Source organism: Triticum aestivum, chromosome 3D (assembly GCF_018294505.1).
Source record: "Triticum aestivum cultivar Chinese Spring chromosome 3D, IWGSC CS RefSeq v2.1, whole genome shotgun sequence".
NCBI classification, from domain to species: Eukaryota; Viridiplantae; Streptophyta; class Magnoliopsida; order Poales; family Poaceae; genus Triticum; species Triticum aestivum.
The window spans coordinates 134505320-134577408 of NC_057802.1; positions in this window are offsets into that span (position 1 = coordinate 134505320).

Genomic DNA, 72089 nt, shown 5'->3' on the forward strand with positions numbered 1-72089 from the left:
TGATTGCCGGCAAAATGTTGAGATACTTTGTTTTTAAATTCTAGTAAATCCAAAACTTGTCTGAAATTCATGAAACTTGGCATGCTATAATGGAATGGCACCCGACATGCTGTGGTATTTTTCGTGTCCATTTTGAGAGAAGGCGGACTCAAATAACAGCCAACAAAGGCATTTTGAAACAAATAGCTGCCACTGTAACATCTCAAACGTTTTGTATAATTTAAATTGTTTGCATTATGTTAACCATTCACGTGACGCCACACCTCGCTCTTTTAACGGCTAGGAGGTGCCGTGCGGACAGGTGCTTGAGTGCTTAACTAAACGGGAGGCGTGCGAGCTGTACTCCAATGCGGAGGCTCACCGGGAAGCGTGCGAGCTGTACGCCGCGCAGGCTCACCGGGAAGCGAGCCCTTTGACTTCCATGGCCGCCTGCCTTGCTCGCATCCTCTACATTAATGGCACCCAAGCCGCAGTTTAATACGGTTTTTTAATATAAAACAGTCATCGCAAACGTTTTAGTTAGAACACCCGTATGCAAACCGACAGCTTCCCCAGGAAGCCAAGAGAAAATGTGCCGAGCAGGATTTCTGCAGCTCTTGATCACAAACGTTTTAGATAGAACACCCGTATGCAAAGTGAGAGCTATGGTCTTCCCCCTTAAGTCAAGGGAAAATTCGCAGCGCAGGATTTGTGCATCCCTTCAACGCAAACGGTTGTTTTGAATGACCCGTGTGCAATCACGTACAAACATTTTGGTAAGATTTGCATCTGTCATATTGGGTGTGTTGCCATTTATTAGACTGGAAAGATTGACATTTGTTGATCTAGTAACATTGCCATTTGTCAATCCTTGTAACACTGCGATTTGTCAAAATATGCAGCTAGAAATCACTAGCACTATCTAATTTTTGCAACTCAAATTCAGTAATTAAGCATAGATTTCATTCATAGATTAAGCAGTCATTCTTAATTTATACAAATAGTTCAACTCGACACCTGAACCGACCAAACTTTTCCCCAATTGTTGCCAACCACGTACTGAAATAGCTAGTTCAACTATATATACTAGCTAATTTGAAGTACGTTGTACAGTTCCACCACACATCTATAATCAGTTGAACTTAACAAAATAGCCCCTAAATACTACTACTACGGAGGGGCTTTGTGCTACTTCCGCCAGCCTCTCCTCTGCCGACGAGCTCGACAAATGCAATACGGTGCCTGCCGCTGCCGCACGTTCAGCGACGCTCGCTAGCTCGAATACCCACTGCCGCTCCAGACGATCCCTCTCGAAGCAACCGGACTGCTCGTAGATCTCCTGATTCCTCGCCTCTGCGTCGGCGTGTGCTGTGGCCACGGCTGCGGTAAGGCTCTTTGCGTGCTCGATGAGGCGCTCCTCCTCCTCCCGTGGGAACTCGATGTAGCGCGCACGGTCGCTGACGCACGTGCGGGCCTCCACCTCCGCCTCCCTCCTTCGGGCGGCGGTGGCGGAGCGGGTGATGATCCCGGCGGTCGACGATGGGCTGGCGGCCACGACGGCCACCTCCCGCCTTCGGGCCGCGGTGGCGGAGCGGGGGATGGCCGGCAGTGGGGTGGCGGCCACGGCGGCCACCTCCCGCCTACGGGCCGTGGCGGCGGAGCGAGCGATGGCCCTGGCTTTCAACGGTGGTGTGGCGGCAACGGCGGCCGGCAACAGCTGCCGACGGGAAGCGGCGACGAAGCGTGTGGCGGGTGTTCCACGCACACCCAACAGGGACGCCATGCGCACTACACTACGCCGGGGACCGAGTCGCCGCCGCGGTGTAGCCTCCCAACTGGAGCTGTCCTCTGATGACGGTGGAGTGGCTGAGCGACGACGACGGACCGGTGCCATTGGCGATTGTGGGAGAAGCAGACGAGATAAGCTACAGGGAGGGAGGGGAAAATGCGACGCAGGACTCGCTGGCCGTGAGGGTTTATATAGCAGGCCCGTAAGCATTGGGATTTTCTGAGATTTCACCGAGTCGGGCGGGAAGCTTGCGCGGGAACCTGCGAGGTTGCGTGGGAACGGGCTCACCGACGATTCATTGGCGCCACTTCGAGCCACCGTTTGGCCGAAAAAACGCCCCCACGCGCTGCGCAAGGTTGTGCTGTAAGCCGTCTGCGGCAGCGGGGAGACAAGACGTGGGAGAGGAGGACGCAAGGACACGTATACATACGGTTAATACAAAAAAACGTTTGTGATTTAATTACCTACTACACCCCCGTCCTGGTTTATAAGTAGGATTTAACTAATAAAATATGAATGCATGTCGCCACAGATTAAATCGTTGGATTCGTATTTGAACATAGTATCCAGTTATACAATTTTTGTAACATGCATTAACACTTTTTTGGTTAAATTTAAGGTTATATACCAGCAAGCGTTTGCCCGCAACACACACGGATTATTCCATCACAAACAACTCGGATGGATCAACTTATGCCACGTATGGCACACGCAACTCTAATCTGATTCGTGCTTGATGTCTCCGACATCGCTCGCACAGTTCGTCTTATTTGCCACCTATCACTGTGTCGACCTCTGCTCGCCGTTAGGCGCCGCGGCACGCTCTTCTCGCGTCTGTTGGCCTGCTCTGCTCACGTCCGTCGGCGCTCTCGGCTTGTGGACAGCTTTTCCTTGTGTGTTTAACTGCTATATGCATATATATGGTTGCTCGCCGTTGAGGCGACCGCGGGGCGCTCTGCTCGCCTCCCTCCGCGTGCGCTCTACCAGCGGTTGGGCATGCGCACGATCATGTTGGGGGCCCCATATGCATGCGGTTGCACCGCGCGCGTTGCCCCGCGATGCAGTTACGTGCGGCACGATGGAGTTACGCGCTGCAAATTAGAACTGCCATCAGGGCCTGCCAATATTCCCAGCCGTCCGGCTTCCCCTTTAATTCCCACGACCATTATAACCTTAGTCTCTTCAACCTTTCGATCGCGCCCCACAACACAACAAGCACACCCATGATGACACATAGAGAGGGGATGTCTAGCGGCGCTCCAATGGAGTTCGGCGAGCATAGAGTGGAGACCCACGCGAGGGAGACGGATCTCTTGGTGGTGTACACCATCGACCCGGCCGTGGTGGACGACTACATCAACAGCGTTGAGCAGTTGCTTGCTCGAGACAAGTACAAGGTGGTCGGCATCGACCTCCGTTACACCGTCGGTCGTCTCGGCATAGATCAGAAGGTTGACGTCGCCCATTTGTGCGTGCGCCATCATGTCCTCATCTACCACTACTGCATGGCCACGGAGCCTTGCGATTGTTTCAACAGGTTTGTCAACAACACCGACTACAAGTTCGCCACGGTGGAAACCACCAACGATGTAAAAGCGCTCAGTGTTACGGGCTTGGCCTGCAAGAACCTTGTCGAAATCCGTGACCACTATAGGGTCTAGGGCAGCACGAAGAAGGACTCCCTGGTCGAACTCACCTCGGCCATCATCGACCCCTACTACGAAAAGATGAAGCGGGATGCCCAGAGAACAAGTCCCGTATCCTGGCACGGGGCATGGATGCGGCAACTGGATGAACCTTACCTCAGGTTCGCAGCCAAGAGCGTGTACACATACTACGAGATGCACAGGCGGATCATTGACATGAGGAAGTGCCTCGTTACCCAAATCGACGAGCCCGGATCGAGCCACAAGAAGAGCAAGCGTCACAAGAAGTAGATGATGATGCTAGTTAATCATGCATGTAATATATAGTTTACTTTATTGGTGTGTGGAAATGTCATGTGTGTAGTAGCCACCTATGTAATTATGCATGTAATAGTTTACTTTGGTGTGTGCAAATGCCATGGTTGTAGTAGCCACCTATGTAAGTGGATGTTTAATTTGGTTATGCAACCATGTCCTTATAAGTGTGTGTGTATATATATATATGTTGTTGTTCTGTATGCAATCCCATCGCACAACATACACGTCTTATTAGCAGCAACCGTCTGTGTTATTATCGGTCTTCACACATATTTCTGATTACAGACATGTTTGCCGCGTATCACACACATCTTGTTATATTGAACCGTTTCTGTTCTCTTGTCTCAGCACAAACAGTTCATCCGAGTGAACCGCATGATGTATATCGCACACACCTTGATCTGGCTGACCGTTTCTTTTTTGTTGCCTAATCACAAACAGTTTATCCAAGTGAACCGTATGCTGTATATCGCACACACCACCATCTGGCTGCCTGTTTCTTTTGTTCCTCCTCATCGCAAATAGTTAATTGAACTGAACCGTATGCCCTGCATCACACACGTAACTAAAATCCGAACCGTGTTTGATGCATCCTCCATCGCAAACGTTTTGCACCTTTTTTGACGGTTTTTACACCACCGATTGCGATTATTGCATCGCACACAGTTTCGTCAAAGGGTCTCTGATTGTAGGTTCGCGTTAGCAGCAACCTGCAGTAGTGAAATGAGTAGAATATTAGCTCCTAACACATGGTTGGAGATCCCCCCCCAAGAATTCCCAAAGTGTAACATTCTCTTGAACATCAATTGTGAAGTATTCAACAACAAGTACATTTTTCATGCTAGAGAATTAATCATCTCTATGGTGAGCAGAGCTGACTCTAATGAACCTCATATACAAAAAGTAAAAAAGGAATGTGCAATAGATTGGGATGGAAATTATGTGCAAAGATACACAAGAAACTTAAAAAATCATTAATTAGACAGCTAATCGTGTTTATTACTACTATCGGGAAGGACTATTTATTGTGTTACATGGTGATGCGGAGTATGAAGTTGAGCCCTCTTTTAGTTCTTCTAAGAGGTGGCAACAAATAACTGGAATTCTTTGGCACCATGCAATTGCTTGCTTCAGACATGAGAATAACACGATAGGGATATGGTTTCCAAGTGCTTTAACATAGACTTTCATGGAGTCTTATTCTTATACAAAATAATGCCCATTAGGTACATGTCTGAATGAGTCAAAACGTGTTATGAACGGATAGTGCATGCCATCATGGGAAGTGGGAGCCAGGCATGCTAGGGTATTGAAATTGATTCTGGATTTGAACTCTGTTTGGGTACTGGTCTAATTGGGGAAAGGCAGATGCATATATCATAAAGTTGCATGCATTATTTGCAAAAAACAACAATGTCAAACTTCCTCACGCGTGACCCTCCCCCTTCCCAAATCCTCCATGGTGCCAAGTCAGGTTCTAGTGGTGTATTTTTAGTTGCATCGTGACAATTGGGCTAGTCATGGACGCACTCAACACTACTTTGGACTGGTGGTACACTCTTTGTGAGTTGATGCACTACACTGTTGCCCTCATGAAAGTTGATGTTTGGTCATATCGAGTGGGAAATGAAAAACTATGATATTTCCTTATGCAAGTGCCACGAAACTAAACTTTGTATACGCTTCTTTTCATCGGAATGTAGAAAATTACTAGATTTAAATAGTGTGGCCTAATTACAAGATTTATCACCAACAATTTCAAATTTAGCACATTTTTAGAATGTTGACAGATTCATGACAATAGTTCTTTTTAAATAGTTCTTTTTATCTCTAGTCGGGCTATTTCCCTTGCGAAAAGGTCCTCAGATCTATTTGCTCAAACCAATAGGACATGCATCCTTGAAAATAAATTAGACATATCAAAGTTTCTAGAGGTCCAATCATCTTCTTCACCCTGAATGGGATGCCAGCGTACAGCCGTGTTTACCTCTATTGCGGGAGCCAAGCAATCATTGATTGCGAACAAGAACTCATCAAGGACAGGTTCCGCAGGATCAATGCCTAGCAGAAGAAACTGTAGAGTTCATGGTTGTCGAAATATTCAAGTATCCAAGATCCCAACCTCAAAAGGCTCATAGGCATCATTCTCCTATTGAAGACCGCTTGAACTTGATGGAGAAGAGACGAACCGGGGAGGAGGAGACCAAACTGCAAAGGGAAACCACCACGGCCATCATGCTGGCAAACGTTGGAAATCCTAACCTCACTGGCCATGGAGGCCCATGTGATTCTACTCCAATGAGCCATCAACGATGCGAATCCTAAGCTCACTAGACATGGAAGCCCACGTGAATCTACGCCAATGAGCCATCAATGCTGCTTCAGCCAACACCGTCGGGGTGAGGAGGTTCGAGCAAACATTAACCAACCAGATCAGCGGCGCCACAACCACCAATGAAGTGTCGGAAGATAACCTTACTAAAAGCCTCAAGGCGAAGGAAACTAAAGCTCCATCCGATAGATCGTGGTTTCCCGAAGTGAGGAAAAGTAAAGCCCCAAAGCAGAGTGAAGAAGGAAAGGGGTGATGACCTACTGGAGGATGAGAGGTCGCGATGTAGTGCGTCCAGGAAATCTCCTTTGTGGGGTTTAGAGAGGAGAGAACGGTTCTTGTGATACTCGTTCGACATGTTGACATGGTACGTGAGTTAGGTGCGCCTTCATCAGAGATAGATGCCGAGTGATATGCCATGTCACTTAATGCACGACATGACAATGTAAAAAAAGGCCGCATGGTAAATATTCAGCTGGTGTGGGGGGGAGACATATTTGGATGAAATAGTTGGACGAGGACAACTGATGAAATTGCACATCTCACTGACAGGGGTGTTGAGACCTGGTGCTAGCAATGAAAACTGCACATCAACGGATGAGAGAAAAGTTACACATGGATCGCCGGGGAGTTGCATCTAACAAGGGCTAAAGTTCCACAACCAAAACAATTGTCAAAATATACTTATATCTAGTTTCGAGAACTCATGCGAGAGCCCAACAACAATGAAAATTGACCTTAATTCCCACAATCGGCTTTTTAAAGTTAATTTTTTAAAGTAAAATCCATGCACGTGAAACAGCCCAGCAACTTCGAATGAGAGGAGCGTTGAAGCTTACTAGTACTTTAGTTTGGCAGCCCTATTTCAACGCCTGTTCCATGAGATTTTTCTTTTTTTGGCACAAGGTGAAAAAGGCAGTCAAAAGGTTTTCTAATATGAGTTTTTGGTCACGGTATAGTTCACATGATTTTCTAATATGAGTTGAACGCCTGCTGTCATTTCCCATTTTACTTCTTCCCGCATCCGCCGGTTTAGGGCATCTCCAACAGCTGTAAGATAGGTATTGGTAAATTTGCCACCTCGGACATAGTGATATAGTGATGATGTGGCATGTAATAAATGTGAAGAGAAAGGAAAGTTGTATGTAGAATAACCAACAGCCTTTGCACAAGCTCCAAGGTGACATAGAAAGCAATCACATTTATTTTCTCATCATCTATTGGATAGCTTAGATACAATCTATTGAAGTAGTTGTATGATAGTTTGTTGATTGATGACATGGATATTTTATCAACAAGACTAACGTACAATTTATTGGAGATGCCCTTAGGAATATAAACAGACGCCAATGCTTGCAGACGAAGTACGAGGACAAAAAAAAGTCGAGTTCAGTTTGCAAGACAGGAGGGTAGTGCGAAAGAGACAAGGATGGACATGATTCGGCTGTGTCTCCTTTATTTTCTGCCTCGACCAACGTACGGTGTGTTGCCGTGCCAATTGTTGCAGCGCAGCTGCTGCCTGCTGGTGCGTGCGTGCGTGCGTGCTTGCTTTTTGGTAGCCTCAAGTGCGAGTACTGTAGTTTAGCTAGCCAAATGATGTCAGGTTGTCAACACTGGCCCCTAGGTACATTCCAAAAGACCAGAGGTGTGTGCTCCTTCCTTCCGAGAAAACAGACTTTGTAAACCGGCCCGGCTCGATTGCATTAGCATGCCGGACGAGAGTTATACGGAGTAGTTAGTTAGTATGTCATGGCGGGCGGTGGTCGTTGTAGTAAGTACTCCCTCCGTAAAAATATATATATACAAGAGCGAGATCACTAGAGGGAGTAGAATATTTGCTATGTTGAGCAGGGACGGAGCTGAGGCTAGGTTTCGGCGCTACCTTGGTCAGATTAATTATGCAGTGTGTAACTTCACTCCGCTACTCTGTTCGTGTCAATGGAGAGTTACTACCTTTTTTCACTCCTTCCAGAGGCTTTCGACAAGGTGATCCAGTGTCGTCATACCTAATTTTATTATGTGCCGAGGGCCTTTCTTCTCTCTTGAAGTTCTATGGCAATGTCGACCGAGGAATCCGTGCTAACTTCAGAGTCCCGTGGGTGAATCATCTTCTTTTCGCCGATGATAGTCTCATTTTCATCAGTGCGAATACAGACAGTGCTAGTAGATTGAATGAAATTCTTCGAATCTATGGTGAGGCCTCAGGTCAGTGTGTGAACAGAAGTAAAAGCTCCATTTATTTTTCTCCTAACACACCTGAGACACTCAGGCATCATTTGAAACAACTTCTGGATGTGCATGTTGAAGCATTTTCAGAACGCTACCTTGGTCTTCCCACAGCGGTCGGTCGCATTACCAGCGGTACCTTCGATCACATTGGGGAAAGAGCCAGAGGTCACATGAGCGGATGGTCGGAGAGACTATTTGCATGTGCAGGCAGAGAAACGCTTCTAAAGTCGATTGTTCAGGCTATTCCGACTTTTAGCATGAGCTGCTTTCTCCTGACGAAGAAAGTGTGCAAAAACTTAACCTCAAGCATGGCCAAATTCTGGTGGGGGAGCTCACTGGATAGGAAATCTCTTCATTGGATCGCTTGGGATAAGGGGGTGTTTGGTTCAGGGACATTTTAGTCCCAGAGACTAGAAAAAGTCCCTAGGAACCAAACGGGAGGGACTTTTTCTACAGGGACTAGAAAAAGACTCTACTAGAGAGTCTTTTTTGATTAGTCCCTGGGACTAGAAAAAGTCCTAGGACTTCTGAACCAAACACCCCCTAAGTTAGCTACACCAAAAATTAAGGGCGGAATGGGATTCCGTGACTTACGACAGTTCAACTTGGCACTTTTAGGGAAGCACGGGTGGAGATTAATGACATGCCACTATTCCGAAGTCTGCCTCAACCACATGGAGAGCGATCATTGCAGGCCGTGAAGCACTCAATGTGGGATTGGTGAAAAGAGTTGGTGATGGAACATCCATCTCGGCTTGGGAGGATAAATGGATACCGTCTACAACAACAATGTCGCCAATATTCAAACCGGCTAATACACATGTTCAGATGGTTAGTGACTTGATTGATACAGCAAACTGGACATGGAACCGGGAACTTGTGCGAGACACCTTCATTGCACCTGATGCCGAAGCCATACTGAACATTCCAATTCGGCGAGGTGGAGGTGAGGATTTTCTTGCCTGGGCGCATGAGACCTCAGGAATATACTCTGTTAAATCGGCTTACCGTGCTCTCGTGAATCAAAAAGAGCGTGTAGCTCTAGAGGAAGGGCATGTAACGGGACCACCAACGACAGAAGAACAGATGTGGACTTCTCTTTGGAAACTCAAGGTTGTGCCCAAGGTGAGGGTTTTTTGGTGGCGAGTCGTTAGGGGCATAATCCCTGATGAATGCACCCTTAAACGGAGACATATAAAGGAGGTGAGCATGTGCAAGATTTGCTTAGCAATGGAGGAGGACCTCACACATGCACTCATCCATTGTTCTCACGCCCGCCGGTTCTGGGAGGAAGCTCGATTGTTGTTTGAAATCTCTCTACCCCGTCTCCATCCAGATACTTGGGCAAGAGATATACTATGTGAACAACGGTTCTCGGAGAAAGAACGCGCTATAATTATCACTATTATGTGGTCCATCTGGATGTCACGTAATAGATGGATACATGATGAGGTGAAGATCGATCCTGCTAGCTCGGTGAGACGAACCAGAGAAGATCTAGCGTTGCTAGAACTCCCCAAGCAGCATAGCATTGTATTACCAGGTTATGGTTGGCAACCGCCCGATGAAAATATCATCAAGATCAATACAGATGCCTCGATCAACTCCGCTAACGGTATAGCGGGTATTGGAGGGGTTGCCAGATCGTGTTCGGCCTTTTTGGGAGCTTGGTGCAAGCCGTACATGGGGTCTCGGACCCACTAATTGCTGAGGTCCAAGCCATGAAAGAGGGTGTGATCTTTGCTCGTCTGAGGGGCTTCACGGAGGTCACCCTCGAGACAGACTGTCTAGAGGCAGTTAACCTCTGGAACAATCGCTACGACGATCGCTCGATTGTAGCACCTATCTTAGCAGAAATTAGAGAGCTCTCTCTTAATTTTTCATCTTTTGTAATTCAGGATGTAATAAGAGCGACAAACGGTCTTGCACATCTTTGTGCTAAGCGTGCGAGCATGCTTAATGTGACTGAAAGCTGGCTCGAGATGACCCCAAGCTTCCTGATCAGCAGCCTGTTGGCTGACTGTTCGACGAATGCTTTTATTGAATAAAGCTCTCTGAAATTCAAAAAAAAAGAGCAGGGACGGAGCTGGAGTGACACGAGGGAGTAGAATATTTGCTATGTTGAGCAGGGACGAGAGTTACACGAGCAGTTAACGATACATTTACATGCCAGCAGCAATTGAATATGGCGGAAGGTGGGTGTCGGTAGCATGCAGCGAGAGCGCGAGAGGTCGATGAAATGACGTGCGGTGGCGGTGCCCGGCAGCAGTACATGCCCGGCTGTCGCCCTGTCTCCACCCCCGACATGTGCACGCCTACGGCCTTCCACCAGTCAACCGTCGCAACTCGCGACGGATGCGGTGCGGTTTCTTCTACGCCTCGTATTCGGGCCGGCTGTTGGTGCGTGCGCGCGAGTACTGTATTTCACTGAGTGGAATGATTGCGGCGTGTGTGGCGCACGTAGCAGCTGCGGCTCCGTTTCCCCTGCCTGCATCCGAATTCGGACGGACGACGACACTGGGCTGCTCCACGCCTTTAGAGCATCTCCACTTGTTCGGCACCCAGCGCAAAGGTCGGCATTCTTTCGGGCGCCCGCCCCCCTTAATTTTTAGGCCCAAGGGCAATCTAGGTCCCAGCCACGTCCCCAGGTGCCGTCCTCAAGGCGTCACAAATTCAAACGTGGTCCATTTCCCATCCCCATAAGACGCCACAAGTCTGGCGATCAGCGTAGTTCGGTGATCACGTTGCCACATTTCGGCGCGCAAAAAAAAGAAAGGATTCGACGTACCAAACGGTTGTGTCGGCCTCCGGTGTCGGAGGAGTCGGCATGCGCGGGCTGGGCGGCGTCGACGCGGCTTCTTCTGTGCAGGGCGGCGTCGGCACGGCTTCTGTGCTGCTGGGCGTCCTGGAGGCATAATCGCTCGGGCTTGGCGGCGGCGTTGGCGTCGGCGTGGGAGTTGGTGGCGCCGTCGACGACATCTGGTTCAGAATGAGACCGCGCTCCGCCATGCACCACGCCTTGACCTGCTCGTCCATCGACGACATGTCCGCCCCGCCCATCAACAAAGCCAGGTCGGTGTTCCTCTTCTTCGAGGCGACGTTGGTCCGGAGTAGGTCGAGCTTGACGGCGCTGTTCGTCATCAATGCCGACCACCGCGCCTCGGTCTTCTCTTCCCGCTGGGCGGCCCGGGTCTTGGCGTCAGCGAGGCAATGCTCGATGGACTCGTGCACACGTGCGGTAGCCGACTCGGTGTGTTTCCCTTTCTTGGCCCCTTTGTTGCCGTCCGGGCGCCCGGCGTCGGCGCGTCCGGCTTGTACGTCTCCTTGGCCTTGGCGAGGGTGCGGACATCCGCCCACTTCTAGCACTTCTCGATCCGCTTGAAGACGTGGAGATACTTGAAGTCTTGGTCGGTACTGTCCTGGCGAAACAAGGCGAACATCTGCAGCAGCTGCGCCGAGAAACAACAGTCAGCAGGCGCGCACAAGCCGAAACGAAAAGGGGGAGCCTGGCGTGGCATACCTGATCCTTGACGCTGGCGCCGCTCTCCGGCCGAGCCGCAATCTCCTCGATGATCTCCTCGACCCGCGTTGCATGTGCACGCCTTTGAAGTAGGGGTCGACGAGCATGTGCTCGTCGAACTCGGCCTTGATGTGGTCCCAATACGTGTCGATGCTCTGGTTCGTGCCGGTGATTGGGTCGAGGTAGACGATTTTCCATTCTTCGGCGAGGCACTCTTCCTCTTTGGACGCCCACTTGATGCGCGGCTCGCCGGTCCTGGCCGCCCCCTTCTTCTTCTTCTTCTTCTTCTTCTTCTTCTTCCCTTTCCTCGCCGGAGCAAGCAACGGCTCCTCCTCCTCCTCCTCCTCCTCCTCCTCTGGCTCCTGATCGCCATAGTCGAGCTCGCCGTCCATGTCGCCGTTGAGGTCCATTTTGTCGTCTTGGGCAGTGAACCCGGGGGAGGTGGCGGCGGTGGCCGAGCCGGTCGTGATGATGTCGTCCATGTCGGCCTCCATCGTGTTGGTGTCGCAGAGATGTGACGATGAGGCTTGTGAGAAGGGCAGCACGCCACGGCGGAGAGGTGGTGTCGGGGAGGATGCATAGGCCGGCAGTGAGTAGGTATACGGAGGGTACTGCACGACGGCGAAGGCGGGCGAGGGCGTGCGCTGGGCCGGGTGACCATGGGGGAAGGTGATGCTGGAGTTGAACCCACCGTGCGCGTCACCGTCGGCGTAGCCCGGCAACGGCGTGCAGCCCCAGGGTTGTGGCGAAGACGAGAAGCCGGCCGGAGACCCGACGCTTTGCTGGCTCCAGGGCGCGTACGGGCCGTGGCCGCCGGGTGGATTCATCATCCCCGAGCGAGCCGCCTTGGCTTGTTCGGCCGAGCGCTTCGCCTGCTCCGCCACCGCCGCAGCCGCGAGCGCCGCGTTGTCCCGGGCCTTCTTGGCATTGGCCCTATTCCGCCGGTCGGTGGTGACAGCCTCCCGGCGCTGAACTTCCGCCCTCCAGTCGGCGTTAGACATGCCCGGGGGCTTGGACGGCGGCGCCCTTTGCTTCCTCTACTTCGGCTGGGCGACGGCGGCGATCCGTCGCGACACGGGGGAGCACGTACTTCTTAGGCGGCATGGCGACCGGCTGGGAGGGGAGGAGGAGGAGATTGGCGGGAGGAATGGAGAATGAGAGGGAAGCCGAGGGGGGAAAGCGGGAGGAAACGGCGGGAAAAGGCCCTCCTCTCGCCGACAAAGCGTCCCCACGTCCCTTTTCGCTTCTGTCGGCGCCCCCAGACGACCCCCGGGCGCTTGGGTTCGGCTCGGGTGCGCCGGCTGTTATTTCGGCCGAAACCGGCGCTAAATGAGATCCTGGGGCGCGACTGGGCTGATTTTCGCTCGCCGGCGCTAAAAAATCGCCTGGGGGGCCTGTTGGAGGCGCGGCTGGAGATGCTCTTATCACGAACGCTGCCTACGAGGATTTCCTCAAAACCGTTTCTTCTAATCATGTTTAAGACATCTAAGACTATGTTATCCCTTAAAAGATGATGCCATATGTCCTCGGACACATCCTAACTTTGGATCGTAGCGGGGAGACTTTGAACATTCAAACCGATCCGGTCTAATCTAGATGTCCGCAATATATACGGCCTAAAAAGTTTTCAGAGTACGGAATGCATCTCGGATTTCCGCCCATTGGCCTCATCCACGCCATCACAAAGATCATTGCCAAGATGACGGCTAACCGGCGGGCTCCTCACATGCATGACCTTGTCTCCAACGCCAAGAGTGCCTTCATAAAAAAAGAGAAGCATCCATGCCAATGTATGTCATAAACTTGGCAAGAAAGTTCCATCGCAACCGCTCCCCGACGCTCTTGTTCAAACTAGACATCAAAAAGGCGTTTGACTCTGTACGTTGGGAACCTGCTGAAACACCTTGGCTTCCCGGACAAATTTCACGACTGGGTTTCAGCTTTGCTCTCTACCGCCACTTCGAGGGTGTTGATCAACGGAGTTTTGGGTGATCCGCTGAAGCATGGATGTGGCCTTTGCCAGGGGGACCCATTGTCCCCTCTTCTCTTCGTCCTGGCTATCGATCCGCTCCACCACCTCCTCTCCAAGGCCACGGCCCAAGGGCACCTACACCCTCTGTGTGGTAGATCTTCACCTGTTCGGACCTCGCTCTACGCCGACAATGCCGCCATCTTTCTGAAGCCCATTAAGGAAGACGTCCAATTCCTTGCTGCTACCCTGGCCTCTTTTGGAGCGGTGTCTGGCCTCGTCACTAATTGTGCCAAAAGTTTGGTTACTCCCATCCGATGTGACAACATCAACCTTGACGATGTTCTTCATGCTTTTCCGGGAGTGCGCACCTCATTTCCGATGCGCTACCTTGGGCTTACCTTATCTGTCAAGCGCCTCAAGCGAATCCACTTCCAGTATCTTGAGGATAAAATTGCAGGCAAGCTCCCTCCCTGGCAAGGAAGACATGTGGCCCCTGCTGGCCGTGTGGTTCTTGTAAAGGTTGTCCTTACTGCCATTGCTATCTATCATCTCACGCCTCTCAACATCCCGGTGGAGGTCCTCAAGAAAATTGACAGTATTCGCCGTGCATATCTTTGGGCGGGCTCGAACAAGGTATCCGGAGGAAAATGTAAGGTTAACTGGGAGCTCGTCTGCAAGCCCAAAGGACAAGGGCGGGCTCGGAGTGCTTAATCTGGATATGTTTGCTAAGGATCTGCGGCTCCGATGGCTATGGTTCGAATGGACTGACAAGAGCAAGCTATGGATTGGCATGGGGACGCCGTGCACGGAGGATGATCGCCACTTCTTTGCGGCTGCCACCATGGTCACTGTTGGAAATGAACGAACTGCGCAATTTTGGAACTCGTCGTCGCTCAACGACTTGCGCCCCCGTGACATCGCACTGGACCTCTTTGCCGTCTCTCGCAAGAACTCCTCGGTCTAGCAAGCCATGACCAACAACCTTTGGATCACTAATATTGATGGCACCAACGGTCTGTCCCTCGCGCATATCGAGCAGTTTGCTGACCTTTGGGAAAATTTATCTTCGGTAGCCCTAGTGGAAGAGGTGGAAGACTCGATTATTTGGAAGTTCACTAAGGATGGGATATATTCTGCTTCATCGGCATACAAGGCTCAATTTGAAGGCCTGACATCCTCTGATCTTGTACAGTCCGTGTGGAGGGTGTGGGCTCCCCCGAGGTGCAAATTCTTTGCTTGGCTGGTTCTTCAAAATAGGATCTAGACATCAGACCGCTTGATCCGTCGTGGCTGGCCCAACTGCGGCATGTGCCCTCTTTGTAAGCATGCATAGGAGTCCGCTGCTCACCTACTCTTCCAATGCCGCTACACGTTGCGCATTTGGAACGACATTCTACTGTGGCTTGGAATGCACCACATCTCTACTACTTCATGGTCGGCGAGCGTTTCGGTCAAAGGATGGTGGAAAGGTAACCTTCAGGTTCGTCTCGGCTCTCCCAAAGCCCTTGCCTCATTGATGATGCTCATCTCATGGGAGGTTTGGTTCGAGAGAAACGCTAGAGTCTTCCGCAACGTGGCGGTCCCTTCGGTGGTCATCATTAACAAGATCAAGCATGAGCTGTCGCCCCTGGGTTTTGGTGGGTGCCAAGCACTTGGGTATTGTAATGCCGCGAGAGTAGTTTTTCTTTCGTTTGCCGCTTGCGTCTCCTGTCTAAAACCTTCTTCCTTAATCATTGAAATGAAAGTCTTTTGCCTCGTTTCAAAAAAAAGTGTTTCAGAACGTACGTTCCAAGGTGTAAAGAAAAAATGAATGTTTGCTTGGAGATGCCCTTGGGCCACACCTGCCTCAGCCTCTACTATCAAAACAGGCTTTCATCCCGCTCTTTAACGGCTCCGGCCTTTCTTTACTAGTGCTCTATCAGCTTAGCTAATTTTCACCCTAGAATTTCCTGAATCTTATTTTGTGTTTGGATACTGACCTGATTAATTGGACTAGTAACAAAAAAAAATATACTCCCTCTGTCCCAAAATAAATGTCTCAACTTTACACAAACATTAGTACAAAGTTGTACTGAGATTGAGACACTTATTTTGGGACGGAGGGAGTACAAGTTAACTATGTGGTGTTAAGTTATTCGCCCTCTCCGGTTGGTGCGATTGATTCTAAATTAGAGGAAATATATAGCTTTGACAAGGTTAATTAACCCTACCATATCCTTAAAATGTCGCTGGGTTTAAGCCTCTCCAACCCACATTTTAGCCCTGGAGAGAACGTGGGACATGGAGTATTTGATCCCGGGCTCATATTGATAGAGGCAAAGGTGTCCCGATGTTTCGATGAGATAGCAATCGTTTTCTGTGGGAGTCGATTTTGACGATCCGACTACGAACGTGCGAAGACGTCGCGCCTTAGCAATCGCTAAACCAACTTCCGAGGGGTTATTGACCACGCCGGAGCACGATCAACCTGACCACGAGGGTCTATTTTCTGCGAGCAAACGAAGAACAAGCAAGAAACTGATATTGCAATCTGGATATTGCGAATAAAAGAGGAAAGCTTTATTAATGAAGGTGGGGTTCCGTGACGCCTTTGTCTGGTCGTTGAACACAAATGAAGTACGCGAAGTTGCAGCTATGGCGAACTTTCAATTTAAACAAAACCCAAAGTCTAAACGATGCCCTAGGGGCTGTATATATGGAGGAAGAGGGGGGAATTTCGTGGCCCTTGGAGGAGGGGTCCGAAACCCACCCTAACTCTTGTTTCCCCACACATATGGACTCTAAAAACAGCTTATATTGAAGTATTTCGAAATTACATGGGCCTGGCCCAAAAATAAGGTGACGCGGCACCTAGAATAGCCTCTGGACGAAAATTATGAAGTGGCATCTTGTATATTTCGTCCAAGGCTTCATGCACTCATTATGGTGGCTTCAAAGTCCTGAAATCATCACTTGAAACTCTGTTCTTGTCTCCCTTGCGCATGCCATCAACTCCATGCTTGTTCTTGCTCCAATGTTCATCCTTCTCCAAGCTAGGCCTTTCATTTGTAAGCAAAACAAATGTACCCAATTTAGGCAGCATCATATTCTCACGAACATTAAAATCGTTACCAAGAAACGAAAGTAACTGCTAATTTAATTGGCGTGCGCGAGCTCTAGTAATCGGTTCAGTATGTATAGTAGCAGGGGTTGTGGGTGTAACAATGGTATTGATGTCCTCATCACATATGCTCCCGCATGAACAGTAAAATAATAAAAAAATAGTAATAAAATTAAAAAAATCTGATTTTTTTTGTGATGAACATTGACAAAATTTATAACCGCGTGCAAAATTTCAATCTGAAATGACATTCGTGGAGGTCTGGGCAAAAAGAATAAAATCGATGCTCCAAAAAGACTATTGTTGGAAGCATTTTGGAGCATTGATTTTGTTATTTTTGCCCAGATCTCCACAAATGTCATTTCGATCTGAAATTTTGCACGCAGTTAGAACATTCATCAATGTTCATCACAAAAAAATTCAGATTATTTTGAATTTTTTTACTATTTTTTCGATTTGACTGTTCATGCGAGAGCATATGAGCTCGGAATCAAAAGAGCACTTTCGAAGAGAATGTGGCATTACTTTGTTATATTACCATTTTAGACATCCCGCATTGTGATATAGGGTCGTCACACACTCTTCTTACAATTAAAGACCAAATGTTGCCCTCCGCCCAGTCCGGCGTAATTTCTTTTGTTATATCGTGCCGCAACCATGCCTCACATACATCTACTCGTGTACATACGTAATAGACTCAAGAATGGGTTCTTGAGTCGGGAGGTCATTCGCGTGTGGGTTTGCGGCGATCATGCGGTGTGTGTAGGAGTTCAATATTTTGTTCTTTACAAGAACTTTCATAAGAATTTGGTAGGATTCTATTTCTTAATACATTTTTCGTTGTAACATATTTGGTATATAAAAATATATATTATAAGAATTTCTCTATGGTCTAGTCTGCATGGAATCTCATAAAAAAAATCATTGAGTTCAACCTCATGAAAAAAAATCTTTTGTTTCCATGACAACCATGGTATACACCAAATCAACATCAATGACAATTTTTTTTCAACTCCTATAGAATTTAATATGCCATGACAACCTTCTAAGTCTAGCATCGTTGGTGGGCGTGTGGAGGTGTGTCTCCGGCAGATCTATCCTTGGTGAATTTGCTCGGATCTGGTTGTTGTTCGTCTATGTTCGTGTGTCTTCGGGTTGGATCCTTTCGATCTACGTTATTCTTCATCGGCGGCGGTTGCTGTTCTGGTGCGCTAGTCCTATGGGGCCTTAGCACGACGACTTCCCGACGGTCTACTATAAAAACTTGTGCCTGACTCCGGCGAGGGAGGGGCGATGACGGCGGCGCGCCTTCGGCTCGCTTCAGTGCTTGTAGTCGTCGCTAGGTGGTCTACGGATCTGGATGTAATTTTTATTATTTCTGATGTTCGTTGTACTGCCATAATTGAAGATGAATAGATCGGAAGCTTTCTCGCAAATCATGTGAACCAAAGTGGCCTACTTGATCTGCTTCTAGATAAATGTCATTTCACAAGACATGATTGAGTATCTCAACTTGAAGTGCGTGTTAACGCAAATATATAATAATGCTTTTTTTGGTTCAAAATATAAACGTCTTCAACAAATATTATTAACATGTTTAGTGTTAATCCATTTTATTTATGTAAATTATGAATGTTGAGGGAAGTATTGTGGCTCTGTTGCCTGGAGTTTCTTAAGTGTCATTCAAATTCTTAGACTACCATTTCAACTCAGACTGACTTAATCTTCCCCATAAAGAAGATTGATTTAATCCATTTCACAACATAATTTATTGGCTACAAAATTGAGCAAAGGTAATCTCGGAGAATTGTGGAATAGCAAATCCATATTAAGAAAGATAAAATTAACTATATTTTAGTGTTACCTTTGCTCAATTTGGAATAGCAAATCCCTCTTCTTCTTAGATCGCCTTCATAACCCCTGCCGTCAACCTGGCATGTAAACGTGTGAACGGGTTCCTTTACCCTCTTCTTCTAAATAAGAATAAGGCCAAATTCCATTGACATAATAACTGGAAGTGGGAGAAGAGGGATTAATATAAGATATGCATGTGCATGCATATTCTAGAAGAAAAAAAGTTACCTTAAACAATTCATGTTTGCATGGTCCTAATATTATGGGATGCTTAAAATTAAACAAGAAACACATAACAACATCTTGTACAATAAAGAGAATTGTCTTATCTTCATTACTAAGAGATCAACTCTCTTAGGTAGGAGAAGGTTAATCTTTTTTCCTTTCTTACTCTTCCAACTTAGCTATCATCATATGTGGCAGTGTTAAGATTATATTATTGTACGTACAATAAATTTATAAATTTTAAGGCCACTAGCTACAACCGTACCAGCCCAAACAGCAAAACTGAAATAAAATTGAGTAGCGCAAATCACGGAACAAATCAGACGACACGTAAATCGAGTGCGGAGTTTTTGCACAATGGCAGGCGACTGCATTATAGCCGCGCAGCAACAAAAAACTACAGATCATGATGATCACAGAGACTACGCAGTGTAATTGGGTTTGTTCATCGTACCCGATCGCTTTTTATTACTTTTTTCCAACCATTCCTACCCCTTTTACACGCGGTAGTATTATAATGGCAGACAACACACACGCATGGGAAGTGGAAAGATGCATGCATGGGACGGAAGGAAGAGAGAAAAGTGCCTTGCGTTTTAAATTAACGGTGGTTTGCTTTGCTCCCAGAGACAAAATTACTCGGCGTCGGCGTAGGATGCAAAAGAGGAAGCACTTTTTGGAGTAGTTTTCTCTCCAAAGACGTGCGTGGATGTTTTTACTACCTAGCTCGGCTAGCTAGGCACGCACTGCTGCTTTCACTACACACCTCAAAAGTTGTCGAGGGAACTACTCGATCGATCGACAGAGCGAGGCCGGCCGTCTCCAGGTGACCAAGGACGCATTTTGAGGCAAATTTGACAATTTTGATCTAAAAACGAAATAAATTCACAGAATGAACTGGGTGCGAAACTATTTCACACCTCTAACCCTTTTGTGTAGCGCCTGCCACGCCGGCGCCACACCCTACGGTGCAGCGCCTAGCTCCGGGGCGTTGCACCTCTGTCCACCGTGGCAGCCCATGGGCCCGCACCCAGCAGTGCAACGCCTCCGAGCTAGGCGCTGCACCTGTAATGTGCAGCGCCTAGCCGCTAGGCGCTACACGTGTAATGTGCAGCGCCTAGCGGCTAGGCGCTGCACTGTGACTTATCTGCAAACGCGCCAGCCCTCTCCTCCCCCACCTTCCCCATTGGCAGTTACAGGAAAACAGGGCGGCGGCCATCTGCACTCCCCCTCTCAATCCCCTCTCCCAAATCCTTCCGATCCGACGATTTGGTCCGTGCATTTCTTCACCAATCCATCGTAGAAGGTACTCTCCACCGATCCCCTTCTTTCTATCCATAGAAAATATTATATTTTGAAGATTTGGGGAACCCTTGTTTGAATCTTGCATGTATTAGATTTGGGCAACTTTTGTTTGAATCTTGCATATATTAGATTTGAGGAACCCTTGTTAGATTAGAATGTGGTTTGGATAGATAGGTTGACATGTTATTTATATAGTTTGGATACATAGATTGACATGTTATTTCTATGGAGAAGTTATTTGTATGAAGTAGGCCTAGTTTAGTTTATTTGTACTAAAATTATACTCGTATTGAGAAAAATGCTTTGGATACATATGCTTTGAATCTTGCATGTAGTAGGCCTACTTTAGTTTTTTTGAATTGAAAAGATAATCGTGTTGACAAGAATGCTTTGTTGAAATTGTTAGGATGGTTTGGCTTCTCGATGATCATTGGGACAAACAACACCGGTCGTACGCTATGTCGGTGCAGCAGCGGGTAATACTGAAAGTGGCCGGTGTTATGAATTTCGTATGTTTTTTCAAACACAAATGCCCCATATGTAATGTTATGATTTGTTTGTTTGTAGGAGCTTGCACCTCTGAAGCTTCGGTCTCACGGGATCAGCCTTGGAGGGATGCGCTATGATGAGCGGTACACACCTTATGTTAGGGAGGCAGGACTTCTCCCTTTCATTGAGTTGGTCCGCCGGTCGACGCCACCCAACAATGCTGCAGCACTCACCGCGCTTATTGATCATTGGAGGCCGGAGACACACACTTTCCATCTTCGGACCGGGGAGATGACCGTGACGCTGCAGGATATTGCTATGATCACCGGTCTTCCTATCGATGGCAATCCTTTATGTATGAACACCGATTCTGAAGGGTGGCGCGCGCAGATGCAAGCCCTTATCGGTATGGTTCCTCCGGAGCCTCGGGAGCCAGAAGCAGAACATAAGAAGAAGGAAAGAGTCGCAGCGGGCGCTACTTTCACGTGGATATCATCGAACTTCTGTCATTGCCCCGATGATGCTAATGAGGACATGGTGAAGACATATGCTCGTGTCTACATGTGGTACGTGATATCGAGGACAATGTTTGCTGATGGCACAGGCAAGAATGCTCCATGGATGTGGCTGAAGGCGTTGACCGTCTTCGATAGCAAATGGAGTTGGGGTTCGGCGACACTAGCTTACTTGTATCGACAGGTATGAAGTTGTTTCCTTTTCACTTCATTGATACATTATCAATGCGCTCTTGCGGCAAATTTGACCATGTTCTTTTTTATGTGCAGTTGGACGATGCCAGTTGTAGGCACACTGGAGGTATTGGTGGTTGTCTGCTCGCACTTTCCATATGGAGCTGGGAGCGTTTGCCGGTTGGACGACCTAAGACCGTGAAGTACGAGGATTGGGACGATAAAGACGACCCACTACGGCTCCCCACTTGGGCTTACAAGTGGGATGTGTTAAATGAGACGACGGATGATCCCTCGGTAATGTACAAGTTGTACAAGAGCGAGCTGGACGCGATCACGCCTGAGCAGGTGAACCGACCTTGCATAAGTGATTATCATGCTTGTATCTTCACTCGATATCAATTTTGCATTCAATCCCATTTTGCAGGTGGAATGGGAGCCGTATGGAAAAGGAGAGAGTTTTGGTAACCCTATAGAGTTCAGGCTTAATCCGATGTGCATTAGGGATAGGGATCTCTGGCATATGCGGTGCCCACTGATATGCAACTGGGCGGTTGAGCTTCACCTGCCACATCGGGTGTTCCGCCAGTTTGGTTTGTTCCAGCCACACCCGCCGGAGTGGGAGGACACGGACAAGTTGCTACACGCGTAAGATATAATTAACCTTGAGCACTTAGCAGCTTCTCGACGGTTTCGATGATGCTAATATTCTGTTTCTAACTTGCAGGTTGGATAGGAAAAAGCAGCGGAAGATCAAGGATTGGGCCAGCCATCACAGGAAGTATGTCGTGCAGTTCGCTCTTAGTGTGGAGCAAGCAAGGGCTGGAAAACGAGCCCAGCTTCGTGAGCACTGCCCGATCGCGTTCAACAACTATCTCGCATGGTTTCTTGCAAGTACCCGCGTGGAGGTATGCCAGCCGGCGTATGCTGAGGAGATTCTGGAAGAACCCACCGTTTTTGATGAGGTAGCCCAGCACCAGTACAACGCATTAGTCAGGAAAGGCAACTCGGTGATCCCTTCAGCTCCAATGATGAACTTTGTGGTTAGCCCTTTTTGCTTTTCCATTCGCACTTTTCACATCTTCGCTTGCCTAACACTTTGATACCGTTTCTGTTCATAGCGTGCCCAGATCAAGAAAGCAGCTGACGAGACCGAGACTATTCTGGAAACAACCCCGGCTGGCAAAAGCGATGGGGAAGGTGCACTTCGAGAATTCATTAAGGTTCACATCTCCTTCAAACTAGCACTTAACATTTGTTGGTACGTTCCATGTCTCATTCACTTGTACATGTTGCAGCGCCAGGGCCAAAAGTTAAGGCGGCTATCAAACCTTTTCGGTTGTCGTGACCCCGAGTATGTATCACCAGAACGGTCTAGGTCGGCGACACCATCAGATCCCGCTTCGGGGCAGAGCCATGGTGAACCTTTCGAGGATGAGGATGTGGGTGTGGTCACCCAAGAGGTATGTCATGACGATATATATCCATTTGTTGATGCATTGCTAACTATATCCTCACACACGGTCTTTCCATATCTTTTGTTGATGCATAGGTTGCTGATGATATGACCTTGGGGACGTACCGGGCTCGGTCTGCATACGAGTTGAAGCCTAGGAGGGGAATCAACAAGTACACACCTGAAGACTTCACCCAAAGAGGCAAAAGGACGGTCGGCACCTCGCGGATGGCGGCTTTGGATGACTATTTGGATGACGATGTCGAACCGGAGGCGGAGCCGGAGCCGGAGCGGGTTCCTCTTCCTAGGAAGGTGAAGAAGATAAGCGTCAAGAGGGGGGGAGGACCCAGCAAGCGTGGAAAGCACTAGTCATCTTAGTTTTTTTATAATGTTGAACTTCGAGTGCGATTTGTTATGTCGTTGAACTTGGAGTGGTCGTACCTTTTATGTCGTTGAACTTGGAGTGGTGGTAGCTCTATGGTAAACTGGAACTTATTGTGATGGTCCTTTCTAAGAAATGATGTCTTTTGTGAACCCTTTTTGAACCTGAATGTTTGTTATACTAATTGTTGAACTGTGGCTGAAAAAGACCCAGTAGAGGGGGGGAGGAGGCACAGTAGGTAGGCCTCAAGTTTCAGGCAAAAAATTGCTAAGTGTTTGTGCAGCGCCTAGCACGGAGGCGCCACACTCTACAGTGCAACGCCTGCGAGCTAGGCGTTGCACTGTAGAGTGTGGCGCCTCCGTGCTAGGCGCTGCATATGTCTGTAACTAGCCATACTTCTGTTGCTTTCTGGATAGCTACAGACATATGCAGCGCCTAGCTTGGAGGCGCCGCACTCTACAGTGCAACGCCTAGCACGCAGGCGCTGCACTATAGAGTGTGGCGCCTCCGAGCTAGGCGCTGCATATGTCTGTAACTAGCCATACTTCTGTTGCTTTTCTGGATAGCTACAGACATGTGCAGCGCCTAGCTTGGAGGCGCCGCACTCTACAGTGCAACGCCTAGCACGCAGGCGCTGCACTATAGAGTGTGGCGCCTCCGTGCTAGGCGCTGCATATGTCTGTAACTAGCCATACTTCTGTTGCTTTTCTGGATAGCTACAGACATGTGCAGCGCCTAGCTTGGAGGCGCCGCACTCTACAGTGCAACGCCTAGCACGCAGGCGCTGCACTATAGAGTGTGGCGCCTCCAAGCTAGGCGCTGCACATGTCTGTAACTAGCCATACTTCTGTTGCTTGCTGGATAGCTACAGACATGTGCAGCGCCTAGCTTGGAGGCGCCGCACTCTACAGTGCAACGCCTTCGCAGGCTGCATAGAGTGTGGCGCCTCCAAGCTAGGCGCTGCACATGTCTGTAGCTATCCAGAGTGCAACAGAAGGTATGCCTCCAGTTTCAGGCAAAAATTTCGCTAAGTGTTTGTGCAGCGCCTAGCACGGAGGCGCCGCACTATACAGTGCAGCGCCTAGCCCCCAGGCGCTGCACTGTACAGTGTGGCGCCTCCTAGCTAGGCGCTGCACTGGTCTGTAGCTATGCAGCCAGAACAGAAGGTACTTTACAGTTTGAGGCACTTGGACTTGGACTTAGTGAATTTTTTAGCTATCCAGAGAGCCACAGCAGCTAGGCGCCACATGGTAGATTGCAGCGCCCAAGTACTTCACGACACATAGTAGTTCATAACACATAGTACTTCACGACACATAGTAGTTCTTACAACCAAATCAAGGAGGAGACATAGTAGTTCACCGCACATAGTAGTTCACACAACCAAATCGAGGAGGAGACATAGTAGTTCACGGCACATAGTAGTTCACAACCAAATCACATTGGAGACATAGTAGTTCACAACCAAATCGAAGAGGAGACATAGCTCTATTGCGTAGAGCAAGGCCCCTTTCCCTTCTTCTTCTTCCTCTCTTCTTCCTCTTCCTCCTCCCTTTTTCTTATGAGGTGAGCCTCCTTAACCACCCTCTCCATGAATATCTGATTGTCCCTCTCTTCTTTTTCAGCTGCAATTGCCCAAAGCTTCATGGTTCTTTCTTCAAAATCCTGTTGACGCTTCTTCTGTGCCTCCTCAACTTCCTCATCAACGCTTGCTCCCTAGCGCGCATCGCATTTGCCGCACTCTGTTTTCGCTTCCTCTCCTTCTCAAGCTCCTCTTCCTTCTTCTTCTTTAGCTTGGCTGCATCCTCCTCTCTAAGCTTCTTCGCAGCCTTCTCCCACCATCCGGCCATCTCATCTTCGCCATCCTCCTTCATCGTTGGTTTGTTGGGTTGGGAAGCCGCCATACCTACAATGAGTGGAACATAATGGTTAGTAAGGACAATAAGAACAAATGGAAGCACATATGAAAAAGAAGAACATATGAAAAAACAAGAACATATGATACATTATAGTTAGTGAGGAACATACGGAAACGGTCCATCTAGGTATCCAAACATTCCTCTATAACGAACTTGCGCTTGTCCATCACCACGGCCAAGTCCACCACCAAGGCCAAGACCATCACCAAGGCCGAGACCATCACCACGGCCATTACCACCACGTCGAGCTCTTCCACCACCACGGCCGAGACCACCACCACCACCTCTACCACCACCACGGCCTCTTGTAAGTCCAAGTTGCCGACCTCTTTGTTGCCTAGATCCTCTTTGGCTAACACTTGGTTGGCTAGGCACTTGTTGGCTACCACTAGGTTGGCTAACACTTGGTTGGCTAGGCACTTGTTGGCTACCACTTGGTTGCCTTGGCACTTGTTGGCTACCACTAGGTTGGCTACCACTTGGTTGGCTTGGCACTTGTTGGCTACCACTAGGTTGGCTACCACTTGGTTGGCTCCCTTGTGTAGCTCCATGTTGGCTTGTGCTTGCATCATTTTTCTTGGACCTTTTCCTTGGTTTGGTACATTTTCTTTTGTTGTGGCCATGACCTTTGCACTCCCCACAACGGGAGCTCTCACGAGGCTCTTGGAATTGGTCGTTGCCCGCTTCGCGGCGCCCACCATGGCCCCATCCGTCCATGTCGCCTCTAAGACGCTTTGTCTTACGTCTACCCCGTTTAACAACCTTCAACTCCGGATCCGGCCATAGTTGAACTCCATGATACTCCGGCCATTGTGATTGGTCAAAGTATGGGTGAAAGCGGGGAGCCCATGTTTTCTTGACCGTCATGATTGAGAACTCCGACTCCCTCACGGTGCGTGGGTGATTGATGTCCACATTCCTAACGCGGCCGGCGGCATACAAATGTGAGCATGGGAGATGAAGCAACAATGGCCTCCCGCAAGTGCAATCACATTGTGTTAACGACACCTTGAAAGCCCGACCTCCATGTTGCCGGCCATCATTTGTGGTTCCTCCTGGCTCTTTCACTTCGTACTTCCACTCTTCATTGTCATATAATATAGCTTCTTCTGAGTCCGCCTTCCGTGATTGAAATAGCAACCATTCATCAACTTTGGGTGGGAACTTGTACTTGTACTTCCGTGGGTTCTCACCCGCTATCTGTGCATCGGTTTCCATCGAGTACTTTACAAAGTACGCATTCATCTTGTCAAATGTGTATTGAACTATTGCCGTCACGGGTAATCCACGTGCACCTTTGAGCACCCTATTGAAGCATTCGGCCATATTGCTTGTCATTTGACCGTATCTCCGGCCATCTTCATCAAAAGCACGTGCCCACTTGTTCCGGTATTGAATGTGCCTATTGAGAAACTCTTGACCCCCGGGATCAAGTTTTTTGTGTGCGAGCAATTTGTTGTACAAAGTGGCGAAGCGCTTATCGGAGAAAGCGAGACAACAATCTTGAAGATCATCGGCCAACTCCTTAAGGCCACATGCCCTATAGAAGTTCGAACAAAAGTGCCTCATGCACCAGCGATGGTGCAACGGAGCATGCCCGGGAATGTCAATCTCCACGGCGTTAAGAATTCCTTGATTCCGATCCGATATGACACAAATTTCCCTTTGAGCGGGTAACACCTTCGTCCTCAAAAGATGCAGAAACCACTCCCAGTTGTCATTGTTTTCCACCTCAACCAAAGCAAATGCCAATGGCAACACCCGGTTATTGGCATCACTTGCTATCGCAACCAACAAGGTGCCCTTGTATTGTCCGGTCAAGAACGTGCCATCAATTGCGATGACCGGCCTACAATGTTCGAAAGCCCTCACACATTGCTCGAACGCCCAAAAAGCACGGCCAAATACTCTGACTTTCCTTCCTTCATGAACCGTTGTTTGGTGCCCATGAGGCTCGACCACATGAACCATGCCCGGGTTTGTCGCGGCCATGGCTAACAACAACCTAGGGATTCGGTTGTATGCTTCCTCCCATGTACCATACAACATCTTAAATGCGGCTTGCTTCGCCTTCCATGCCTTGCCGTATTTCACCTTGTAATGAAAGATGGCTTTCACAAGGTCAATGACATGTTGGACGCTCATTGTTGGAAGTGTGGATATTGAGTTGGAGAGCCTGTAAGCGATGAACTCGGACGTGAGTTGTTTGTGGTCTTCGGACACAATCTTGCCATCCACCCTTTTGCCTTGGCACATGTGAGTTGGCACACAACTCACTACATGCCAAGTAGGACCTCCTTTCCATGGTCTTGCACGCACAATCCACGGACAACCGCCACGGCGTCTTGCCACTCCTTGTTGGACCTCCTTTCCACGACCTCTACCACCACCACGGCCTCTTGTAAGTCCAAGTTGGACCTCCTTTTCATCTTCACATGCACATGCAACCGTGTAGCGCACATTGACGTCCGAGTGCACCACCTTGTGTGGACGATAATGCGTAACCGAGTAGTTGTCGAGCCACATCTTCAAATCCAACAAGCTGTCGAACTTAGAACCTTTAGCAATCCGGTTCTTGTCGTCTACCAAATCACGGTGAGAGCTTGGCCTAACCCCAAGAGGTACACATTGGCCACCATCTACCACGGCTTCATCCGCGAGACTAACATCCTTGAACAATGTAGTCCGATGATCCCGACCAAATACCTTCTCGAAAGCTTCGGCCTCCTTCACCGTGAACCCCTCCGCATCAACTTGTTCATCGGGACCATCGTCATCCGAGTCCGATGCATATGCACGGGAAAAAGGGATGGAATGGTCCATTGTCTCTTGCAAATGATATTTGTCGAGATCACCCACATTGTTGTCATGGAGATCAACTTCATTGTCATCGTCCGCATACTCATCATTGTCCTCTTGCAAAGATTCATCTTGGTTGTTTCTATAAGGGCTCAATGTTGGCCTCACTTCTTGGGTCAAAAGAGGTTCAACAATTTCATCTCGCTTCAAGGATGGGGGGCTACTAGCAACCAAAGGGGAGGGGTTCCGGTTCAAGTCCAAATGCAAACTTGAATCAACCTTCTTCGTTGCAAATAACTCAAGAGCCTTGTCTAGTGATTCGGCCACCGTCTCCTTGTATGCAACCCAACGTTGCTCCGAGTTTACACGCATTGTCTTCCAACGGATGTGCATTCCAAAACCAACATTATGCCTTCCCTCCAACTCAATGATATCACTAGGGTCCATCCAATTCAAATCTTTCCTAACTTGTTGCAAGAGCTCCGCATAGCTAGGACTACTATCAAACACCATGTCAAACTCATCCGGGTCCGGTTCTTTATTGCCTTTCAAAAAGGCGTCTTTGTCCCCATGATGAACAAACACACATGTTCTTCCCATCCCTATAAGCAATGAACACAAGGTAACATTGCTTCCATGAGTACTAATCCATGGATTAACACCGAATACAAACCCTAATATATATATGAAACAACAACCCTAACCCTAACCATAACCCATAACCATAACCCTAACCATAACCCTAGCCCTAAACCTAACCCTAGCACCAACATAAGAACACCCATAAGAATAACCCTAGCATACTAACAAAGCCTAATCATAGAAATTGGCAAACAAACATCTCACATCTCCATGCAAATCTCTAGATCCAAACAAAACTAGGGTTTCCCCAAACTACCAACAAATGAGCAATGGGAGAACTTTACTTCGATCAAAAAAGGGGATCGGAGATTATTACCTTGAGGGAGGGTTTGACTTCGAAATCCACGGACAAATTCTTCAAATTTGCAAGATTTGGAAGAAGATTTGAGAGGGGGGAGAGTGGGAGAGGGGGCAAAGCTCGGGGAGAGAGTGAGAGAGTGTGTGGTGGGGGGGGTGGGGGAGGGGGGCCCAGCCAAGTGGCTGGATAAGTCACAGTGCAGCGCCTAGCCGCTAGGCGCTGCACATTACACGTGTAGCGCCTAGCGGCTAGGCGCTGCACATTACATGTGCGGCGCCTAGCTCGGAGGCGTTGCACTGCGGGGTGCGGGCCCATGGGCTGCCACGGTGGACAGAGGTGCAACGCCCCGGAGCTAGGTGTGGCGCCGGCGTGGCGGGCGCTACACAAAAGGGTCAGGGGTGTGAAATAGTTTCGCACCCAGTTCATTCTGTGAATTTATTTCGTTTCCAGGTCAAAATTGTCAAATTTGCCGCATTTTGACGACAATGCCATAGAGAATGTAGTACTGCTTCCATCGGCAGCCACGAAGAAAGATTTCGTCGATCATACCTCTGCACTTTTAGCGGCATCCGCGCACTAGTGCTACACATGCACGCACGCGCGCACGCACGAGCACAAACAGAAATTCTGATGCGTAAATGAAAATGGAACCAGCTCATTAAATGGGTGTGTTGCATGTCGGTCGGCGGATCTTATTTAAAGGTCGGCTTGGTTGCGAACCGTCTGATCGTATGATGCTTCACTGTACGGCCGTTACTCTTCTTTGCTCACCATATTGCAACATGGTCTATGTTGCAAACCTTCATTGCAACAGGCTCTTGTTGCAAAATCACATCTGATTTGTGGTTGTGTCGTCGCCATTGCAATAAGATCTTTGTTGTAAACCTTCGTTGCAATAGGACCTTGTTGCAGCACCTTTGGCCACGTCCGTCACCATTGCAACAAGACCTTTATTGTGAACCTTTGTTGCAAAAGCATCTCCGGCAGTGTCCGACACCATTGCAATAGCCTCCTTGTTGCAAACCTTCATTGCAGCATGATCCTTGTTCCAAAGTCGTCTCAGGCTCCTTTAAAAGAAAATCAATCGATAGGGGAAAATCCACATAAATGAGATCCACACACCTGCAACACCGGGCCGGCTGGCGCTCACCCGTCCCTAGAGAGCGCATGTCAAGGCGAAAAACCAAAGAGAAAGAAATTGGATATAGAAGACGAACGAGGAAAAAAGAAAGGAAATGTGTGGCTCTCGTTTGCGATTGAGAAAGGAAGGAAGAATGATGAGTGGTCAAGGGCCCCACATGGGACGCGTGTCGCACGTTGAGGCGACGGAAGATGCGATGTAATCGTCCATTGAGGGGAAGCTTTTCCCTTATAAGAAACAGAAATTTTGATACAAGGAAGACACCCGCCTGCCTAAGTTGGCCCGTGGGGTGTGTGTGCCGGGTGAACCCTATCCCGTGCCACCCCATAGTGGCGTCACCTTCCCTTCCTCACCTCCCCGTCGAAGGAGGCAGCTTGTAGGAAAGATCTTCCTAAGTGGCAGTCGGCTCGCCCCTGGCGTTTTAGGAGTCTTTTGCCGCTGGAGAGTTGTAGTAGCCCTAGATGACACAAATTGATGGTCCAGGATATCTCGACAATGGTTGTGTTTTTGAGCCTGTGGGAGCAGTGTGATAACAACAACGATGATTTTTAGCGGAGGTATATCTTCGGGGTTCCCTTTTCTCGGCGTCAATGACGGATTTTTCCCGGGCTCCATTAGGAGACAATTTGTTGATTTGCATGGCGGCCTCAATCTAGTGGAATGTGGGCCATCTCTAAGGTGCGCGGGCATGAGCTATTTTGTTTCATGCGGCGTATGATGCATGGTTGGCCACTAGTCTCGATCCGATCCATGGCATGGAGCAAAATGGCACAACATTTTGGGCCAACGTCCACACATGGTTCCATGAACACAAGCATTTCGCGCCCTACTCCGATGCGGTCATCCTCACCGTGAATCGAAGTCCCTCAACCATCGATGGTACACCATCCAAGAGGCCATCTCAAAGTATTGCGGTCATTTGAAGAATTTCATCGCACGGTGGCCTATTGGTGCGGAAATCACCGAGAAAGTAAGTTCATTTGGCTGGATATGCATAGTTTCGTTGATCACTAGCCGGATATGCATACTATTGTAGCCGGATATGCATAGTTTCATTGGTCACTTGCCGGTATGCATAGTTTTGTTGGTCACTTACCGGTATGCATAGCTTTGTTGATCACTAGCCGAATATGCATAGTTTTCTTGATCACTAGCCGGTTATCTATGCATAGTTCTTGACAATGTTTTATTTTGTAGCCTTCCCATGCGTGTACGGTGTTCAAGAAGTTGGAGAAGAAATACTTCGCCGCCATGAATTGTTGGTTGAAGTTGGATGGGCAATAGAAGTGGAACCTATTCATAGCCAAGACCGCCGCCCAAGCCACCAAGGAAGAAACCAGTTACCCAACCGACCCAACAAAAGAACCGCCCAAGAAAGTTAGAAGAAGTTTCGGGGAAAGAAGTGGGAGGGGGAGAGGGAGAAGCAAGAAGGTGTGGTGGGCAAGATGACAGAGAGGTCCGAGGACATCTTGTCGAAGGAGGAGGCATATGTCAAGCGCTCCGACATCAAGGAGAAGAACAAGGCGGAGAGGTTCAAATTGTTGATGGAGGCGACCGAGAAGAAGCTCAAACTTGAAGAAAAGAGAGTCATGCTCGAAGAGAAGAAGGTGAAGATCGCAGTCGATGCGGAGGACGCCAAGATGTTGACTTTGAATTTGGATGTTTTGGATGCCGACGCAAGAATGATCGTGCAAGCCGCCCGCTACAAGATGTTGCAGTAGCAGAAAGATGAGTTGGAGCCGGCGGACAAGGAGGAGATGGAGGCGGCGGAGAATGAGGCGGAGGCTGCCTATGCGGCGGCGGCGACACCGTAAGCGTGGAAGTTCGGATTGCCGGTTCGGCAGGACAGAAAATCTGATATACTTTTTTGCATAGACTGCCGGACTGATATCCTATACGACCGGACATGTAAAAACTAGGCATACTTGCCTCTTTTTGGTTGTGATAGGGCATGTGATCCGGCAAGCGCTATGGATCGGACTTTATTTGAACTCCAAATTGCCATTTACAGGAGGACATATACATGACTACATTGGATGGTTGACTCCCGCATCAGTGTTAGCGACTGCTCTCTTATGTCCACAGACGGATACCGGAGCCAATTTGCGGGTTAGCTTTTGAGATGCCCTAAGGATGAAAGCTCTACATCAAAGTTTGACCTTGTTTGGCTGAACCTGGCAATTCACATGCTGAAGGCATTGCATGCAGTTTGTTTAGACTTCTGTTTCGTTGAAAATTCTTGATCTGTCTCAGTGGTTGGACCTAACGACGACGGTGCTCGTGCGCCGTTCCCTTTCTAAAAGTGTCATTGTCAAACCGTCTCTCTTGTTACCCTAGGGTTGACATCGCTGATGGCTGATTTGTTTTGCAACTATTTCATTTCATTGATCTTTTTTACTTTTGTAATATATATATATTTTTGGAAAAAACTTTCAATCTATTCATCTTCAATCATGTCGGTTCGAAAAACAACAGAGGTAATAAAAATTACAACGACGCCCGTGGATCACCTAGCGACGACTACAAACACTTGAGCAACCTGAAGGCGCGCCGCCGCCATCGCCTCTCCCTCGCCGGAGTCAGGCAAACCTTATTGTAGTAGGCAGTCGCGAAGTTGTCGTGCTAAACCCCCCATAGGAACAGCACACCAGAGTAGCAACCATCACCGATGAAGAAAGTCGTATATCAGAAGAATCAATCCTGTAAACACCTGAACGAAGACGAGCGAAGATCGGATCCAAACAGATCCACCGAAGACCGGCACCGACCGAATCCCGCGAGATCCGATGAGACACACCTGCACACACCCTTCGACGATGCTAGACGCATCATCGGGACGAGGATAAAACATGGGAGACATTATTCGTACTAAGGGACATCGCTGCCGCTACACAGCCCCAACTAAGACGCTGAACCTAGAGGCCATGGGAGATGTGGCGGACCGGCGGCGCCGACAGGAAGTGAAGAGTTTTTCTTGTGGAGGAGGAACGAGACTTAAACAAAAAATTTGTAATATTAGTTGTCTGCATCGGTTCATATTTTGACTAGTACAAAGGGAGAATGCAATTAGTACCCGCTTTATGTAAATTTCCATCATATGTCATCTCATTAATTTTGGCTCTAGAAAATTTTCCAAGTTCGTCGGTTAGAGATAGAAGATGTGATTGACATTTTCTTCATAGAACAGGCACAAGTTTTACTTGAAAATTGTATTACAGAAGTTAATTACCAGCTACAAAACAGAATGACTGGTCTGTTTGGTGGAAGGATTGTCTTCAGCTACTTCACCCAAAAAAAAAACTTAGATCCATGCCCTCCGTAAGCCACGGAAGGGAAGAACAATCAAGCTCTGCTCCTATTCTTTGTACCTTGAAATTTTAACAAACTTAATTTTTCACCTCGTCACTTTCGCCAAACCTACTGAAATTTCAGTGCATCATGTTGGACATCAAGACAATCTCTTACTCTTGCGGAAAACAGCTGAGGCATTCACAAAAATTCATGAGTTCCGAACCTTAATTCAATCTGTAGATGCTAGCAGCATCTATGTCCTCGATCCACACCTATCAACCGGATGACCAAGTTTATGACAAGTTCACAACATTATCAGAGCCTCATAGCGGCGATCAGCAAAGCTAGGTTCCATGGACCGGATGACCAAGTTTATGGCCATTTTTCATGCTACTCCTTGGGGCGGTTTGGACCGCGAGAACATATCCCGTTCGGAGGTGCTCGTCCTAAATACTCAAGCTCTCATGTTTAGTTTGTGCGTTCATCACAGCAAAGCTAGGTTCTCTTTTGGTGAAGCCTTTCTCCATCTGGTTCTTTTTTGTTCTGGTTTGGCGCACCAAAAAGTCAGTCGGATCGCCGGATACGTCCTCCGATTTTGCAGTACCGCGAGAACATATCCTACTTCGCCTTCGGTTACGGAAAAAGAACGGAGATTTGCCCGCTCTGCATGGGAATATTAGGTGAGATCTCTTCACTTTCTCTCCATTGCCAAATTCCGACCAAGCACAGAATATATTCTTTCCACGAGCCATCGATCAGCCGGCTAATGTTGCATGTGTGTCTTATCTCATCATTGAGCTTCATTGGGGCACATAATTTAAGCACCAACCGGATTCACCTGTCGGGGGGAATGTGGTCTAGCCGTAGGCATCAGTTTTACTATCAAGTTGGGTAGTAGTCCATAAGCGCGTTTCATTCTTAATAATTTGATTGTCACATTTTGTCAAACTTCAGGGATCAAGGAGGACGCGGGGCGTATCACCTGCACATGGAAGTTCGGTCACCGTTTGGAACATTCAAATGATATTGAAAGCCTTTTACGGAAGCAGTTAAACTGAACTCGAGCTTATGTGAGGTCGGATGAACAGTGAAATTAAAAAAATGAATTTTTTTGTAGGAAGCATCGACAAATGTTATCATTGCTTGCAAAATTTCAACATCAGATAACATTCGCAGAAAACGTGGCCCAAAAAGCAAAATCGATGCTCCAAAATGCTTATGAAAAATGCATTTTGAAGCATCGATTTTTTTTATTTTTGCCATGTCTTCCAAGAATGACATTTCGTAAACTCATTTTCAAGCAATTAAAACATTTGCCAAAATTTGCTACAAAAAAACCAGTTTATTTGTATACTTTTTCTAATTTTACTGTTTACTCTAGCTCATATGAGCTCAAGCTCAGAAAAGCACTTTCGGCCTTTTGCTGTTTATTTGCTTTATATAGCTGTAAATATTTCTTTGTTTATTATTTTTGATATAGCTCACTATTCATGCCAAATGGTAGCTGTAAATATTTATGTGCGTCTTGTAAGAAAATCGTAGTGAACTCAAAAGTCTGAAAGGCTCATGCTTTCCATGATATAATCAAAGCATCAATTAATATAAATCCTTGCGGTGTTCATCCATATAAAATTCAACCTGGCATAACATTGCTGAAAGGATATGCGGTGCCCCATGTGTGGTTTTGGTAATTGATGACATTCTCTATGGACTAATGGTTGCATTGAGTTATATTTGAAGGATTTGTCCATAGGCATTTCTTGAAGTCCATGTGTTGGTTTCAAGGAGTTTATGTGTTGACCAAGGTGCTATTAAGGAATTATCTAAAGATTGGTGATGTGAGTGTTGAGCTTATTGCAAGCATGTCTTGAAGAAGAAGATTGTGTGATCATTCATGTTTACCTTCAAGACATCATCCAAACGAAGAGAGTTGGAAAGATTTAAGGTTGATCAAGACTAAGTCAAGAGTGAATCAAGTTGATCAACTCACAAAGCGTAAAAGATGTACCGAGAGGGATCAAGTGATCCCATGGTATGGTAAGCATTGTCCATTGCACTTTGTGTACTAACCCATGGTCTATGTGAGAGTTCTATGTGGGGTTAGGTACGTGTCCATGGGCTTGCGTCAAGAGGAAGATATCATACAACCCATGGAAAGGATGACATCAAGTGGTGATCGTCATCAAGATTGCCGTGTGCAAGTTCAGGTGGAGCATCATGAAGAGATCAAGTTCTTGAAGCTTGCCATCCATTATGGTGTCAATGGACTTGTGAAGATGTGCCGAAGAGTGGCTCACCCATAGTGGAGTATGGGGGAGCTAGTCTCCATCGACCCAACGCAATCAAGAAAGGTGGTCCAACTTGAGGGAGTCAAGATCGTCATCATCTAGTTCAAGTGGACCATGTGCAAGGCAAAGGTTTGCCCTTGATAGGTTTTCTATTTTACCGGTATCATGGTGGTAGTTGGGAGACCGGGTTATAGGATCGTTTGCCGTACTATCAAGGGGGGCTCTCAAGTTGGTAGCTTGATCGTATCGTTAGTAGAGAGCTCAAACCATTGCATCCTTGCATCATCTTTCTTGGTTCTTGTTTGGTTCTCTTTGTGAGTCTTAGAGCTTATGGTCATCTTGATGACAAGCGTGAGTTCATCGAAAACGGAGTTCACATGCGTCTTCTATGATGTTTTCGGTGTTGGAGATTTTACCGGTCTTATCCGAGGAAGGGTTCTCACCATTTTCTTATGGGCCTTTTCTAATTTGCTTCTTATTGACATTTCTTTCAAGATTGTGTTAGCCCATGTCGTTAGCTTTCCAACAAACTTGGTTTCGTCGAATTCGGAGTCCGTTTGCAGAAGTTGTGGTAGTTTTGGTGTTCTGAAAAGGCTGCAACGGTACTACCGCGGACAGGAGCGGAAGTAATTTTTTACTACCGCTCCCAAGAGCGGTACTACCGCTTGGAGCGGTACTACCGCGGCTACTTCCGTGGCTACTTCCGCTCCGGACCAAAAACTCGTCACAAGTCCAGTTGTGGTAGGCACGGATGTATTTTTTTAGTACCGCTCGCAAGCAGTAGTACCGCTACCCCTAGCGGTAGTACCGTGAGGACGAGCGGTAGTACCGCTCTGTGCGGGCTGTGAGCATAACGGTTGGATTTTCCCCACCTATAAAAGGGGGTCTTCTTCCCCAATGAACCTTATCCTTTGAGCTCGTGTTCTTCCCCCATTGTTGACCTTCTTCGAACTTGCTAACTCTCAATCCCTCCATGGATTCTTGCTAGTTTTTGAGGGAAAAGAGAGAGGAGATCTAGATCCACATTTCCACCAATCACTTTCTCCTTTATGTGAGGGGAACCCCTTGGATCTAGATCTTGGAGTTCTTTGTGTTCTCCTTCTTGTTCTTCCTCTCATTTTTCTCCCTAGCATTAGTTGCTTCGGTGGGATTTGAGAGAGAAGGATTTGGGCACTCCGTGTGCCCTTGCCATTGCATTTGGTGCATCGGTTTGAGTTCTCCACGGTGATACGTGGAAGTGAAGGTTGAGAAGCTTATTACTCTTGGGTGTTTGGGCACCCTAGAGCTTGTTCCTCTTGGGTGCCTTGGCGCCCTAGACGGTTAGTGTTGTTCGGAGCTCAATCATTGTGGTGTAAAGCTCCGGGCAAGCGTCGGGGTCTCCAATTAGGTTGTGGAGATCGCCCCGAGCAATTTGACGGGTACCAGTGACCGCCCCCAAGGGTTGCCAAAGTGTACGGGTTCGGTGACCGCCCCCAAGGGTTGCCATTTGTACGGGTTCGGTGACCGCCCTCAAGGGTCCCTTAGTGGAATCACGACATCTTGCATTGTGCGAGAGCGTGAGGAGATTACGGTGGCCCTAGTGGCTTCTTGGGGAGCATTGTGCCTCCACACCGCTTCAAACGGAGATTAGCATCCGCAAGGGTGTGAACTTCGGGATACATCGTCGTCTCCGCGTGCCTCGGTTATCTCTTACCCGAGCTCTTTACTTATGCACTTTACTTTGTGATAACCATATTGTTTCTTGTCATATATCTTGCTTTCCTAGGAGTTTATCTTGCTTAGCATAAGTCGTTGGTGCACATAAGTGAGCCTAGTTGTTGTAGGTTTTGTGCTTGGCAAATTAACCGCTAGGTTTATTCCGCATTTGTTCAAGCCTAAACCGTAATTATTTTAAAGCGCCTATTCACCCCCCTTCTAGGCGACATCCACGATCTTTCAATTGCAATTATTTGTTTTATCCATCTGACTGTTTTTGAATCGCGCGAATCACACTAGCTCTTGTACATACTGGATGATACCTCGCGTGTTGCCACGAGAATTGGTTGCAATATATTTCAACGGGATTTGATTGTATGAATATCATATGCGCCCTCAGTTACCTATTGGATTAATAATAGTTGGAGGATGCATGCATGCGATTAATTAGTTAAGCTAACCGAGGTGATGTGGCAATAGTGGTTATGTGGCATAGTTGCATGTTCTCTAAAAATGTTATTGTGACTAACTATTTAGATATAGAAGATACAATGATGGGACGCCAAAATGTTCATTTATGTTACAAACTTATGCAACCAAATTACCTTTTTCTGGGATTGGGCGATAAATACTTTTCAAAATTAAAATGTCAGGTGAGTCTAGTTATGGTTCATAAACTTCAAAACCAAAGTTTGACCTAATAATGCAAAATTTTGGTGATGCTAGTTACCGTGGTATGACCGACAATGTGGCTATGATTTCGCACACAAGGCAGCTGAGTAAACCAAACATAATTAGAAAAATAGGAAACATACCCACAAATTCCGATAGTGCATGTATATACACAAATAGGAAAAACTAGTCTACAATGACATATAAAACAATCATATAAAAATAACAAAAATAAAAAAACTCTTAACATATACTATATTTTCAGCAATTATTCATATTCTTATGAGTTTTATTTGTCAAAATGCATGTTTTTATTTTTATTTCTAGTTTTACAATAACCTTTGTGATCTCTTCACTTTCTTATGCTCGGTAGGCTGGCACACATGGTACTTTTGCAAGCCAACATTTGGAAAACATTTGGCATTGCCAATATTTGGCAAGCCAACATTTGGATAAATCAAAAGTTGCCAACATTTGGCAACCTTTTGTGAGATTGGCAACCAAAATTGGCAAGCAACCAATCTCTATCCAACATTTGGCAGTTGCCAAAACTTGGCATGCCACCTTTTGGCATCAAACCAGTTATGCTCTAATAGCGTTTTTTATTCAAAATTTAAGTAGCTGAATTGCATGCTTTTCATGATAACAATTTCCTACAAGATGGGACATGGTTTAAGTGCCTTCTTTGGCTCTTTTTTCTAGTACATGGAGAAATCAAACTTCTTGTGTCACATTGTACTAGTCATTTCCATTAACGATGTAGGACTCTAACTCCAATAAGAATAAGTTTTCCTAGACTAATATTAAGGGTGGCTTCAAGAAATATAACAAATGATTTTGACGGCCCTATAGAGCATGTGACATGCAATTATTTTGGCTAGCTCCATATATGGTGCTCACTGCAGCTTGTAGATGCACAAGATTCTCTAGGTCATGGGTGCAACCACATGGAGATGATACTGAGGGCTTTGTTCACAAATATGGATGTTGATCTAGCAAGAAGATATGTGATGCATTCATTTTTGCCTCTTGGTTGTCCATTTTATGTGTCTTCTTTTATTGTTCTTTTGTGAGGATTCAGACACTACAGTAAAATGGTTGTGTGCATCACTCGATGCAAAGGCTGATGATTAAACCTTTTATAAAAAGGTAAAATATTTCCTAATTAGGTGTTTGGTGCAAATAAAGGGCAAGATAATTAACTCTTCAAAAAATTATAAATTGCACCATAAAATGAGAATCAAGGAGGAATTCAAACATCTAGACGTAGTTCGGGGGACTATTGTGGGGCATAGATGGAGGATGAGAAGATAGTTGGTAGAGAAAAGTAGGACAACGAGGCACAATGAGTATGAACAAAAAAATCCCGACTTGTGAGAAGTAGATGGTGACATGTTGAGGCATAGGGCAAGGAGAAACGGTAGGTTAGAACCATGAACGTGCACATAAAAGGAGGGGAGGATGAGAAAGGGGTGGGAGCAGATAAGAGAAAAATCCCAACTATTATGCAAATAACCATTGAGAGCTTATATGTATCTAATGGTCTCGAGTTTGAAAAGTCCCATTTTTGATGAAAATTGGCAACTATAGAACATGCATCTACAATGACACATATTTCAATTCCATATGGGCTCCACACAATGATAAAAAGGTCAAGTTAGTATGTAAATAGTAGCTAAAAGTATTATTCATAATACAATGGATGCCCACTTGGCTTATGAGGTAAGATATCTTAAGAGTAATCCAAAATAACACAGTGCATGTTTTTTATTCATTTTCACAATAAATTTATATTTAATTATATGATATGGTAGATACACCTCTTTTGTATCTTTGATCAAAAGTCCGATTGCATATAACGACTAAAAGTGAGACAACTTGATTGTAACTAGAAGAGAGTGGTACGAAGCGTCAAACACAAAAAGTAGGATTCATCTCTTGTCCTACCATCATCTTGAATTAAGATCTATTTGATTTCTAGTATTCGAAAAATGTCAGAAATAAAAGATAAGACATGCTATGATGCATATGCAAAATGGGGGATAACATAATATTCCACGTTTATATCTTTTTGATCCTCACACCGTAGAACAATTGTTCTATGGTAATTTTCATTTAATAATTATGTACAAAGTATACATGGGAAAAAATAGCAACCAAACAGTTCACCCTATTCCAGTTCTAGCAAACATGGTGGAAAAACTAGGTTAATCTATGATTCACCATCAAAGATGGGAATCAATCTAATCCTTCAGAACTGCAACATTCTTGCCCTTCATCCTATGCTCTAGCAGTATTAAATCTTGTTTGAGAAGAAATTTCCAAGAGTCTATACTGGGGGCTACTCCCTTGAAGATCTTGCCATTCCTTTGCATCCAAAGATTCCAACTTCCTAGGATTATAATATCTAGACCAATAGCCTTTAGAAGCCTTTGACATCCCAATAGAATTTCATCATAAGGTGATACACCTTTTTGTCTTTGGAGAGCTTCCAACATTCTTGAGAAAAATTGCAGTCCCAAAGCAAGTGCACGATAGTTTCTTATGCATGGTCAGTGCACATGACACATTCATATGATTCCAACTGCATGGATCTTCCTTTTAGCATATTCCTTGTGTTAATTCTGTCATGTAGGAGCATCCAAAAGAAACTTTTTTGCTTGTCTTTATTAGCACCTTACCAGGGCCACTTAAAAATCATATGTGCTTTAGTCCCAACTTTTAAGTTGTTATAAACCACAATTGATGAGAATTTTTTGTTACCATTTATGCAGCACCATATATCTAGATCTTGATTACCATGGAGTTCTTGAAGGAAACTTTTAACTTCATTGTACTAATCAAAAGCTTGAGAAGGGAAAAGTTGAGCACGTGATCTGTCCTTCCAATTGTCAAACCAAAATTTGATGGTGTCCCCTGTGCCAGCCTTGCATGAAGATATTCTCTTGAAGTCAGGCAGTATTTTTGAGTGATCTATCCACCAATGTGAACCCAACATTCTTTCTCCTGGCAACTCAGATGAGTAGTACTGGTCCCAAATCATGTTGACACAGGGAAGATTTGCTCTATTAAAGAACCTGTGCGGGTTTTTCATGAACAATGCTTTGTTGTGAATAGCCAGATCCAAGGCCCCTAGACCACCAAGCTTTTTTGGTTGGGAGACCATATCCCAAGAAATTAGAGCAGGTCTAGAGATCTCTTATCCATACTCCTCCATGGAAATTTCCTGATGTAATTATTTAACTGTTCAATGATTCCATCAGGAAGAGCAAGGGTACACATGAAGAAGATTAGAAGGGCTGCATAAACTGATTTGATGAGTTGAAGCCTGCCATCATATCCTAGCATAGTAGAGCTCCATAGAGTCTTCTCTCAATTGTTTGACAAGTGGGAGTGAAGTCTTCATTTTTAATCTTGTGATCACTCAGTGGGAGACCAAGATAAGTAAATGGAAAAGTTTCCATCTTGCACCCTAGGAGTCCAAGTAACTTATTCAGATTTGCTTCTCCCACATTGAGAGGCACCAAAAACAGATTTGTTGTAGTAATCTGAAGTCCACTTTGAGCAGCAAAATGCGACAACAGGTTAATCACTTGAATTTGTCTTTCTTGGGCTGGGAGAACCAGAATTGTGTCATCGGCGAATTGGATATATCACTGTGAAATCTTGATTTGATGAGAGTTGATAGGAGCTTTGAATGATGTTTGCATGCTGCTTCACTGAGAACTAACCGAAGTAGATCAGCGGATAGGACACAAATGAGTGGTGAGAGGGGGTCTCCTTGCCTCACTACCCTTTTGCATTTGAACTACTTCCCTGTCACTCCATTTAACAAGACAGAAGAGAATCCAGTGGTGTAAATCATTTTAATCTAGTTAATCATCTGGAGCTAAAACCTCTGGCCTGAAGAATTTGGAATATAATGTCATGCTCAATCATATCAAAAGCTTTGGCAAAGTCGAGTTTTGAGATCACTATTTCTTTCTTGGACTGTCGGTACTGGTGAATGTACTCATATGCCCATGCTAGACAATCATGTATGGACTTGGACTTCATAAATCCATATTGGTTTGTATGAATAAGCTTGACGATTACTTTTTGTAGCCTATTAGTGAGCAGCTTAGTGATGATCTTGATGGTGTTGTTTAGTAGAGAAATGAGCCTAAAATCATTAGGTGTTTGAGGATTCTCTTTCTTAGGAATCAGAGTAATGAAAGAGTTGTTTATGGACTGAAGATTCACTTTCTCATTACCAAAATCGTCAATGAGGTGGTAGAAGTCCTCACAAATAATATGTCAGCAATTTTTCAAAAATGCCCCATTGAAACCATCTGGACCAGGAGCTTTATCAGTAGGAGGATGTTTAACAACCTCATCAATTTCTGTTTTTAAGAATGGTGCATCATACTCTTCCAAAGAAATATTTGATGAGAGCATGCTGGAGAGATTGAAAAAAAAATTGAACTTGGAGAAGTACCACCAAGTCTCTTCTTATAGGCTCTCCTCAGAATTGCAACCTTTGCACTACGACCAAGGTGTTTAGTTTGTTGTACATCCTTCAACATGGCAATTTGGTTATTTATGTACTTGATAGTTGCTTTTTCCTGGAATTTTTTGTGTTTCCATCTCCAAACTTCATCCACCTAATTATGGCTCTTTGCTTACGGTATATGCTTTGAAAGTAGAGCAGGTTGTTCATGTGGCTCTTTAAGATAACTCTTCCATTCCGTTCCTTGGTATTCAAAGGCATATATTATTCTAACATATCCAGGAGAAGAATGACCTCATTGGAGTTCTTGATATGTTGGGCAAGGTTTGAGATGTTTCTAGACCAAATATAACTTGATCCAGAGTGATCCAAGATAAAACCACTTTCCTAACCATCCAATTATACGGTGTATGATGGTTCATATAGACCTAGTTATTTAATCTATATAAATAGACTGATGAACATTCATTCTCTCGAGAGAATGATGTAGAAGGCTTGGGGTCTCCACATGGAGGCTCAATTTAAGGATATTGGCAGAAACAACTTTGCAGTCCGCTTTGGCAGTCAAGGAGCCGAAACACCCATTAATTAATGGACCGTGGAAATTTGACTTTAACATTATAGTGTTGAAGGATCATGAGGATAATACGAGGCCGTCTGAGATGGTTTTTGATACAGTTGAAGTGTGGGTTCGAGTCACGGACCTACAACTAGACAAACACTTGGAAACTTTTGGAAAGGCCCTTGGAAATTTTCTTGGGGAGGTGATCAAAGTAGATGTGGACAAACATGATTTAGCAAGAGGAAAGCACCTCCGAGTTCATGCAGGATATGTGTAGATGAGCCGTGGGTGAGGGATTTCTTCCTAATGTCTTCACCGGAAGACCGATTTGGTACTTGGTTTGATTTCTCATACAAGAACATTCCGCACTTTTGTTGTGAATGTGGTCGGCTCGTTCATGTAGATGGTGTGTGTGAGACGCTGGTGGAATCTAGCTCCCAGTGGAAGAATGGTTGAGGGATGCATCTTTGGGCTTAAGAGTGGATCCAATAGGATGGTGTCTAGCAATAGCAATTTTGGTAGCTTGGGATCGAGTCAGACCAAGCATGGGAGACATATGCATGCTACTGCCCAAGACCTTCCAACCAAGCATAACCAGCATCGATAGTTCATGTCTAGTACCTCTTGCACTAGCGGGGAGTACAAGGTCGAGTAGGAGGAGATTAGTAGCCTGAGTATATTCTAGCACAACCAGGGAAGAATAAAGAGAAGGACTTGCGACAAAATTTGGAGGTGAAATGTGAAAGGGAGATGAGGCATGACCTGCACCAGTGACATGCCCAGGGGAGCTTTGCAAAATAACAGTACAACAATCACAAAGGAACCCCCCATACTGGTTTGGAGGATTTAGGAAGTACATATGTATGTAGGCCGAGATAGTTTCATGGTGAACAACAACACATGACCTCGGCTTATCAAACTAAACTTGCAAAGAGAAATAGAACGCCCAAGCAGCTATGGACCCAAAGGGAGATCTGAATATGTAGATTATTCATGATATGTTCATTGGTCATAATAGGCACAAAATGACTTCGGTATTTGATCGTATCGCTAACCATATTGTCGGCGGACCCTGCCCAACAGGGCCGCTGGGAGCAACGGATCTTCAAGCGTGGAATTTTTGGGGACTGGGGTTGGACTCGGTAGTTGGCGAACTGTGTGACCTGATTAGATATTACTAAAAGCACAATTGCTCCCTTGGTGATTTTGGTAATTAATTTCAACATATCTCTTGTTGGACTAATATTTTCATCTAGTATATTTCAGAAAGTTCAGCAAAGGTGTGGCATGGACAAGAGGATGTGGAACCCCTTCAAGATGCTAAGGACAGAATATTGGCAAAAGCTCCAGACTCTTCATTTCTATTTTAGTGATCCAAGATCACATTGAGTCCATAGGAAAGCCAATACTATTAAAAGGGGATGAGGTGTTGCTTAATGGTCTACTTGCTCAAAGTGCTTAGCGATATGCTCCAAAGCCCTCAACCACTTTCTCAATTCCAAATATATTTCCTAAACCTAAAGTCAAACTCGGCCCTACCGATTTGATTCATCCGGTGCCACCAAGTTCACTTGACATAGCCATAGCTAGAAACCCTAATCAGTTCGGTCTCACCGATGGGATCTCGGTCTCACCAAGATGGACTTGCAAACTCTCTGTTGCCTGTTGCAACTATTTCGGTCTCACCAAAATATGCAGTCGGCCCCACCGAGTTTGCTTGACCAATTCTCTGTTTGCTTATTACCAAGATCGGTCTCACCGAGCTTGTGTAATCGATCAAACCGAGTTTAGGTTTTACCCTAACCCTAGCACATCGGTCCCACTGAGTTGATCATATCGGTCCCACCGAAATTCCTAACGTTCACAATTTGAACTGAATCGGTCTCACCGAGATCACACATCCGGTCTGACCGAGTTGGCTCTTTTGTGTGTAACGGTTAGATTTTGTGTGGAGGCTATATATACCCCTCCACCCTCCTCTCCATCCGTGAGAGAGCCATCAAAACGAGCCTACACTTCCACCATTCATTTTCTGAGAGAGAACCACCTACTCATGTGTTGAGACCAAGATATTCCAATCCAACCACAAGAATCTTGATCTCTAGCCTTCCCCAAGTTGCTTTCCACTCAAATCATCTTTCCACCATAGCCAAATCTGTGAGAGAGAGTTGAGTGTTGGGGAGACTATCATTTGAAACACAAGAGCAAGGAGTTCATCATCAACACACATCTATTACCTTTTGGAGACTGGTGTCTCCTAGATTAGTTAGGTGTCACTTGGGAGCCTCCGTCAAGATTGTGGAGTTGAACCAAGGAGAGTTTGTAAGGGCAAGGAGATCGCCTACTTCGTGAAGATCTACCCAAGTGAGGCAAGTCCTTCGTGGGCGATGGCCATGGTGGGATAGACAAGGTTGCTTCTTCGTGGACCCTTCGTGGGAGGAGCCTCCGTGGACTCGCGCAACCGTTACCCTTCGTGGGTTGAAGTCTCCATCAACGTGGATGTACGATAGCACCACCTATCGGAACCACACCAAAAATGTCCGTGTCTCCAAATGCGTTTGCACACTCCAATCCCATCCCTTTACTTTCTTGCAACTTGCATGCCTTACTTTCCGTTGCTCATATACTCTTGCCATGCTTGCTTGAAATGTATTGTGAATGTTTAAACTTGTGCTAAAACTCCACCTTAACTTGTGCTACTTTTCTTTGTTGAGGGTCTAATCACCCCCCCTAAACACCTCTTCTCGATCCTTTCAATTGGTATCAGAGCATTGGTCTCCATCGCTTTGGTTTAATCATCATTGGATGAAGATGGATGAGTCTACGATGGGGAGTTTTATACGTAGAGTGCCTATGCTTGATGGAGAGTTCTTTAATGCTTGGAAAAATGAGATGCTTGATATTTTCAATGAATATCATTTGAACAAGTACATTACGAGCCCTTGTGCACCTCTTGTTGACCCTTACATCCTACCCCCAATGAATCCCTTGACATGATCCACAATCTTAGAACTATCAATCTTATCATTAGAGGATTGCCTAGAAATTTGATTGTTTGCTTGCCTACTCTTGAATGTGCTTACACCATATGGAGATTTCTTGAGGAACGGTTCCCAAACTATTCCTTGAAAAATCTAGATGTGATTCTTCAAAAGTCCATTGCTTTAAACAAAATGAATCCTAATGATCCTAAGTTTGGTGATTGTTTATTTGAGCTTCGTGACCTTATGTGTGCCAAAGGAGATGTTGGAATCATTAGTAATACCATCTTAGAAGTCATTAGAATTCACAAGGATGAACATTGTCATGATCATAAAACTAATGAATCACTCTCTCTAGGTGATGATCAATCACAAGACGATGTTGAACATGGATACTATGATGAGGATCATGATAGTGATTTTGATCTCGATGAGTCTATGAGACACTTTGGTCATATGGCCAATCTTCGCGGCTACATGGCTGGAGGAAAGGAATGGGCTCTTGATAGTGGATGTACCGATCACATGACCGGAGACAATGATATGTTTTGTGAGCTTGCTGAAAACGATAGCCCTCGAAAGTATGTCACTTTTGGTGATAACTCAAAGGGTAAGGTGGTTGGCCTTGGTAAGTGTAACACCCACGATGCGGCTATATCTCTCGCGTGTCGAGGCACGACTTAGAGGCATAACCGCATTGTGGTTTTGTTGCAAGAAGGGTCATCTTCACACAATCCTATGTAATGAACAAGAATGGGATAAAGAGAGGTTGGCTTACAATCGCCACTTCACACAATACTTAAATAATTCATACATCATTCAAAATACACACATAGTCCGACTACAGACAAATACAAATGAAAAGAAGATAACCCAACTGCTAGATCCCCGATCGTCCCAACTGGGCACCACTACTGATCATCCGGAAAATAAACATAGCAACGACCAAGGTCCTCATCGAACTCCCACTTGAGCTCGGTTGCGTCACCTGCACTGGTATCATCGGCACCTACAACTGTTTTGGTAGTAACTGTGAGTCACGAGGACTCGGCAATCTCACACCCGCGAGATCAAGACTATTTAAGCTTTGGGTAGGATAGGCTAATGAGGTGGAGCTGTAGCAAGCAATAAGCAAAATGTGGTGGCTAACATACGCAAATAACAGCGAGAAGAGAAGCAACGCAACGGTCGAGAAGCTAGAAGTGATCAAGAAGTGATCCTGAAACTACTTACGTTCATACATAACCCAAACCGTGTTCACTTCCCGGACTCCGCCGAAAAGAGACCATCACGGTTACACACGCGGTTGATGCATTTTAATTAAGTCAAGTGTCAAGTTCTCTACAATCGGACATTAACAAATTCCCATCTGCCACATAACCGCGGGCACAGCTCTCGAAAGTTTATACCCTGCAGGGATGTCCCAACTTAGCCTATCACAAGCTCTCACGGTCAACGAAGGATATTCCTTCTCCCGGGAAGACCCGATCGGTCTCGGAATCCCTGTTACAAGACTTTTCGATAATGGTAAAACAAGACCAGCAAAGCCGCCCGATGTGCCGACAAATCCCGATAGGAGTCGCACGTATCTCGTTCTCAGGGCACACCAAATAGGTTAAGCTACGAGTAAAACCAGGCCTCGAGTTGCCCCGAGGTGGCCCCGCAGGCTGCCGGTTTCGGACCAACACTCAGAGGAGCACTGGCCCAGGGGGGTTTAAAATAAAGATGACCCTTGAGTCTGCAGAACCCAAGGGAAAAAGGCTTAGGTGGCAAATGTTAAAACCAAGGTTGGGCCTTGCTGGAGGAGTTTTATTCAAAGTGAACTGTCAAGGGGGTCCCATAAATCCCCAACCGCGTAAGGAACGCAAAATCAAGGAACATAACACCGGTATGACGGAAACTAGGGCGGCAAGAGTGGAACAAAACACCAGGAAAAAGGCCGAGCCTTCCACCCTTTACCAAGTATATAGATGCATTAATTTAAATAAGTGATATTGTGATATCCCAACATATCCATGTTCCAACATGGAACCAGCTTCAACTTCACCTGCAACTAGCAACTCTATAAGAGGGGCTGAGCAAAAGCGGTAACATAGCCAAACAACGGTTTGCTAGGAAGGATGGTTAGAGGCTTGACATGGCAATATGGGAGGCATGATATAGCAAGTGGTAGGTAGCGCGGCATAGCAAAAGAACAAACAACTAGCAAGCAAAGATAGAAGTGATTTCGAGGGTATGGTCATCTTGCCTGAGATCCCGCTAGGAAGAAGTACGAGTCCATGAAGAAGACAAACGGACGTAGTCGAACGAATCCTCACAACTCCGGAACGAAACCGAAGCTAACGAGAGAAGCAAACCGCAAAGAAGCAAGCAACAAGGTAAACACACAAGCATAAACATGGCATGATGCACAATCAAGTATGATGCATGTCCGGTTTAATGATCCATGGCATGGCAAAGTGCAACAAACAACGCTACAAATTAAGTGGAGCTCAATATGCAATGAGTTGCATATTGACGAAACACCACATCAAATATTTAGTTTTCTCCCGTTTATGTACCCAACACTATTAAATGTTATTAAACATGGCAAGGGGTGAAGCATAAGTAAACTAACTATTTAGGCAAGTTAAATGAGGCCGGAAATAACAAACAACAATTCCGGAAAATCCCCATATGCATATTATGAATTTGGTACTGTTCTACCCTAAATCATATTTTAAAGTTGTTAAACATCAAAAGTGAACCAAGTTATTCTATGCATTTTTCTACCCCATTTACATATAAAGTTTATTTAAATCCGAGCTACGGTTATTTAGCTATGAACTAAATCATTTTAGCATGCCATTTATGCAAATTAATGCAAACAGCAATTTAGACATTTTAAACATGGATGAAAGTTGGATATTATGAAACTAGACAGAATTCTAAGCATTTTACATATATAAGTCATTTTAATATGATGCATGGTTCATGAGTTATTATATGCATGAAGTTTATGGTCCAATCCGTAAATATGCAGTGCACTGGTTAATTAGAAAAATGTTCCGCGAAAAAACATGACTCGGGCCGAATCTGGCTGGCCCAACAAAGCACAGGGTGAGGCGCTGGATCTGAAGCTCACCAGGCCTCATGGGCCGGCTCGGTGGGGAGGCTGGCTTGGATCGATCGATGAAGGGGATCGAGCGGGCTGGAGGTCAACGCACGACCGAGGGGACTTGGCGCTGGTCGTCCTCCTCGCACACAGAAGCAGGGGAACAACGCGACGACGAAGAGGCCAGGCGCACCGGTGCGATGCAGAGGAGGCAGCAGGCCGGCAGGGCGTGATGCAGGAGGCGCCGGCAGCGGAACTGCGGGGCTCCAGCGGGAGAGACTTGAGGCGCAGTGGTGGCGGGCTCGAGCAAATCTGATGGGGACGGGGCACCGGAGAGGGAACAGCGATGGCTTGGCGAGGCGAAGCAGAGGTGGCTGGATCCGGACGAGAGGGCGGCGGGGACGGCGGTCAACGCGTGCGGTCGTGCGAGCACGGGAGGTGCAGAACCTTGCACCGGCGACCATGGCAGCAGGGGCGAGCCCCGTACGTTTCCTGGCGGAGGAAAAAACAAACGAGGGAAAGAGTTTAGAGGAGGTAGGAGAGGAAAACAGGGGAGAGGAAAAGGAGGCCGGCGGCGACTCATCTGCTGGGTCCGGTGCTCCGGCTAGCGGCGACTGAAGGTCGGAGAGGAGCTCCTCTCTTTGGGTTCGGGCAAGGCAAGGAGGAGGAATCGCTCGGGCAGGAGATGGCCAGGGATCGAGTGGAGGCGCGGGGAGGTGGATTTGGATCGGGGCGAGGTGGAGGCTGCCGGTTGGGATGGTGCTGAAAACGAAGAAGGAAGTGGTGGCTGGCAGTGGGGAAGATCCCGATGAGGGAGAGGACAGCGGCGGCGCCGAGGGGACAAGAGGGCTAGGATCTAGGGTTTGACCCGATTTGGAATGAGGTAGCTTATATATAGGGAAAGGGAGAGGATGTGGATCATCTGATCAAAATCGGACGGTTCTAGAAAAATAGGATATGAAGCCCAAATAAGAAACCGAAGATACTTTAGGGGTTTTTGGGGATGATCCGAATCCAACGGTGATGACTGAGCGGGTCAAGTTCGGGCAAGGTTTCGGACGCGCACGAGGGGGGTTTGAGAGAGGTTGACGAAGGCAAGAGGGCTTGACAAAAATAAAATAAACGTAGACAAAAAAAGAAGTGGCAACTACAAACAACCACGAGTTTTATGAAAACATGCGGATGCAATGCGGATGATGCGATGATGAATGCAACAACAACAACAATAAAACACATGACAACAACGAAAAACATGGAAGGCGTCTGAAGCATCGGTCTCGGGGCGTTACAGTAAGGTGGCCATCTCACATGACAGCTCCATCCAAAATGTTATGCTCGTTGAATCTCTTGGCTATAATTTACTTTCCGTATCTAGACTAGCTGACTATGGATTTAATGTCCTATTTACTAAAGTAGATTGCCAAGTGTTTCGAAGAGAATGGTCTTTACTGGTATACGTAGAGGTGATCTATACATTGTTGATTTCACTAAAAAGGCTCAACCTAGAACTTTCTTAATTGCTAAGTCTTCCAAGGTTGGTTGTGGCATAAAAGGTTAGGTCATGTGGTCTTGCGAAATCTTGATAAGCTTATTAAAGGTGATTCTTGATGATAAATCGCAGGTCCAAAAGATCTTCAAAAACTTTGCTAGGAAGGCCCAAAAGCAATTTGAAGTGGAGATCAAGAAGGTTCGTGGCGACAACGGAACGGAGTTCAAGAACGCAAATGTGGAAACCTTTCTTGACAAAGAAGGGATTTCACATGAGTTCTCGGCTACGTACACACCTCAACAAAATGGAGTTGTTGAGAGGAAGAACCGGACTCTTATTGAGATGGTAAGAACGATGCTTGATGAGTACAAGACGCCAAAACACTTTTGGGCGGAAGCGGTTGAGACAGCTTGTCATGCAACAAATCGTCTATATCTTCACAAGCTACTCGGCAAGACGGCATATGAGCTTCTCACCGGTAACAAACCCCAAGTTGGATACTTTCGAGTATTCGGCTCAAAGTGCTATATCCTTGATAAGCATCGTCGTTCGAAATTTGCTCCTAAGTCTCATGAAGGTTTCCTACTCGGTTATGGCTCAAACTCTCACACTTACCGTGTCTACAACAATTTCACCCGAAAGGTTGAAGAGACGATAGATGTGAATTTTGATGAATCTAACAGCTCGCGAGTAGAGCAATTGCCAATTGATGTAGGAGATAAAGACCCTTCAGAAGCAATCCAAGACTTGTCTATTGGCAAGATTCGCCCAACGGAGGTGAAGGAGATTACCTCGTCCGTCCAAGTGGAAGCTTCTACCTCACGACAAGGTGAACCACGAGTTGACTCAGAGGCATCCACAAGTGGGACACGCCAAGATGAAGAAAATGAGGAAGTACACCAAGATGAACCTCATCAACCTCCTTCTCCACCTCCACAAGAGAACAACAACACCAACAACGAAGAAGGCCAAGAGGAAGAACAAGATGATGAAGAGGATGTTCCACCCCGACCCAAACAAAAGCTCTCACGAGTTAGAGCAAGAGTTTCAAGGGACCATCCCGTCGAACAAATCTTTGATGATATCCAAACCGGGAGAATTACTCGCTCTAAAACTCGTTTGGCTAATTTTTGTGAACATTATTCATTCATCTCTAGTATTGAACATATGAAGGTTGAAGAAGCGCTTGATGATCCAGATTGGGTGAACGCCATGCAGGAAGAGCTACACAACTTCGAGAGGAACCAAGTGTGGACCTTGGTAGAAAATCTGGACAACAACCAAAATGTAATTGGTGGTACCAAATGGGTGTTTCGGAATAAGCAAGATGAAGATGAACAAGTTGTACACAACAAGGCTTGTCTCGTCGCCCAAGGCTACACTCAAGTCGAAGGTATGGACTATGGTGAGACATATGCCCCCGTTGCTAGACTTGAGTCCATACGCATCTTACTTGCTTATGCCAATCATCATGATATTACATTATATCAAATGGACATTAAAAGTGCTTTTCTAAATGGTGAAATTGAGGAGGAAGTTTATGTTAAACAACCTCCCGGCTTTGTTAATCCTAAGAAACCCGACCATGTTTACAAACTTCACAAAGCTCTTTATTGTCTTAAACAATCTCCTAGAGCGTGGTATAAATGCTTGACTGATAATCCCCAAGTGCAGGGAATCATCGTAGCAATTCCCAATGGTGGAAGTGATAAGCATGAAGTGTCAAACCCACAAGGAGGTAAAGGTAAGATCAATATTCTCTCAAGTCCTATCTGCCACTGATACGACTCTACGTACACCGAACGTTTGCTTCCAACTAGAAACGACAAATAAAACTACGTTGTGGGTATGAAGAGGATAACTTTGCATGATATCGGAGAGCTAAAACATAAAAGTAGGTGCTGTTATCATAAAGTTAGGATATATTACGAAATATTATAAATAGCGAGTGTGGAATAATGATGGGTCGGTGTGCGGAATTATCCTAGGCAATTGTTAACAAGACCGGTAATCACTATTGCAATTTCATATGAGGGAGAGGCATAAGCTAACATACTTTCTTTTCTTGGATCATATGCACTTATGATTGGAACTCTAGGAAGCATCCGCAACTACTAAAGATCATTAAGGTAAAACCCAACCATAGCATTAAAGCATCAAGTCCCCTTTATCCCATACGCAACAACCCCCTTACTCGGGTTTATGCTTCTGTCACTCAAGCAACCCACTATAAGCGAATCATGAACGTATTGCAACACCCTACAGCGGGAATCCCTCACACTTGCGCGACACGGATGGCACAATAGGGCAGCGCCAAAATAAAACATACAACTCATACCGATCTAGATCATCAATCAACCCAAAGACAAAGGATATCTACTCAAAACATCATAGGATGGCAACACATCATTGGATCATAATATGTGGCATAAAGCACCATGTTCAAGTAGGGATTACAATGGTGTGCAGGTGAGTGGACCGCGTAAAATAGATGAGGATGGTGATGATGGTGGTGATGTTGATGAAGACGATCACCGCGGGGATGATTCCCCTCCCAATGGCACTCCGGCGCCACCGAGAGAGAGGAGGAGAGGTTCTCCCCCTTGTGCTCCCTCCTCCATGGCCTCCCCCCTGGATGGGGAGAGGTTCTCCCTCTGGATCTTGGCCTTCATGGCGATGATGGCCCCTCCGAGATCCTCCTCCATGGCCTCCGGTGATGATGGCCCCCTCCGGCAGGGTGCCAGAGAGGGCCTAGATTGATTTCTCATGGATACAGAGGCTTGTAGCGGAGGAACTGTCGATCTAGGTTATTTTCTGGAGGTTTGGGTATTTATAGGAGAAGTTGGCATCGAGAACAAGTCAGGAGGGCCCACGGGATGTCCACGAGGCACAGGGGCGCGCCCTCCACCCTCATGGGGCCCACGGGCCTCCCCTCCGGCAACTCTTCGTTCCAGTATTTTTTATATTTTCCAGAAAAATTCTCCGTTGATTTTCATCGCATTCCGAGAACTTTTATTTCTGCACAAAAACAACGCCATGGTAGTTCTGCTGAAAACAGCGTCAGTCCGGGTTAGTTCTAATCAAATCATACCAAAATCATATAAAACTATTGTAAACATGGCATGAATACTTCATAAATTATAGATACGTTGGAGACGTATCAGCATCCCCAAGTTTAATTCTTGCTCGTCCTCGAGTAGGTAAATGATAAAAGAAATAATTTATGAAGTGTGAATGCTAGCAAGTGCATAAGTTTGATCAATGATAGTTCCAATCACTTTCTCTAACATCATTATATATCATAATAGTAGCTCAACTCATGAAACTTCTCATGATCAAGTAACAAGCTATTCACATGTTAAAGTATAGATCATAAACTTTCTTGAAAACTAACAAACCATGCTCTTAGTCATCAAACAATTGCAAATCATCTTATTTTCGGGAAGGGTCTATGTAAGAGCTTTGATTCAGCAAACTCCACATACTCAACTATCATTTAATCTTTCACAATTGCTAACACTCATGTGATATTTATGGGTTCAAAGTTTTAATCGGACACAGAGAAAGATAGGGGCTTATAGTTTCGCCTCCCAACCTTTTACCTCAAGGGTAATGTCAACAATAATAATTTATGAAAACCTACATCCAAGTGGATATATATAACCGGATCGCTCCAAAAACCTACATCCAAGTGGATATATATAACCGGATCGCTCCAACACAAAGTGCTTGCCAAAGAAAAAAGTGTAAAAAGGAAAGGTGATGATCACCATGACTCTTGTATAAGGGTAGAAGGTAAAAGTAAAAGATATGCCCTTCGCAGAGGGAAGCAGAGGTTGTCACGCGCTTTTATGGTTGGATGCACAAAATCTTAATGCAAAGGAATGTCACTTTATATTGCCGCTTATGATAAAGACCTTTATTATGCAGTCCGTCGCAGTATAAAGCTTATTTTCTTCACACTAATAGATCATACATATTTAAGGAGCAATTTTTTATTGCATGCACCGATGACAACTTACTTGAAGGATCTTACTCAATCCATAGGTAGGTATGGTGGACTCTCATGGCAGAACTGGTTTAAGGGATGTTTGGAAGCACAAGTAGTATTTCTACTTGGTGCAAAGAATTTGGCTAGCATGAGAGGGAAAGGCAAGATCAACATGTTGGATGATCCAAGACAATATAACGTTTCGGATATAGGAAAACATAACCCATTAAGTTGTCTTCCTTGTCCAACATCAACTTTTTAGCATGTCATATTTTAATGAGTGCTCACAATTACAAAAGATGTCCAAGATAGTATATTTATATGTGAATCTCTCTTCCTTCAATATTCTTTCATGAATTGTTCAAGTGACCAATTCTGCGTTTGCTAACTCTCAATAAGTTTACTACCTATACTTATTATGTGTGAAGTCATTACTCCCCATGTTATAAGCATATGAAACGTATATAAATTCAGATTTATGATATTCAATTCATTCAACCATTTACTCATAGGATATACGTGAAGCACGTGAGTAAATGACAAACTACTCCAGAAAGATATAAGTGAAGAACATTGAGTAGTCAAATAATTAACTAGCCATGCGAGGATTCTTTTTTCATTCAAGATTTCAGACCCAATGATTTTATCCAAACAGCAAGTAAAATTGAAAATACGCTCCAAGCAAAACACATATCATGTGACGAATAAAAATATAGCTCCGAGTAAGGTATACCGATAGTTTTGAAGACGAAAGAGGGGATGCCTTCCGGGGCATCCCCAAGCTTAGGCTCTTGAGTCTTCCTTGAATATTACCTTGGGCATCCCCAAGCTTAGGGTCTTTCCACTCCTTATTCTCCTCATATCGATACCTCACCCAAAGCTTGAAAACTTCAATCACACAAAACTTAACGGAACTTCGTGAGATAGGTTAGTATGATAAAGAGTAAACCATCCACTTTGGTACTGTCAAAGACAAGGTTCATAATTGGTCTCACACAATGCCTACTTTAACATATCATTTCTACAATTTATATTGAGAAATATAAGCCATAGAAACTAGAAAACAAGCAAACTATGCAATGAAAACAGAATCTGTCAGAAACAGAACAGTCTGTAATGATCTGAACAGCAACCATACTTCTACTACTCAAAAAATTATGAAATAAATTGGTGGACATGAGGAATTTGTCTATTAATCTTCTGCAAAAATAATCAACTAAAAATCACTCTTCTGTAAAAATTGACAGCTAATCTTGTGAGCGCAAAGTTTCTATTTTTTACAGCAAGATCACATTAACTTTCACCCAAGTCTTCCCAAAGGTCTTACTTGGCACTTTATTGAAACAAAAGCTATAAAACATGATTAATACAGTAGCTTAATCATCTAAACACACAAAAACAGTAAGGGTAAATATTGGGTTGTCTCCCAACAAGCGCTTTTCTTTAATGCCTTTTAGCTAGGCATGATGATTTCAATGATGCTCACATAAAAGATAAGAATTGAAACATAAAGAGAGAATCATGAAGAATATGACTAGCACATTTAAATCTAGCCCACTTCCTATGCCTAGGGATTTTGTGAGCACATAATTTATAGGAACAAGAATCAACTAGCATAGGAAGACAAAACAAGTATAACTTCAAAACTTTAAGCACATAGAGAGGAAAATTGATATTATTGCAACTCCTACAAGCATGTATTCCTCCCTCATAATAATTTTCAGTAGCATCATGAATGAGTTCAACAATATAACCATCACATAAAGCATTCTTTTCATGATCTACAAGCATAGAAATTTTACTACTCTCCACATAAGCAAAATTCTTCTCATTCGGAATAGTGGGAGCAAACTCAACAAAATAACTGTCATGTGAGGCATAATCCAATTGAAAATTAAAATCATGATGACAAGTTTCATAGTTAACATTATTCTTTATAGCATACATGTCATCACAATAATCATCATAGATAGTAGCTTTGTTCTCATAATCAATTGGAACCTCTTCCGAAATAGTGGAATCATTACTAACTAAAGTTGACACTCTTCCAAATCCACTTTCATAAATATCACACTAAGATTCGACACCCTCCAAAATAGTGGGATCACTAATTCCTAAAGTTGACACTCTTCCAACCCCACTTTAGATTATAGTATTATTCATACTCCAAAATATATAAGTGAAGTTCATGGAGCATTCTACAATTAATATAGACTAACCAATATCCAAGCTCAAAATATATAAGTGAAGCACATGAAGCATTCTATAAAACCATACTCAAAAGATTTAAGTGAAGCACAAAGAGCAATTCTATAAGATCATACTTAAAAGATATAAGTGAAGCACATGAAGCATTCTATAAATCAATGAAGGGCTATCTCATACTAGCATGGTTCTTAAAGGAAAAACAAAAACACAAAGGACACAAATAATGTGAACAAAACAAAAACCGAGGTATACCGATAATTGTTGAAGAAGAAAGATAAGATGCCAACCGGGGCATCCCCAAGCTTAGATGCTCGAGTATCCTTGAAATATTTACTTTGGGTGCCTTGGGCATCCCCAAGCTTGAACTCTTGCATGTCTTTATTCTTCTCATATTGATAGCTCCTCGATCTTCGAACACTTCATCCACACAAAACTTTAACAAAAACTTTGTGAGATCTGTTAGTATAATAAAGGAAATCACTACCTTTAGGTACTGTTGCAAACTCATTCGAATTTCATATTAGCACTTTATCTACTGTATTCCAACTTCACCATGGTTGATACCCCCCGATACTACCCATAGATTCATCAAAATAAGCGATCAACACATAGAAAACAGAATCTGTCAAAAACAGGACAGTCTGTAGTAATCTGGAAGTTTAGTAAACTTCTGTAACTCCAAAAAAATCTAAACAAATATGAAAATTTAAAAAATTTGTACAGAAGTAATGTGCAAAAAGTTTCAGACCCATCTGACTTTCCAGTAAAAATGTAAATTCACGCGCTATAGCCAAAGTTTCTGTTTTTGTACTGCACATAGTAAACAAGCAATCTAATCATCCTAAAACCAAAGCTTGGCACATTATTTTTATAATACAATGGATATATACAAGGGGATAATTATTTTCAGAGAATCTTCCATGAATTTGTTTTACATTGTTTCCATGAGCATGAACACAAGTGTTTAAGGTCGACCCTCACTTCTCCAATGCATAACTTTCCAATCACTTCTCTTATTGAAAAACTTTCTAGGCATGAGAGGCAAGTAATTTTTTTTTGTATTTTCATTATTTTAAAAAAAATTGTATGTTTCACCCACAACTAAGCAAAACTAAAAAGGGAAAACAAAAACTACTTAGTGAAGAAAGCAAACAAGCATACACAAAAATATCAACCCCACGCTATTGCTCCCCGGCAGCGGCGCCAGAAAAGAGCTTGATAATCCCCAAGTGTAGGGAATCATCGTAGCAATTACCAATGGTGGAAGTGATAAGTATGGGGTGTTGAACCCACAAGGATCTAAAGGTAAGATTAATATTCTCTCAAGTCCTATCTGCCACTGATACGACTCTACGTACACCGAACGTTTGCTTCCAACTAGAAACGAGAAATAAAACTACATTGTGGGTATGAAGAGGATAACTTTGCATGATATTGAAGAGCTAAAACATAAAAGTAGGTGCTGTTATCATAAAGTTAGAATATATTACTAAATATTATAAATAGCGAGTGTGGAGTAATGATGGGTCGGTGTGCGGAATTATCCTAGGCAATTGTTAACAAGACCGGTAATCACTATTGCAATTTCATATGAGGGAGAGGCATAAGCTAACATACTTTATCTTCTTGGATCATATGCACTTATGATTGGAACTCTAGCAAGCATCCGCAACTACTAAAGATCATTAAGGTAAAACCCAACCATAGCATTAAAGCATCAAGTCCCCTTTATCCCATACGCAACAACCCCCTTACTCGGGTTTATGCTTCTGTCACTCAAGCAACCCACTATAAGCGAATCATGAACGTATTGCAACACCCTACAGCGGGAATCCCTCACGCTTGCGCGACACCGAGGGCACAATAGGACAGCACCAAAATAAAACATACAACTCATACCGATCTAGATCATCAATCAACCCAAAGACAAAGGATATCTACTCAAAACATCATAGGATGGCAACACATCATTGGATCATAATATGTGGCATAAAGCACCATGTTAAAGTAGGGATTACAGCGGGGTGCGGGAGAGTGGACCGCGTAAAATAGATGAGGATGGTGATGATGGTGGTGATGTTGATGAAGACGATCACCACAGCGATGATTCCCCTCCCGATGGCACTCCGGCGCCACCGAGAGAGAGGAGGAGAGGTTCTCCCCCATGTGCTTCCTCCTCCATGGCCTCCCCCCTGGATGGGGAAAGGTTCTCCCTGTGGATCTTGGCCTTCATGGCGATGATGGCCCCTCCGGGTTCCTCCTCCATGGCCTCCGGTGATGATGGCCCCCTCCGGCAGGGTGCCAGAGAGGGCCTAGATTGATTTCTCGTGGCTACAGAGGCTTGCGACGGCGAAACTTCCGATCTATCCCTCCGTTGAAAAGTAGATGACTCAACTTTGTACTAAAGTTAATACAAAGTTGAGTCATCTATTTTGGAACAGAGGGAGTAGGTTATTTTCTGGAGGTTTGGGTATTTATAGGAGAGGTTGGCGTCGAGAACAAGTTAGGGGGCCCCACGGGAAGTCCACGAGGCACAGGGGCGCGCCCTCCACCCTCGTGGGGCCCACGGGCCTCCCCTCCGGTAACTCTTCATTCCAGTATTTTTCATATTTTACAGAAAAATTCTCCGTTGAATTTCATTGCATTCCGAGAACTTTTATTTCTGCACAAAAACAACACCACGGTAGTTCTGCTGAAAATAGCGTCAGCCCGTGTTAGTTCTAATCAAATCATACCAAAATCATATAAAACTATTGTAAACATGGCATGAATACTTCATAAATTATAGATACGTTAGAGACGTATCATTGACCAAGTTCCTTATTGAATAAGGCTTTGAGATTGGAAAAAATGATTCTACTCTTTTTACTAAAAGGGTGTCGGGTGGTAGGTGCGACATATGCCAATGGGTGGCTTATCATTGTGGGAGCCAGTAAGACATCGCCGGTGCCTGGAAACGGGATAAGGCAAAGACATGCACGCCGGCGAATCTTACCCAGGTTCGGGGCTCTCCGTGGAGATAACACCCCTAGTCCTGCTCTGCGGGGTCTCCGTATGATCACTAGATCAACACAAGTAGCTACAAGTGCTCCTTGAGCTATTTGGCTAGAGGAGGAAGAAAGGCAAGGCTAGCTCTCCTCTTCCCTCTATGTGGTGGCTAAAACTATCTTAGAGACCAACCCTTTGCATGGGTGCCCTGGGGGGTTTATATAGGCCTACCCCCTAGGGATACAATGGTAATCCGACTGGGTGCGGGTCCCGGCCGTCAGTGTCTGCGCTCGTCGGCTTCTCCACCGGCCGTTGGGGCCCGCTGACTGGTGGGTCCCGCCGGCTGCCGGCCTCTTGGTCGACAGGCCGGCCCCACCGTCTGGGGGCCTTGTCGGCGGCTGGTTACTGTTGCCTCACCCCTGATGACGAGGGCTTGGTCGAGGTAAGCGTGGCCACAGTGCCGCCGCCTTGCGGGCTCCCACTGTAGCCTTACCTCGTCTTGTCTCCTTAATGATGCACATACTTCGAGGATGGGGATTAGCCGGCTGTTGGGAGCCGGCTATGCCCCAGGCCGACTGGAGGAGGCTTGGCCGCCTTCGAGCATCTCTCTGGCTGAAGGGGCCCGCCGCCCGCGGGCCGTACTGGCGCCTGTCATGGGTGGTGTCATGGACAACATGGCAACAGTGCCGCGCCGGACGAGGGATGGCCGACCCGTACGGCGTACTGTGGCCACGCGTGCTCCGGGATTCGGGGGGTGGCAGGTTGTACTGTAGCCACGCCCCATCTCATCACCGTTATGTGGGTGCAGCCCTTGAGGGTGCTGCCTTGGCCGGCTTCTGGGAGTCGGCCTTCTTCATGGCCGGCTTCTGGGAGTCGGTCCTCTTGGGGCCGGCTTCCTGGAGTCGGCCATCTCGTAGCTCTCTTCGGGAAGGTTTTTGAGGCCGGGTCGCCTTCTAGTAGTCGGCCTTGGTGATAGCCGGCCAGAGGAAGGCGGCCCCGTGCTCTTGATGCTTGAAGGCCCGATTGGCCTGGTAATTTTTTGAAGAGCCAGGGGGAGTCGGTTAGGCTACCGGTGGCCATTTACTCCGACAGTAGTCCCCGAAGCTGGTTGGGCTTCGAGGCTGAGAGGAGGTCGAGAAGCTCGGTCAGCTTCTTATCTTGATGAGCCAGCAGCTAGGAGCCGGCTTCGGTTGGGTGCGCCGTCTTGGCGAAATTTTTGAAGTCTGAAGGCGGGAGCCAGCCAGTGCGCCTGCCGGGCTGCGGGCCGGCCGCTCGTCGCCTGCGCGCCATGTGGCACCTTCCGGCTGAAAGAGGCGTGCCAGCCCACGCGGGACGCCGCCGCAGGCCGGGGCCCACCACTTCCATGCCTGGGCCCAGGCGCCGATTTTTTGTGGCCCAAAGCGGGCCGCTCGCCTTCCGACGGCAGTTTCTGCATGTCGCTAGGGCGCTATAACCGCGGGACGTGGGGGAGTGGGCGCAGTTGATCCCACGTCCCCCCCACGCCTCGCCTCCTCGGCTTCGCCGCACGAGGCTATAAGTAGGGGGAGGAGGGGGAGCGGCAGACGCTCGCACGCTCATCCTCTCTCCGCCATCTTCTTCCTCCTTCTTTCCATCGCAGCAGCCTCTTGCCGCCGCGCCGTGCCACCAATCTTCGCACTACCCCGCAACCTTGCCGCCGCTGGGCCGTGGTTTCTCCGCCGCCGCACCCTTTCTCGTCAGCTTCTCGCCATCATGCAGCACGGCAGAGACTGGGACGGCTCCAACGTCCACGCGGACCACATCGACTTCCTCCGCAAGACGCGGCGGTTGCCTGGCAAGGACCAGGTGCAGGTTCGTCTTGCGCCGGAGAAGGAGATCACGCCGGCGCCGGAGGAAGGCGAGCGGGTAATCTTTCGCTCGCACTTCCTGCGCGGCCTCGGCCTGCCCGCGAGCGCCTTCTTCCGCTCCTTCCTCGAATTTTATCAGCTCCAGCCGCACCACCTCACTCCAAACACGGTGGTGCTGCTGTCCGCCTTCGTCACTTTGTGCAAGGGCTTTCTTTGCGTTCTTCCCACCCTAGAGCTCTGGGGGGAATTCTTCCAATCCAAGCTCAGCACCCGCATGCAGGGCATGCCGGCTCAGAGCGGCGCCTTCATCGCGATGCGGAGGCCGGCAACCGACAACCCCTTCCCTGTCATCACGCTGATCCAGTCGGTGAAGCGCTGGCAGAAATCATACCTCTACGTGAAGAACGTCGCCCCGCAAGGCGACTACGTCAACTTGCCAGCTTACGTAGCCGGCCCGCCGGCTGGGAGGCGGCCCCAGTGGTCCTATCGGGCCAGGACGCTGTTGCCGGCTGGAACCGCCACCGTCGCCGGACTCCGGGTAATGATCCAGTCGGAGGGCCTGACTGGGTCCGACCTGCTGGCCGCCTTCGTGGTGCGCCGGGTGCTCCCGCTTCAAAGCCGCCCTCATTTGATCAGTCAAATGAGCGGCCAACTCGATCCGAGTCGGATGTGCACCAAGGAGATGCCTCATGACGAGGTGGCTCATATGGTGAACTATCTCGCGAACTGCAAGCTCTCCGCAGAGTGGTAGTTTGGCAAGGAGCCGTACTCCCGTGCCAATCCCCCGCCTATGGTATGCTTTCTCTATCTTCTCTTCTTTTAGTTTTGTCACCAAGTTTTTCTTGGCTGACTCTGACCAGTCGGCACGTCTTGGCAGAGCCCTCTCCTTCGACCTGCGGCCGGGACAGCGGGGGCGGATCGCCAATTTCTCCCCGACCGGGCGGGGCATGACTTGGAGGACCCCGACTTGGAGCCAGGAGGCAGGAGGCGGCGGCGAAGCAGGCGGCTCCGGGCTTGGAGCCAGCTTCGACGACTGGCCGGATGATGATGAGGCGGAAATCGTCCCGCGCCGCCAGCCGGCGTCTGATCAAGGCGCGGGCTCATCTGCCGCGCCGGCTGCCCGAGGCGGCGCGCAGAAGCGCCGGGCCGCGTCGGGCCTATTCGGCAGTCGGCTGAAGAAGCCCAAGGGCGGGGCGGCGGCGACCAGGCGGGACGAGGCAACCGCGAAGGCGGCCCGCTTTCGCAAAGTGGTGAAGCAGCCGCAAAAGGTTTCAGCGTAAGTGTCGATTCCCTCGCGTATTCCTTCTTCTTTTCTAGTTGGTTTCTGAATCCTTGTCTTGACTCAAAAAACAAGGCTCCGCTTTCTCTTGAGCGGGTCGCTGCCGCCTCCGTGGTTGGATTGCCGGAAGGATCTGGGAGAACCTGCCACGTGGACCCCCGCGCCAAGCTTCAAGCGGCAATCGGCTGGAGGCGAGCCGGCTGTGAGGACGGACCTGGTGGTCCGGTCGCCATCGCGCCAGCGCGCGGGGAAGGCAACTTCGGCTCCGAACCCGTAGAAGGCCGCGGGCTCCAGCTCGTCGGCCCAGGACGTGGAGACGGCCAGCGCCAGCTCGGGGTGGACGCCGGGTGGTGGGACGGCCGTGGTGAATGTGGCGGCGCAAGAAGTCCGGAACCGGCTTCAGTCCCAGGCCGCAGTGCTGAGGCAGTATAATGACGAGTTCCTCGCGACACGGGCGGCCATTCAGGTGAGTCTTCCCGTTTTTTGCTTCCTGATCTTGGTTTCTTTCGTGGGGGCTCGTCAGCGCACCCACGGGGTGTAGTCCCCGAGTTCCGTGTCGGCTGCTGAGCAGGCGGCTTGGAACTTCTTGGTAGACTTTGTTTGCTATCTTGTTCTCATTCGTTTCTCTGTCCGACTTGCAGGACTACCACAACCTCCGTGCTGCTGCCTTCAACTCCCAGGCTCGGGAGCTGACCCAGAAGACTGCTAATCTAACTGAGAGCCGAAGTAAGTGCTTCATCTTTTATCTCATGTGGGGGCGCGTTAGCGCACCCACTGGGTGTAGTCCCCGAGATTCGGGCCGACTGCTGAGCAGTCGGGTCGAATCTTTCCTGACGACTTCTTTCTTATTGCTTTTTTCTTCTTTGCCATATCTGCAGAGGCCAATGCCAGCCTGAGGGAGCAGCTGGGTGGGACCCAGACCGCCCTTCGCGCCAAGGAAGCCGAGTTTGACGCCTTGGTTCAGGAACGTGACCGCCTGGTCAAGAAGCTGGCCGACCAGGAGGAGAGTCACAAGGCGGCCCTGAAGGCGGTGCAGGACAGCGAGGCCGCCCTCCAAGCCGAGTACGAGACCGAGGTGGCGAGCTGGGCTGAGGCGAGGCAGTCGTTGATCAACGGCTACGGCCAGATCGAAGACTTGGTTGACGGTAGGCCGCCTTCTTCTTTGTTCCTTGCTTGCCGCTTGCCGTTTGGTTCATTCTCTAACTTTGTATTTTTATCTTCTTTCTCTTTCTTTCTTTCTTGTGCAGAGTACTTCCCTGGTTACTCTACTGCCGCCAACCAGGTCGTCGAGGCCCACCGCGAGGCGCAAAGGCAGGCTGGCGCTAAGATCGCGCCGAACGCTCGCCGGTCGCTTGAGGAACAGCTCCTGGCAATTCAAGCCCGCCTCCAGCCGGCTCACCGCATGCTCCGCCGGCTTCAACGTGTTGGGGCGCAAGTGCTGGCCGCTCTCTGGTCGGACTGCCGACTGGCTGGAGGTAGCGGCCGGCCGCTTCGAGGCCTGGAAGGCTTCTGCAGCTCGGTCAGGCGCCAGGCGGGCGCTGGAGTTCGTCAAAGCCTGGTATCCTGAGCTGAGCTTGGACCAGCTGGCCACCTGGCGGCAGGAGGCCGACACGGAGCTGGAGCCGGCGCGGCCGGCTATCATCCAGCGTGCCTCGGCAATCACCGACTACACCGACACCGGCGCCTTTGCTCCTGAGGTGGATGATAACGGCGTTGCTCAGCCGCAGGAGTGGTTCGGGCTGAACCCGGCAAATGGCGAGGACTCGGCGGAGGAGATCGACTCCAGCGACGAGGGCGAGGAGGAGGAGGAGGAGGAGGATGGTGAAGACGCCGTGCCAGATGGTGGAGCAGCCGGCCAGCCTCAGCTTGACCGTGCCTCCAGCAACAAGGCGCGTGCGAGCGCACCGCCTGCAGCCGGCGATGATCAAGCCGAGACTCGCCAGCCGGCCACTCCTCCAGCCGGCGCTGCCGTCTCCACCGACCAGCCCGGCTCGCCTGTTGCGCCCTTAGCCTAATCTGCCGCCTTTACTTTCCTGTTTTATTACTCTTTGAACAATATTTTGTTAAATTTGCGCAGTTCCACCCACTGGGGGTGTATTTAAACTATGTTAAGTGCCGGCCTTTCAAAGGCTTTTTGTGTAAATATAATCATGCATGTGTTTGGCTTCCCACTGTTCTTGCTTTTCATCCTTTGGCTGTTTCCTTTGCCGCCCTCCCTTGGTCGCCGCCTTTCCAGCCGGACAGCTGCTCTGGAGTCTGTGGCTGGAGAAGTGCTTGGCCGGTTGGGAGGGCAAGTACTCTAGCTTTCTTGGATTGTAGCAAAGTGAATGGGTAGCCGGCCAGCCGGCTGTTCTGACAGCCGGTAGGCGTGCTGGGAGGCCGGCTTGTGTTATATAGGTTCATTAGTCCTTAGCCATTTTTCGTGTGGGCATCCTTTCCTGCCTTTGGCTCTTGCCAGTCGGTCAGTCGGTTCTTCGAGCTGCGACTTTCAACAAGAGAGGGCTCGGGTGCTGGCACACTACTTGTCTGACTTCAGGTAGAACTTTAATATAACTCAAGGCGGCAAGTCCCCGGGCCGACTAGTCGAACCCGGTGCCAGATAGAAAATCAAATGTAATAGTACATTCATGGGTATGACACTCGTCATTCATAGATAAAAGAGGGTAGTCCCCGAGTGCGCCTTGGGGGGCCCGTTGTCTTGTACTTAATACAAAAAGGTAGCGTGATACATACTGCTTTTAACTGTAAAATCTTCTCAGGAGATTGGCGTTCCATGGTCGTTCCGACTCCTTGCCGGAATCATAACTCTTGCATGCCTTCGGCTTCTGTGCGTCGATCAGGTAGTAGGAGTCGTTGCCTAGGGCCTTGCTGATGACGAATGGGCCTTCCCAAGGGGCCGAGAGCTTGTGCTGGCCGGCTGTTCGCTGGATCAGCCGGAGCACAAGATCGCCTTCTTGGAAGGATCTTGGCTTGACCTTCCGGTTGTGGTAACGGCGCAAACCCTGCTGGTAGATGGCGGACCGGCTGAGTGCTAACAGCCGGCCCTCTTCCAGCAGGTCGACACCGTCTTCTCGCGCTTCCTTGGCCTCCGCCTCCGTGTACATGGTGACCCGAGGCGAGTCGAACTCGATGTCAGTTGGGATGACAGCCTCGGCACCATATACAAGGAAGAAAGGAGTGAAGCCGGTTGACTTGTTCGGGGTAGTACGCAGACTCCAGAGGACAGCCGGCAGCTCATCGAGCCAGCAGCCGGCCGAACGCTCCAGTGGTACGACCAGTCGGGGCTTGATGCCGGAGAGGATGAGGCCGTTTGCTCGCTCGACCTGGCCGTTTGACTGCGGGTGGGCAACGGACGCTAAGTCCAGTCGGATGCCCTGTGTCGCGCAGAAACGTGCCAGTGCTCCCTTGGCAAAATTCGTGCCGTTGTCGGTGATGATGCTGTGTGGTATACCATACCGAGTGGTGATATCTGCGATGAATGTCACGGCAGTCGGCCCGTTCAGCTTCTTGATTGGCTTCGCTTCAATCCACTTGGTGAATTTGTCCACGGCGACAAGCAGATGTGTCATGCCGCCGCGGGCTGTCTTGAATGGGCCCACCATGTCCAGCCCCCAAACGGCAAAGGGCCAGGTGAGGGGGATGGTCTTGAGTGCAGAAGCCGGCAGGTGTTGCTTGGAGCTGAAGACTTGGCATCCTTTGCAGCATTTGACTAATTCCTTGGCGTCTTCCAAAGCAGTCGGCCAGAAGAAACCATGGCGGAAAGCTTTGGCGACAAGTGATCTTGAGGCCGCGTGGTGGCCGCATTCGCCTTGGTGGATATCCTTGAGGATTGCTATGCCCTTCTCTGGCTCGACGCAGCGCTGGAAGACTCCAGTGACGCTATGCTTAACAAGTTCTCTGTTTATTATTGCGTATGCTCCGGCTCGGCGTTGAACTAGTCTTGCCGAGATCTCATCAGTCGGCAGCTCTCTGTTTACTAGGAAGTTGAGGATGGGCTGGGCCCATGATGGAGCTGTGACTTCTTCTGTTGTCAGTACGGCTACTGTGACCCGGGTGGGTGGGTTGGGTGGTGAAGAGTTGGAGTCGGCCACCGTCTGTTGTGTCGTTGCCGTCCCCGGGCCGACTGCTGTAGTCCCCGGGCCGACTGTTGCAGTCCCCGGGCCGGGTTCTGAAGTCCCCGAGCCGGGTGCGACTACGGCAGTCCCCGGGCCGCTTGTCGAAGTCCCCGAGCCGCCTGCTGGGTTCCCCAAGTCGGATCCGACTGCATCAGGGGCAGGCGGTACGAAGATGGAGTCCGATTCTGGAGACGGCTTGACAGACGGTTTGAGGAGGCGTTGGAGAGAGACGCCGGTTGGTATAGCTTGTCGGGTGGAGCCGATCCGTGCCAGGGCATCTGCTTGCTCGTTGTCGGCCCGTGGCACGTGGAGGAACTCGCACCCTTCAAAGTATCCGCTGATTTGCTAGACGAGGAATCGATAGCTCGCCATGTTTGTGTCCTTGGCGTCCCAGTCGCCAGATGACTGCTGGACCACCAAATCCGAGTCGCCATAACACAGGATCCGGCGTATGCCGAGTTCTTTGGCTAGCCGGAGCCCGTGTATGAGCGCCTCGTACTCGGCCACATTGTTGGAGGCGGCAAAATGAATTTGCAATGTGTATCTGAGCTTGTCGCCCTTGGGAGAGGTGAGGACGATGCCGGCTCCCAAGCCGGTGCGCATCTTGGATCCGTCGAAGTGCATCCGCCAATGAGTGGAGTCGGGAGCCGGCGGTAGGTACTGGGTCTCGGCCCAGTCGACAAGGAAGTCGGCCAATGCTTGGGACTTGATGGCCGTGCAGGGCTGGTAGAAGATCGTGTAAGGAGCCAGCGCAATCGGCCACTTAGCCACCCGGCCGGATGCATCCCGGCTGCCTATGATCTCGGCAAGCGGGGCGGTGCATACGACCGTGATGGGATGCTCTTGAAAGTAGGGCTTGAGCTTCTTGGCGGCGAAGTACACTCCATAGCACATCTTCTGGTAATGCGGGTAGTTTTGCTTCGAGGTGGACAGTACTTCGCTCAAATAATATACCGGCCTCTGGACTAACTGAGCTCGGCCTTCTTCTGGGCGTTGGACCACGATGACTATACTGACCACTCGGCTAGTCGCAGCAATGTAAAGGAGCATGGGCTCTTTCTCAGTCAGCGCTGCCAGGACAGGCGGTGTGGTCAGCATCTTCTTCAACTCGTGGAAAGCTTGGTCTGCTTGGTCGTTCCACTCGAAGTGGGTGGACTTCTTCATGAGTCGGTACAGGGGGAGAGCCTTCTCCCCTAGCCGGCTGATAAAGCGGTTTAGGGAGGCCAGGCACCCGGTAAACTTCTGAACGTCTCGCAGCTTGGTAGGAATCTCCATTCTCTCTATGGCCTTGATCTTCACTGGGTTGCACTCAATGCCGCGTTCGGAGACCAAAAAGCCTAGAAGCTGGCCGGCTGGTACTCCGAACACGCATTTCTCAGGGTTGAGCTTGATCTGAAATCGGCGCAAGTTGGCAAATGTTTCTCTGAGGTCTTCCAGCAGGGTGCCGCGCTTCTCCGTCTTCACCACAATATCGTCTACATAGACGTGGGCATTTCTGCCGAGTTGCTTGAGGAGGCATTTCTGCATGCAACGCTGAAAAGTGGCACCGGCATTTCTCAAGCCGAATGTCATAGTCAGGTAGCAGAAAGCTCCGAATGGTGTGATGAAGGCGGTCTTCAGGCGGTCGGCTGGGTCCAACTTGATCTGGTGGTAGCCTGAGTAAGCATCCAAGAAACTCAACAGCTCGCATCCGGCTGTGGAGTCTATCACTTGATCGATCCGTGGTAGGGCAAACGGATCTTTGGGGCAGGCTTTGTTGAGGCTGGTGTAATCTATACACATACGCCATTTATTGTTCTTCTTCAACACCAAGACCGGGTTGGCAAGCCACTCTGGAAAAAACACCTCCATAATGAAGCCGGCTGCCAGGAGCCGGGCTATCTCTTCTCCTACGATCCTTCTCTTCTCCTCCGACAGTCGGCGAGAGGCTGCTTGACTGGTTTTGCGTCCGCTCGGACGTGTAGCTTGTGCTCGGCGAAATCCTTCGGAACACCCGGCATGTCCTTTGGGGACCATGCAAAGATGTCCCGATTCTCACGGAGGAAGTCGACGAGCTCGCCTTCCTATTTGCTGTCCAGGTTTGCACCAATGACAGCAAACCTCTCCGGGTTCTCCGGGTCCAGAGGTATCTTCTTTGTTTCCTTGGCCGGCTGGAAGGAGCCCTGAGCATCATATTCCTTGGGGTTGGGGGACAGGGCCGGCTGCTTGCCGGCCATGGCCATGACTCGGTCCAGCATCTTCTTCTCTTCAGCAATCACGAGGGACTCGGCCAGCCGGCTGCTGGCCGCAGTGCACTCGGTGGACTTCTTGTAGTCTCCGGCTCTGGTGATGATCCCCTTTGAACTCGGCATCTTCATCTTGAGGTAGGCGTAGTGGGGCACAGCCATGAACTTGGCCAGGGCAGGTCGGCCAAGCAAGGCGTGGTAAGGGCTCTCTAGATCCACTACTTCAAACCAGATCGCTTCTCGGCGAAAGTGATCCTTGTCTCCGAAGAGAACATCCATCTTGATCTTGCCGATTGGGGAACAGGACAAGCCGGGTACGATGCCATGGAACACAGTCCGGCTTGGCATGAGTTGCTTCGCCTTGATGTTCAACTTCTCCATGGTGTCGCGGTACAGTATGTTGATGCTGCTTCCACCATCAATCAGCACACGGGAGAAACGGGCAGCTCGCCTTTCTGTCGCGAGGGTGGCGTCCAACACCAATGCATAAGAGCCGGGAGACGGCATCACCTCTGGGTGATCGGCCCGGCTCCAGCTGATAGGCTTCTCAGACCAATGCATGAACTCGGGGTTGCTGGAGGCGACCGCGTTGACTTCTTGGTGCTGTCGGCGCCGACTGCGCTTGTCTTCAATTTGGCTCGTGAAGACGACGTAGGCGGCGTGCTCATCTGGGAACTCATCTTGAATGGCTCCGACTGCTGGTCGAACAGCCGGCTGCTGAGGGGCTGGAGGCGGCGGGCCAGGAGGTGGAGGCGGCAGCAGCCCCTCGCCCTTGGAGATCCGCGTGAGCCAATGGCACTTCCGGGTCGTGTGGTTGGACGGCTTCGCGCCGCTGTGGAACTTGCAGGGGGCATCAAGAGTTTGCTCGTAGGAGAAGGCCGGCTGCCAAGCCGGCCTGCCGCCCTTCTTCTTGGGCGCGGGCCGCTCTTCGGGCTGTTCGTCTTCGACGGTGGCTACTTGCCGACTGGTGGAAGGCGGCATAGGGGCCTTGCGCTTGTGGTCGTTCTGGTAGGGGCGTCGGTTGGAGTCACCAGCCGGCGTCTTGGGAGCCGGAGCGAGCACCTTTCCAGAGGCGTCCACTCGGAGCTCGGTCTTCATTGAGGAGTCGGCCGTGGCGTACTTGTCTGCTATGATCAGCAGCTCGTCGAGGGTAGTCGGCTCGTCGCAGAGGAGTCGGTGCTTGAGGAGGGTGCCCTCTCGGCACCCGGCGGTGAAGTACTCTATGGCTTGAACCTCGTGCACCCCCTCGCAGGAGTTGCGGAGCTCGGCCCAACGCGTGAGGTAGTCGCGAGTCGATTCGCTGGGCCCTTGGACGCATAAGGAGAGCTGGCGGGGCTTGGGAGGCCGCTTGTATGTGCTGGTGAAGTTGCGGACGAAGACTTCCGTGAAGTCTAGCCAGCTGTTGACGCTGTAGGGCTTGAGGCTGTTCAGCCAGGTGCGTGTCGTGCCTTGAAGCATGAGAGGGACGTACTTCACGGCAACGCGCCTGTTGCCGTTTGCTATGCTGACTGCGGTAGAGTAGTCGATCAACCAATCTTCCGGCTTCACGGAGCCGTTGTATTTTGGCGTGTCTCTTGGGAGTGAGAACCCTTTGGGGAAGGGCTCGTCGCGGATGCGGGGGCCAAAGCAAGGCGGGCCGACATCATCTTCTTCTTCTAGCGCCAGGGATCGCGCTAGGCGGTCGATCCGGTGGCGGGCATCATTCTCGCCGACTCCTTCGCGGTGGCCTAGTCGGCCGCCGAGAGTCGGATGCGTGACAGGCGGCGGGGTGGGATATCTCTCCCCACGAGGCGGGGGGAGGCGGATTGCCTTGTCGTTCCACCGCTCGGGGGCGGCCTTCTGCGTCGCGCTCAATGGTGACCCGAGTCCGACTGCGGCTAGCAGCCGGCTCCTTGTCTTTTCTTGCGCGGGCGCCGCTTGCAGTCGGCGTCCGGGATGTCGCGGCGTGCTCTCGGCGTGGGGGAGGACTTTCAGCGCGGGCGCCGGCTTCATGCCGTTCTGCGGCCGCGTCGATCAGCTGCTGGATGCGTCTAGTCATGTAGGGGAGCTCATCAGCCCCCAGCCCGTTCAGCTCGTCTACGGCCGCCTGAGCGGCACGCAGGTTCTCGAGTGGCGTGGCGTAGACTGGGCGGTCTGCTCCCAGCATGCTGGCGATGGCCGCGCCGCGCTTCTTGACGAGGCCGGCTCGGCTCGGCCCGCCAGGAGGCGGCGTACCAAAGGCGGCGCGGTCGACTTCGCGCTGGTGAGCCTCAGTGAGGCGTCTCATGGATGCTATCTTCTGGCCCTCCGCGATGAGGGCGAGGCGGCGTGCCTCCAGAGTCTCGGCGTCGGCGTCGGCCGGGATGGGGACGGACAAGTCGTGCAGCGCCGCTTGTAGGGCGTCGTGGGCGTTCTCGCCCGAGACGGCGCCGTGGCTGATGACCAGCACCTCAGTGACAGCGCTGCTGCCACTGTCGGCTCGAGGGAGAGGGTCGTCGATGATCACCACGTTGGTGGGGAAGGCGTCAAGCGATGCCGTGTCGGAGTCGACAAGCATCGGGTCGGTGGAGCCGACCGACTCCAAGTCCACAGCAAGCTCGCTGGAGACGTGAAGCTGGTCGAGGAGGCTGACGAGGCGGCTCTCGGGGCAGTCTGTGCCCGCGTCGGACGCAGGCTCGTCGGAGATGCGAGCCTCGCCAAGAAGATCGGCGAGGCAGCTCGCCGTGCAGGCGTCGTCGACGCCTTGCAGCGCGTCAGGGCAAGCGCCATCGGGCGTAGCGGGCTGGCTACGCTCGCGGGGGAGGAAAAGGGTTCCCGTCCAGAACAGTTCTCCGGA